The sequence below is a fragment of the Emys orbicularis genome, chromosome 1, assembly GCF_028017835.1.
Source record: "Emys orbicularis isolate rEmyOrb1 chromosome 1, rEmyOrb1.hap1, whole genome shotgun sequence".
Lineage (NCBI taxonomy): Eukaryota > Metazoa > Chordata > Testudines > Emydidae > Emys > Emys orbicularis.
Window position 1 is genome coordinate 364,048,090 of NC_088683.1, and position 58,417 is coordinate 364,106,506.

The window sequence follows — 58,417 nt, forward strand, 5'->3', positions numbered from 1 at the left end:
CCCGAATTTGAGAAACGCTGGTCTCCCCCGTGAAATCTGTATAGGGTAAAAGCACACAAAAGACCAGATTTCACAGTCCATGACACGTTTTTCATGGCCATGAATTTGGCAGGGGCCTACAAAGGAAAAGCACAAGATGGTGGAAGGGGGAACAGATGAGGGAGGGAAGAGCAAAGGAGGCAGAAGGCCAAATTCTTTGCTGGTGGAAAGAAGCCACAATGTAGCCAGAAGGGCTCCCGGCCCACACCGCTTCCTGCCAGGCCCCAGGCAGGAGGGGGCATTCCTGCCACACAACCCTCCCCCAGCGACTCTGCCCCCAAGGGTCACTGCTACCCGCAGGGCCGCTGTGGCTTGCAGCGCCATGGGGCAGGCCCAGGGCTACGGGGGTAGGGGGCAGGCCCAGGTCGGGCTGCAGGGGCAGGGAGGCAGGGGCAGTGTGGGGCAGGCCCAGAGCTGCGGGGGCAGTGTGGGGGCAGGCCCAAGGGTGCGGGGGCAGCGTGGGGCAGGCCCAAGGGTGCAGGGCAGGCCCAGGAGTGTGGGGGCAGGCCCAGGGGTGCGGGGCAGGGGGCAGCGGGCAGCGCGGGGCAGGCCCAGGTCGGGCTGCGGGGACGGGGGCAGCGTGCCGCAGGTGGGCAGGGAGGGAGGCTGGCGGCGAGCAGGCGCCGGGCGGGGAGAGGGACGGGGGCGGGGAACGGCGCAGGCGGAGCTGTGGACCGGGGGGCGGAGCGGGGGGCGGTCCCGCAGCCGGCTGGAGAAGGGCGGAAGGGGAAACAGGTGAGCGGAGGCTCGGGGCAGCTCGCGGGGGGCCGGGGAATGAGGCCGCACCGCCCGGGCCAGCGGGGGGACCGGGGTGGGAGCCGAGGCGGCCGCAGCGACGGAAGGAGCCGGCTCTGGGCCCGGCCTCTGCGTGAGCTGAATCGGCCGGTCTCAGCCTGCCGGAGGCCGCTGCACCTTTGGGCGCGGGGGAAGGAGGGGAGCTCCCGGGGGCGGATCCGGAGAGGCGTGGGAGGGGTTATGGGGCAGGCGCCAAGGGAGGGGTTGGGGGACAGGCGTGGGGTGGGGCAGGATCTGGGGGGATAGGAGCCGGGGGAGGGGTTGGGGCATGGAGTGTGGCGGGGGTGTGGGTAGGAGCTGGGGCAGACAGTGGGGAAGGAGTTGGGGCAGGAATAGGGTTGGAGGGAGGAGCAGAAGGAGGGTTTCTGTTTTTCCATGCCCCAGGCTGGCTGAGGTGGGAGAACTTGGGCAGCAGCTTTGGGGGCGCCTTTTAGGAGAGCACAGGCTGGGGGATTGGGGACCCCACCTTCCTCCCCAAAGCTGCTTGGGGGGGGGGCGTTTGTGGTTCTGATCAAACTTCTGGCACAACTCAGGGGGTGTGTGGCTGAGTTTTGGAGCTGGGCCCCCAGCACATCGAAACCTGAGGGCATATTTGCCCAGGCAAAGGCTGTGTCTCTCCCAGCTTTGGCGGCCAGTCCCGCACCCCAGGAGCTCAGAGGAAGGTGCTTCCACAGAGGGGTGTTCATGGGTATCCTTCCTTCCTTCCTAGTAACTGGGGATGTTTGCTTAAAATGCAGACTGCGGGCTACCCTGGTCTTTAACAAGAAGGGGCTGACAAAGGAGGTGACCACCCCAGTGGCCTGGGGCTGTGTGCACAGGGACCAGTTGCCTGTCTCTGGGTTACAGGCCAGGGTGGCTGTGTCACCTTCGGCCTCCCTGCCAGAGTAGGAAAGAGCTGCTCTGTGTTTAAAGACACTTTCCCTCACCTGCAGGTCTAGTGGCTTTGGTCAGGATGGAGATTTCCAGGCTGGACAAAGCCATGGATAGAATAAACTGGGGAGAACAATCCTGCATTGGCCGGGGAGACTAGAATAGACTAGATTAGTTTCTCTTCTGTGACTGTATTGTTATGTTCGAGTTGCTTCCCTCTAAGGGGAGGTCTATGCTTAGGATGGCGTGTAGAGTACAGACACTGCATGCCCAGCTAGCATGGGTATGAATAGCAGTGTAGTCAGGGAGGCATGGCTTAGGCAAGCAGACAAGTGTAGACAAGGCCTTAGTGCAGGGGTGGGCAAACTTTTTGGCCCGAGGGCCACATCTGGATATGGAAATTGTATGGCGGGCCATACATGCTCATGAAATTGGGGGCTGGGGTGCGGCAGGGGGTGAGGGTGCGGGCTCCGGGATGGGGCCGAGGGGTTTGGAAGGCGGGAGGGGGATCAGGGCTCGGGCAGGGGTGCGTGAAGGGGGTCGGGTGCAGGCTCCGGGTGGCGCGTACCTCAAGCAGCTCCCAGAAACAGCAGCATGTTCCCTCTCTGGCTCCTAGGCAGAGGCGTGGCCAGGCAGGTCTGCGCATTGCCCTGTCTGCAGGCGCTGCCCACATAGCTCCCATTGGCTGCGGTTCCCAGCCAATGGGAGCTGTGGAGGCGGTGCTTGGGGCAGCATACGTAGGCCCCTGGCTGCTCTTACGGGTAGGAGCCGGAGCGGGGGACGTGCCACTGCTTCCAGGAGCCATGCAAAGCAGGGCAAGCCCCAGACCCCGCTCCCCGGCAGGAGCTTGAGGACCAGATTAAAACGTCTGGAGGGCTGGATGCAGCCCCCCGGCCGTAGTTTGCCCACCCCTGCCCTAGTGGCCCAAACTGACCATTGCCCTATCATTTTTGATGCTGTAATCCTATTGCCTCTGCCGTGATGAAGGCTGATCTATAGAAGTGTAATTCTTAGAATGCAGACACCACTCCAGTAAGATTATTGCACAAATAAATAACAATGTTTCATTAGTAGAACCACAGCTGTGTGCTTAGTGCAGATAAATAGGGAGACGCTGTCCCTGACCCCAGGAGCTTATGACCTAAAGCAGACGCTAGCAGGGAAAAAATGCAATTCAGATGCCAGCTATTAAATCCTGCCCTGACTTACACCCTGTGTGGTAATTGGCTTCGTGGCGGGTTTGTCCCGGTTGTACAAGGTGTGAGGTAGGGAGAGCAGTACTATTTTCAGGGCCCCTACTCGGCAGTCTCAGGACCCGATCCAGAGAGTAGCTGAGCATTTGTAACTCCCATTGTCTTCAGTGGGAATGATGGGTGCACAGCGCTTGGGTTTAGGCCATAGGCTTGCATGACCCATTTGCAATCCCTTCCTGGCGCTGGCCCTAGAAGGGGGAACTTGTACCTGAATCAGTCTAGGTGTAGCTTTCTCACCCCAGCTGCCATAGGGGAGCCTTAAACTATGAGTCACTGAGTATGGAGATCCAAGCAATTGTTCATATTGTTTGTATTTAAGGACCAGCCCTGGTTATATGCAGGATTTGAATGCAGGATTCCAGGGGTGAAAGGCTCTTCCACTGACCCCTGTGCAACTTTGACCACCTGCCCAGTCTGAGCTGATTTGAGCTGCCAGAATCCGTCGGTTGTAGCCATCACTTATACCTTATTGACTACCAGTCTAGCCAGCTAATTGACTATACTTGCCATTCAACACTGAGACTGAGAGAACAAATAACCAAGCTCAACCAGATTCATTGTCTAAAGACAAAGCAGTACAGTATAGGAAAGAAAGAGTTAATACCACACCAGTCCTTCCCAGGAAGCAAATTCTCACAGCATGTTCAGTTCGCCTTATACAGATGGTGTGCTTCCCAAAGCCCCCTTAAACTAGCCATCTTTGATAGCATGGCTGTTTACACGTCACAGCGCTCTTCACGTCACTTCACGTTTAATTAGCCAGCTTCATCTTTGGTGCCTCCCTGTACTTCCCCATCTTTGGTTTTGAATATTAAGTTCCAAACATAAAGGGGCATGAAGATACGCCCTAGTGCAAAGCATTCACATTTCTTACATTATTTCCTTGCACCACGTTGCTTCTTTGGTTCATAACACTTGTACATCTAGCTTTTGGCAGTTCTTGTATTTGTCGAAGCCCAGTGCCACCCTATATTTGTCCTGGGGCATTGGGAGATATATGCCTTAGCATGTGTGAGCAAGAATAGGCATAGTACAATTTAGCATGATTACCCAACACATACATATTAGATTAATACCATGCATATAATACCTATTAATATGGGGGGCGGGGGGGGAGAGTGTGCGTATATATGACCATAATGCCTGGAGAGGCCTCACCGAGAGTGCTTCATCAGGGCAAACTGCAAAGAATGGGGCAGGCATTCCCCAAAAGTGGTGGTCCTTCCTATAATTAGATTTACCCAGACAGTAACAAAACAGCTTCTATATTACCTTACTGGTTACCAAGAAGCCCAAAAATACAGTTCCCCTTAAGCAATTCCGCCCTGAACTCCCACCCAGACAGCCAAGTCAAATGTAGTAAGGATTACTTAAAATCTTTTTCACCATATATAAAGTTCTACCAATCCCAAGAGATCGGACACATTACCCAGCAGGTCAGTGAATATTTCAGATCTTATCCAAATACATGCTTACAACCAATTCTTATTAACTAAACTTAGATTTATTAAAAAAGAAAAGAAAGAGTTATTGTGGTTAAAGATCATTATACATACACATATGAGTAACGTTCTTAGGTCAGTTTCATAGTAGAGATGGTGAGCTGCCTTTGTAGAAAGTTCTTCCAGAATTAATTCCATAGTCTAGTCCAATAGGCAGTCCGTGTATAGAATTGGTTCAGATCCTTCCATAAGACTTTGCAGGGACAGTCCAGGGTACCTGAAGACCTCAATCTTGCAGCTTGAACTTCCCCTGACAAAGTCTAAGCAGATGTGAGACGACAGGATCCTAGAGTTCTTTTATAGATCTCTGGCAAGTTACAATAGCCTCTTGACAGCAGATAATACAGCGGACCTTCCTTGGATGAAGAATAGGTAATATACATTGTTGCTTTGAAGTCATTTCCTATTTCCTATGTATACACAGGTAATTAGTTTCATTGATTAGCATAAAGCAATTGACCATTCAAAGTTTCACAGGTAGTTTGCTACAAACTTCAAAGAGAAATAAAGACAATGATATTACACCACGTTTCATCTAATTGCTAATATTCCCTTTTGATCTCTGTATCAATAGAGTATAGTAACAAAATATTGCAGACAGGAATTGATGTTTAGCTTCCACGTGCTAATTAGATCACGCTGTTAAACTCCTAACAGTTTAACTCTGACAAAGACAATTCGTATTTACTTCTAATTCTCTGACAATATCAGTTTGCATTTCAAAGGATTCAGTCCACTTACATGGCTTTGATAATTATCTACCAAAAATGGCCCTGTTTACCATTTCAGTACTTCTCTAATATGTTCTTAAAGGTTGATCTGGGTCACTTTAGCCAGCTGGTTGCTTAACCCTTTCTGGCTCAGTGTCACAGTACAACCTATATGTATTGGCTAACAACCTATTACAGTTGTATGCATTTTACCCGCTGAAGTGCTCTTGGAGCTGAATGTTGCAGTAGTCGAAGGGACATTCTTCAAATAGTTGCTTCTTGCTTTCAGGTCCAGCAACATGTTTGAGGTGCCATTGCCTCTGGATCGAGATGGGATCCTCTTCCGGCTCCGCTTTACCACCCTGGCTGTTGGGACTGTGTGTTGCCCGCTGTTTGGATTCCTTTTCTGCGTGATCTGGTCTCTGCTGTTCCACTTCCAGGAAACGACAGCTACTCACTGCGGTGTATGTGCCTGCAGCTTGGTAGAGAACTTAAAGGGACCCACTAGACCCTGAGGGCAAACTCTGTTACAGACGTGATTTCTCAAAGAACGGCAGAGTTGTCTAGTGAGTAGAGTAGGAGACCTGGGCATCGGGAGTTCTGTGTTTTATTCCTGGCTTCCCCGGAACTCAATAGGTGCTGTGTGAACTTAAGCAAGTTACTCTCCTTCTCTGTGCCTCAATTTCCTGATCTGGGAGCTAGGGATAGAACTTGCCCTTGTTAAGCACTCCGACATCTTAGAGAGCTGTAAATGTGACCTATTCTAATACAAAATCCCAATGCCTCTTCAACAAGCTCTCCTTTTTCTCCTAGGTCCCCAATTACCTCCCCTCCATCAGCGCCGCGATTGGCGGCGAGACCCCTCAGCGCTACGTGTGGCGTCTCTGCATTGGCCTCCACTCCGCGCCCCGCTTCCTGGTGGCCATCGCGTACTGGAACCATTACCACAGCTGTCACTGCACGCACCCTCGCTACCCACGGCTCTGCCGCATCAACTTCACCCTCAATGTGCTCGAAAACGTCGCCCTCCTTTTGCTGACGTACGTGTCTTCCTCGGAAAACTATGGTAGGTTTCTACAGTCTGCTGTGCTGATTCTCTGGGTTGTAACAACTGGGGTTCTGCACAGTCATGAGTCACTTAATTACAGGGGTGTTGGGTTTTTTTAGTGCTTATTTTTGGGATCATCGGTTCAGGAGAAAAATCAATGCAAATACACACATTCCATTAAAATCCATGGTCCCTGTATTAATAAAAGTACCTGGGATTTGTATGTAGCAAGCGTTAACTAATTGATCCTCATGGTAGGGACGCGACATGGCCAAGATCACAGAAGAAGTCAGTGTTAGAGCTGGAATTGGAATTTAGGACTTCTTCGCTCAAAGTCAGGCACTCAGACAGTGTGTCCCTCTCTGCTGCTTTGCCCCATTGCAATAAGAAACACTACAGTTCGGGTTGAGTCTGGCTTCCATTCGAACTCCTCCTTTAGTTGCTTATAATTTTATCTCCGATAATTTCCTGTGTTTCGTCTCAAGGAAGGTCCTCTCATGGATTGGTAACTGGTTAAAAGGCAGGAAACAAAGGGTAGGAATAAATGGTCAGTTTTCAGAATGGAGAGAGGTAAATAGTGGTGTCCCCCTGGGATCTGTACTGGGCCTAGTCCTGTTCAACATAGTCATAAATGATCCGGAAAAAGGGGTAAACAGTGAGGTGGCAAAATTTGCAGATGATACAAAACTACTCAAGATAGTTTAGTCCCAGGCAGACTGCGGCGAGCTTCAGAAGGATCTCTCAAAACTGGGTGACTGGGCAACAGAATGGCAGATGACATTCAATGCAAAGTAATGCACATGGGAAATCATAATCCCAACTATACAAATAAACGGATGGGATCTAAATTAGCTGTTACCACTCAAGAAAGAGATCTTGGAGTCATTGTGGATAGTTCTCTGAAAACATCCACTCAGTGTGCGGCGGCAGTCAAAAAAGCAAACAGAATGTTGGCAATCATTAAGAAAGGGATAGATAGTAAGACAGAAAATATCATATTGCCTCTGTATAAATCCATTGTACCCCCACATCTTGAATACTGCGTACAGATGTGGTCGCCCCATCTCAAAAAAGATATATTGGAATTGGAAAAGGTTTAGAAAAGGGCAACAAAAATTATTAGACGTATGGAACAGCATCTGTATGAGGAGAGATTAATAAAACTTGCATTTTTCAGCTTGGAAAAAAGACGAGTAAAGGGGGATATGACTGAAGTCTATAAAATCATGACTGGGGTAGAGAAATTAAATAAGGAAGTGTTATTTACTCCTTCTCATAGCACAAGAACTAGGGGTCACCAAATGAAATTAATAGGTAGCAGGTTTAAAACAAACAAAAGGAAGTATTTTTTCACACAATGCACAGTCAATCTGTAGAACTCTTTGCCAGAGGATGTTGTGAAGGCCAAGACTAACAGAATTCAAAAAAGAACTAGATAAGTTCATGGAGGATAGGTCCATCAATGGCTATTAGCCAGGATGGGCAGGGATGGTGTCCCTAGCCTCTGTTTGCCAGAAGCTGGGAATGGGCGATAGGGGATGGATCACTTGATGATGACCTGTTCTGTTCATTCCCTCTGGGGCACCTGGCATTGGCCACTGTCGGAAGACAGGATACTGGGCTAGATGGACCCTTGGTCTGACCCAGTATGGCCGTTCTTATGGATGGTGAAGTTCTCGATTTTTAGTTAAAGCAAACTGTGTGGCCATTTTGTGTGTGTGTGGGGGGGGGGGGTATCTGTGCATGGTGGGCTAGGAGATGCGCTTCTCCCATCTGTTTGCAACTGGGTAAAAATGTTTGCGGTTGGGTAACTCGGTTTGGTTAGCGTGGGTTAATTTTCAGGTGTAGAGACAGACTAGTGCTGTTCTAGTCTGAATGACAACCCTGTAAGAATGGCACGATGGGCCTTTGTGTGTCTAGCATTTGTTTGTGTCCGTTTTTCTAGCTGCCAGCCTGGGATCGGAGAGACAAGCTGAGTTCTTTCTGACTTGCATGTTCGCTCCAGGCATAAAGATTCTGCAAGTCAAATTCAGGCCTCGGTTACACTTGTGATAACCCGGCGGGCCCAGTTCATCCCTGGTGACTTCAGTGGAGTTCCGCCAGTGAAAACGGCCCATTGCTTCCAACTGGGTCAAACAGGTGTAGGTGGCCGGCGTTTGGAAGCTAGTTGTGGTGGTGAGTGACCCAGACTGGAATGGGACGTACTGTGGCATAGCTGCCTGCGCATGGCAGTGGAAGCAGGAGGACGGAAAGCGGGTTTCACTGAGTGCATGTGGGAAGAAGGTGCCGTTTCTGTTCAGGCAACTTTCCGATGATGCAGCGACCCTCAGCAAGCTGGGCTCTCAGGCACAGCAGCAGGGCCAGGGAGGCAGAGAGCAGCTGGCTTGCTGGGAGTCAGATCCGGGTGGAGCTGTCTCTGGTGCTTTGACTTGGTGGGGATGAGGTCCCAGCCTCAGTTTGCTGGGGACTGGTGATGTTGCCAGGAAGGATCAGTGGCCAGTTGGCACTTGGCCGTAGACATCCCGTGTAGTGGGGAGGAAAACAGGGATGATTACACGTCAGGGAGGCAACCCGCACCCCACTGAACTCAATGGGTCATTTCATATTGATTTCCAGTGGGGCCAGGATTTCCCAGCAGGTACAAGTGGTAGAACAGGGCAACCTGTGCCCTGGCTTGGCATCGAGTGGGTGTGTGAAAAGGCAGCGTCTTGCTACGCCATCCCATCAGGGTGCAGGAAAAACAGCTCAGGAGGGTGGGAGATGTAGTACCTTTTAAGCACTCAGTGTCTCTCAGCTTGTCGCTTGTCTTTCTACACATGCCCTCTGCCAGTATGCCAGGAACTCTGGTTCTGCTCACCCACTCGTTGCCAGGTTGGTGCTAGTTACAGGGCCTTGTCCCTTGCTGCGCTAGCCTGGCACCCCTGTTCACCCCCTCACTGAGTCAGGCCCAGACGCGTCCATTCTAGTCACTTGGCATTTTTAATGCCAGCTGTCATGGTTCACCTGTATTTCCCCCTTCGTGATCCAGCACGGGCATCCCCTCTCAGGCTTCCAGCTCCCCAGCCATCACCCCTCTGGGGTGGAGACCTGCGTCTCTCTCCCTCCTGACCAGGGCATTTCCAGCTCCCTGCCTACGCTGTGAATTCCCCAGCGAGGCAGACCGCTTGCTAATAAGCTCTCCAGAGATCACCCCAGCTCCAGCAAGGGCTCTGGCAGGTGGTCCGTCCTTCAAAGCATCAAGATGGTTTTCTGTGCTCACAAGTTCTTTACAGCTGTTTGCTCCGAACAAGCACCCCCCGGAATCTGAGTCACTTCTGCATACCCTTTGGGTCTTTGATGTGTCCTCATGGAACAGGCGCAGCTTCAGAAGGCTGCATTCCAGCGGAACCAGAGGGAATTCGTTTGCAAACACCTCCCCCTAGAGAGTTCCTGGGAAACCCATGTAACTTTCAAACTTCACATCATTTTCAATTAGTCCTTTGAAGCTCATAACACTTCTCAGGGTTTACATTAGTCAGGTCTCCTCCCGAGAGATGTTACACACAATCTCCCAATAAGACATAAACATTTCCCCATTTTTAATATGATGAACTCCTAAGATATTTAAACTTAATTTGCTACGATTTGTCCAGGATATTGCAGGAAATCACCGTCTGTCGCATCAATGTATTTGTTTGCAGTGTTGTAGCCAGGTTAGTCCCAGGATACAAAAAGGACAAAGTAGTTGTGGTAATAGCTTTTACTGTACCAACTTCACACAATGCACAGTCTACCTGTGAACTCTTTGCCAGAGGATGCTGTGAAGGCCAAGACTATAACAGGGTTCAAAAAAGAATTAGATCTGTTCATGGAGGAAAGGTCCATTGATGGCTGTTATCCAAGATGGACAGGGATGGTGTCCCTAACCGCTGTTTGCCAGACTCTGGGAATAGGTGACAGGGGATGGATCACTTGATGATTCCCTGTTCTGTTCATTCCCTCTGGGGCACCTGGCTTTGGCCACTGTCAGAAGACAGGATACTGGGCTAGATGGACCCAGTGTGGCCTTTCTAATGTCCTGTTGGTGGAAGATACAAGCTTTTGAGCTACACAAAGCTCTTTTCCAGGTCTGGGGAAGGAAATCGGAGCATGTGAGCTAAATATGAGTTGGGATACATTGTTCAGCATAAGGGGTAATGAGTTGGCATTTGCAAACCAACTGCTGAAATATTGCAATGAGCCTATTTATGTCATCCCTAGGTCCTAAGTCTGAATCTAGCCCCAGGTGGCAGTGACTGAAAGTCATTACCTCCTGATGGCTGTTAGGCGGCCTATCTGAAATGGGTTGGATGGATCTCGGTGCAGTGCATTGTGGGAAAGGACCCAGGTAACAAACCACCTCCAAAAGGAGGCGTTACTTGGCCCTCTTGCTGGAAGCCTCTGCAGAGGGCCAAGGCCTGAGTGGGCCCTGGAAACTGAATGCCCCTCGCAACCCTACAGGTGCCCTGCCCAGGCCAAGTGTGTTGTGCATTACGTGGATGATGAAGAGGAAGCTCGCACTGCTGCAGCTCTTGGTCACTGGATACAGGGCTTGTCATGCTAGCCCTGTTCGCTGTGCGGCTCTTCCAAGGACGGGAAGGAAGCTATTTAGATTTAGACCTTCCAAGCTGGCGAGTTCCTGAAATGGGGAGCAGGGGATTTGCCAAGTTTGGGGAAACGTGGTTGAGAAAGAAGGTATAAAGGAGTGAGAATGGGTCTGAATGTTCCCTTCCCTGATCTTCACTAATGTGCGGTTATCCTGGGGCAAGCAGGAGCAGAACTGACTAGCCACTCTGACGTCAACTGTGCTGTTCCCTAGAACACCCTCCTCGACTTCCCAATCCAGTGTCTGGTCCTCAAGGCACTGGGACTGGCAAATGCCCCAAAGAGTTTAGTCAATCTGTGGAACTCCTTGCCTGAGGAGGTTGTGAAGTCTAGGACTACAACAGGGTTTAAAAGAGAACTGGATAAATTCATGGTGGTTAAGTCCATTAATGGCTATTAGCCAGGATGGGTAAGGAATGGTGTCCCTAGCCTCTGTTTGTCAGAGGGTGGAGATGGATGGCAGGAGAGGGATCACTTGATCATTACCTGTTAGGTTCACTCCCTCTGGGGCACCTGGCATTGGCCACTGTCGGTAGACAGGATACTGGGCTGGATGGACCTTTGGTCTGACTCAGTACGGCCATTCTTATGTTCTAGGCGGCAGGGTTTCTAACCTTTGAATCATTCTTGAGGCTTTTTTCTGACTTCTCTTTCATTGATAACATCCTTCTGGAATGGCGTTCACCAGCATAACCCCTTGCAGAATGGCATTAAATTGGAGTAACACCACAGTGAATCAGGCAGGTGCTGTGAGGCTCCGGATGGGACTGGTCCCCAGATCGGTGTCTGTTTGTCAACATCCACTGGGCACTGTCGGAAGACATGATACTGGGCTAGATGGACCTTTGGTCTGACCCACTATGGCCGTTCTTATGTTCTTATGAGTTCAATGACTCATAGATGGGTTCTGGTGCCCCAAAGTGCATTGATGCATTTGCTTCCTTGAGGCTTCCATGCGGCTGAACGTGCCACCAGTAACCTTCCGAACAGACTCGCCCACCACATTAAAAGATTCCCTCGAGGGCCCAGTCTGTCTCCATCCGCTACAGAACCCCAGGCCAGACATTCCCCCCCAAATCTTACGTCTTCTGTGGCTTGCCCACCAGCTTTGGCCCAGAGTGCATTGTGAGTATTGGACTGGAAGTCCTGGGAGCATATTGGCATGTGTGAGCAAGGTTCGGGTACAGACTGAAGTTCATACCAGTTCTCCCAGCCCCATTATTATGGGCTGACGACCATAGCATTGACCAACTCCCTTGTTTCTACTGAAAGGGAAACAAGCTTCATTTGACAGTCTCTGGCAAGGGATCGCCAAGGTTATTTTTCACGATGAAGTTGCTGTTTATCACCACTCCCTGCCAGGCTTCTTTTACCCTGAAATAAGACACCCATGTTCATTTTGTTATTGTAGGGTTGCTTGTAAGTGCAAGGCTGCGGATGCTGCTTGGTGGATGAGTTTGTGGGGAAAGGGTTGGGATTTTTTTTTTTAATTTGAACCATTTATTTTTAAATGACACACCCAGATTCTCACGGGCTTTGCTAATGGGGGTGAGAATGCCTTTAGTTCCTCTGCCCGAATTGGCAACGTTCCTCTAAAGAGGTCAAAGGTTACGTCTCTGTCCTGACTCGGAATCTATGTGCAGTCAGTGACCAAGAGAGTCTCGCTATTATTAACCAGAATAATAACGGCTCAGTGGTTTGAGCATTGGCCTGCTAAACCCAGGGTTGTGAGTTCAATCCCTGAGGGGGCCACTTAGGGATCTGGGGCAAAATCAGTACTTGGTCCTGCTAGTGAAGGCAGGGGGCTGGACTCGATGACCTCTCAGGGTCCCTTCCAGTTCTGTGAGATAGGTATATCTCCATATATATTATATTGTCTGTCTGGTGGTTAGATCAAGGGGCTGGGAGCCTGGAGTCCAGGCTTCTCTTCCTAGTTCTGCCACTGACTCACTGTGGAAGTGACCTAACGAGACTGTGCCTCAGTTTCCCCATATGTAGAATGGAGATAAGGACACTGACCTGTTTTCCAGGCTTGCGTGTCTGTAAAGCATGTCAGGCTAAATGCAAAGCTGCACGGCAGTCATCCAGTAATGACCCTTCGGCCTCGTCTGGCACCTTCCAGTTCAGGCTGCGAATGTGCTTTATGCCCGGGTACGGCCTCCCATTCCCCCTGCCAGGAGGGGAGTGACATTGTCCCTGCTGTATAGATGGGGACAGTGACACCGCCAAGCAGTCTCCTTCTCAAACCTCCCTGCCCCGCCTCCTTTGCATAGGAATGGGGGCCACTCAGCTGTGCTGTCACAGACGCCTGTGCTCAGATTAGGCCCCACCCCCGTGTAGCCACTGACGAGATTCTAAGCCCGGGGGGGTGCTCTCCTTCCTCCTCTGTGCACACTGCGAGCACTCCCCAAAAAGGCAATGGAGTGACGTCGCATGGCTGGCCCCTGGTTCCCTGGCTTGTTAGTGGCAGCACCATGAATAGAGCCCCGGAGCTTTGGGTCCCGGGTCACTACTAGGCGGTATTGACCCAGCTCCTCCAAGCCTCCCGGCAGGGGCCTTATAATGCACGCTGCCTTCTCCTTGCCGTGGCCTCCCCAGCATTCCTCGGGCAGCTCCCTTTGGCTTATTTCCATGCTCAGCATTAACGGGAAACCTGTTGTCTTGTCAATGCAGCAATCCACGAAAATTCCTTCATCCTCTTTATCACCTCGGCCCTGGGTCACATGCTCCTGACTTGCATTCTGTGGCGGATGACTAAGAAGCACACAGTAAGTCCCGAGGTACAGTAACCTTCCCTTCTCTACTGTCACTGCTCTTCTCTTGGGTGGGCTGGGGGCACGCAGCTGGGGGTGGAGGGCTTTGTGTCTGTATCTCGTGAGCATGAAAGTGCCACAACGGGGCAGGATGTCGGCACGACTTTAGGGGGTGAAACAGACCGAGGGGAAAGGTGATGACTGAAAAACATGTGACGGGCCAGTTAACCAAAACGAATTGAGCATTTATCTGCACACAGGCAGGTCTGAAGGCTTTGATTTCCTACTTGCTTCTCCTAAAACATGTGCCGGAGTTAGAGTTGGAACCAAAACCAGTAACGTAGAATCATAGAATATCAGGGTTGGAAGGGACCTCAGGAGGTCATCTAGTCCAACCCCCTGCTCAAAGCAGGACCAATCCCCAAGTAGCTGGTTAAGGCCTCTTTTGTGACACTGCTTTCCCTAACCCAGTACACTTGGTTGGTGGAGCGCCTGCGTTGGAATCTGGACTCTGGTTTCTTGGTTGCCTTGCGGGCTGGGAGCTCGTGTTTCGTGGAAGAGTGAAACATCTGGTCTTGCAAGCAAACTGGAAAGGAATTCATTATTAATACACACCAGCAGAGGGCAGTATTAGCCACACTGGTTTTACATTATAATACTTAGCACAGCTGTAAGCCTTTCCTCCAAGATCTCCGAGCTATTTACTGTCCCTCTGTAATCCTCTCAGCACCCTGCAAAGTGGGGTTAGTCCCAGTTTCCTAGGCTGGTAAACTAGGCACAGATTGGTAAAGTGACTCCTCTGTCATATAGCAACTCAGAAATCGAACACGGGAGTCCTGACTCTCAGTCCACTGCTCCAAGCACCGGACAGGCTCCTGCTTCCGCTGGAGAGAGTAGGGCTGCTGGTTTCCAGCACGCTGATAGTTTAACATGCGTTGGGTTGTTTGAGTACTAGCCTGCGGGCTCCAGCTTTTAGGCTCTTTATTTTTTAGGCTAAGCCTTTGTACGTTCCCAGGTATTTCTGGATCTCAGTGCTCCCTAACTCCCCAGCTCCTGCTGTCATCTTCCTGTTTCCCTTCTCCCTCTGGTGCCCACTGGAAAGATGCCCCTTGTGACAGTGCTGCCCGTGGGAGCCAGCTGAGGTCACTCAATCAGGGTGAACTGCAAACAGAACGGGGCAGACAAACCCCAAACACTGGTGGATATTCCAATCCTTAGATTCACCAAGACAGCACAAAACAGCTTCTCTAGTACCTCACTGGTTACTCAGAAATCCAAACAATGCAGTTCCCTTAAAGTACCCAGCCTCAGGCCTCTGCCCAGACACACCTGTCAGATGTGATGATGATTACTGAAAATCTTATCTCATCATATAAAAGAAAAGGTTCTTCCAACCCCAAAGGATCAGCCACACACCCAGGTCCAATTATAACTTAGATCTTACCCAAAATACACGCTTATAGCCAATTCTTGTTAACTAAACTAAAATTTATTAAAAAAGAAGAGAGCGAGTGTTGGTTAAAAGATCAATATACATACAGACTTGAATTCAATTCGTGAGGTTCAGATACATAGCAGAGATGAGTTTGTAGTTGCCAAAAGTCCTTTTAGAAATAGTCCATAGGTTATAGTCCAATGTCCATATTCAGGGTGACTCCAGTCAGTGACTGGGGATCTCAGTCCTTGTGGCTTAAGGTTTCCCCCTCTTGAAACCCAAAGCAGATCTGAGATAAAACAGGATGGTGTCTGTAGAAGGGTTCGGCCGGGTTCGTCCCTCTCCGGGGCGCCGGGGAACCAGACCGCCTCGCTACATCCGTCGGATTATTTCGGGGAACTACCCTGGCCGCGGGGTTTCACGCCGCGGCAATGGTAGAGACCAACAAACAGCTCTATTCCGCAGACCCAGGCCCTAGTTTAGGGCGGGGCAGTCGAGAGTCTCTGGCTCAGGTCCTTATGCAGGGGCTGAGCAAACCGTTTTAACGCAGGCCCTAGCCCTGGGTCAGGGTGGGGCAGTAGAGAGTCTATGGCTCAGGCCCTTATGCAGGGGCTGAGCAAACAAATTAGTTCAGGAGGCGTAGGCCCTGGCTTCGAAGGGCCTGAGGAGAGGGGGAGACGGCCACCCACACATTGGGTGGCAGGGGGGACGCAGGCCCACCCACTCCACTGCATCCCAGCCCGGGACCCTAACAGCGACAGATGGCCTGCTGCTGTGTCAGTGGGGATCCTGGCCGCAACACATTGACATGGGCTCTGGGTGTGCCGCAGCCAGACTAGGGTCGGCTGCCCCCGGGCTACTTCCTACCTCCCCCTCTAGAGGTACCTGCGTCTGGTCGGTGTCCTCCACGGAATCAAGCACCATGGGCTCCTCTGGGTACCCGGCGAGCGGTAGGCTTGGCAGCTCCTCTGGGTAGCTTGCCACAGGCAGGCTTAACAGCTTCTCCGGGGCCTGGTCGGCATCAGGCCTCGGCTGGCCTGGCCAGGCCTCGGGTCGATCGCAGACTGCAGGAGTCTCCCCACCGGGAGCTAGGCCTGGCTTCTCCGGCGGCCGGGGCTCTAGTGAGCTCTGGGGTTGGGCTTTTGTACTTCCTGTCCTGCGCCCTGACCTCTGGGGGGCGGGCGCAAGCTCCACTGGCTCCGCCCACTTTGGCATCCAGTGGGGTTCGTCCCTCTCTGGGGCGCCGGGGAACCAGACCGCCTCGCTACAGTGTCCCAGGGTTTTTATACATTTTCCAGCAGCCTCTTGGCTGAGAGAATAAGCTTAATCTTTTGTCTGTCAAACACCCTGGCAATTAGCATAGTGTAATTTGTCCATTAAACAGTTCATATGCAGTTTATCATGACCTTCAAAGAGACATATAGACAATAATACTATTTCACTCAAGTGTCTTCCTAAATGTTAACATTCCTTTTTTGATCTTTGAATCAAAGCTATAGCAATAGACAAGACTTGTTTGCTGACATCAGAAGCCCTGAGCAAACATCTCCCCATCTACCTCTAACAATGCAGACTTGCATTTCAAAGCTCTATTCATTTACATATCTTCCTAACCAGTCTTTAAAGTTCGACCATGGGTCAGGTCAGTCTGAGAGTTAATTAACTCTTTCTGGCCCCATGTCACCGTTCAATGAGATATTATATTACACTCATAACGTCACACCCCATCCCAGAAATCCTGCTCACAGATTGCCCTGTCATTGGCAGCCTCAGCTGCGGGGCAGGGAGACCCAGAGATATGCCCAGGAATTCAACCCCTCCCTCCGGGTCCCGGCTCAGGCATGCTGACCACGGGAGAAGCTTGCTCTACAACTGCAAAGTAGAAGCCTTCGGGCTCCAGGGCTGTCAGTCTGACTCCTTTCACCCAGCCGTGAAACTGACAAAGGTCAGGCCATGTCCACACTACAAAATTATGTCGACTTAACGTACGTCAGCACACAGCCACCTCGGTTACTAAATCGCTTGTGTGTCTGCGTGCTTGGCGCCTTGTGTCAACGGTGCACATCCTCACCAGTCGCGCTTGTATCGGTTGTACTGTCAGTGTGAGGCATTGTGGGACAGCTCCTGAAAGCCAGTAACAGTCGCTGTAAGCAACGCGACGTCTACACTGACACTGCGTCGACCTAATGACATCCACCATGACTCTGTGCTGCTTGGGGAGGTGGGGTTATTAAGTTGGCATAGAGAGGCGCTTACATCAGCAGGAGAGATTAATATGACTGGGACTTTTCAGCTTGGAAAAAGACGGCTAAGGGGGGATAGGATAGAGGTCTATAAAATCATGACTGGTGCGGAGAAAGTGAATAAGAAAGTGTTATTTACCCCTTCACGTGACACAAGAACTAGGGGTCACCCAATGAAGTTAATAGGCAGCAAGTTTAAAACAAACAAAGGGAAGTATTTCTTCACACAACGCAGTCACCCTGTGGAACTCCTTGCCAGAGGATGTTGTGAAGGCCAAGATTATAACAGGGTTCAAAAAAGAACTAGATAAGTTCATGGAGCATAGGTCCATCAATGGCTATTAGCCAAGATGGGCAGGGATGGTGTCCCTAGTCTCTGTTTGCCAGAAGCTGGGAATGGGCAAGAGGGGATGGAACGCTCGATAATTGCCTGTTCTGTTCATTCCCTCTGGGGCACTTGGCATTGGCCACTGTCAAAAGACAAGATACTGGGCTAGATGGACTTTTGGTCTGACCTAGTATGGCCATTCTTAAGTGAAGACACTTCCACAGTTAGGTCAATGCAAGGCAGCTTATGTCAACCTAACCGCATAGTGTAGACCAGGCCTTAGAAACCAGCATCTGCCTGAGATGGAAAATGGTGCCTTGACTCCATGGAGAGTTGACAAGTCACATGGTCTTCAGGTGGCCACTTGTCACATGGTACACAGGCCCCCGTAAGGACATTGGGCACAGCTTCAGCAGATCTTGGACTCGCATCCCCCTCCCCTGGGAGGCGGGCTCACTGCGCACAGGTGAAATAAACCCAACTAGCTCCCTGAAAGAGCCACCTCCTCCTGTGACACCCCTGTCAGACTCTCACCTGCATATTGGGAGAGGTTTTCCAAATGACACGACTGTGACTCATTTCAAGCAAGTGCTCGAAGAACAAAGCCCCAGCTAGTGAAGACTAAAGCTCCCGTTGGTTGGGGTTGGCCGCAGGTTGCCCGACGGTACCGTCTATCAGGGATGGTCTAGGGATACTGAATCCCGCCTCGACGCAGGGGGATGGACTAGATCAGAGTTTCTCAACCCCTGGGCTATGAGTTAAAACTGGGTCACCAGGGTGTGTCAAAGGGTCACGTGGGAGGCCCTGGGGGGTGTTGCAGAGCCCCCCTCCCCCCTCCAGCAGCGGCTCCTGCAGGGCTCAGCTCCCCGCTCTGGGCATTGCGACCAGGTGCACTGCGTCCTGGCGCCACTCAGGTTTGACCCAGCCACCCCTCCATCGTGATGACGCAGGGCCAACTGGGCCAAATATGAACGAGTGGCACTTATCAGGGGGCCGGGCCAAAGCTGAGTGGCACGGCAACCCCAGAGGTCGCGACGCCCAGAGCGGGGAGCACAGCCCCATGGGACAGGAGCTGCGGTATGTCCGGTGTATTTATCCAGTACGTGTTACATTCATTTGTATGTTCTATATCGTGGGTAAAAAATACTTAGTAAGCCAGATACTTTTCGCACTGTGGCTATTGAGTGGGTGGCGACAGGCCATTTTACAAATGGGTCCTGAGCCCACAAAGGTTGCGAATCACTTGGCTAGATGACCTCTGCCAGCGCTATGTTTCTCTGATTCGGTGGTTGGGAGTCCCTGAACATCGGGCGTGTCGGTATCTAGAGCACGTTATAACTTTTAACCATAACAGAAAACATGTGCCCCGAGGTAAAGGCATCAGATTGTAATGTGATGACAAATCGACCCTGGCACAAACACCACTGCTCACTTCTGGGGTAAAAAATACGAGAGAGGGAGAGAGAGAGAGATCTTTTTAGCCTTGGGGGAAATTCCCTAAGCTGGGAAGGAGACCAGGAATTCAGCTCTGTCCAGGGTTTGCGTGAGAGTGTACGGTCACTGAAGCTGGGGAACATACTGCTTTTTTTCTGCTCGAGATGGCAGCAAAAGTCTTATGAAGCGTTGGAGTGTGTTATGGACAGATTTTAGCAATATAATGGGGGAAAGGAATGCACAGGGCCTGGGGGGCGTCCAGCCGTGGCCTTCATTGCCACCGAACGTCTCTTTTGTTGGCCGATAGTTTGGGATTTCAACCCAGGTTTTCAGCGTCCCCAGGTAACATCTCATCCAGGCGCTCCCCGGTCTAACCCGGGTGTTGCCCAGTGTTAACCCTGCCTGCAGGAGGCGGTGCCCACCTAGCAGGGCTGCTCCTCTAGAGCCCGCGTTGTGAAACCTGAATCTGCCAAGTCACCCGCTCGGCCGTTTCATTAGGTCCTTCCGAGAAGATTAGGAAACTCGGTGGGAGGCGGCTTACGCTGCTCTCCCTGTGTGTGTGCGCAGTGGGGATGATGGCATTCCTTACACCACTCCTGATCCTTCCCCCTTGTCCCTCATCTACCCCTCTCTTTTACACCCCTCATCCCCTCTAGGGGGGAGAACTCAGGACCAAAGGCGTTCAGAATCGTGTCTCCTTATTCCTAAGAGCCCAGCGGTGTCTTAGTAATTGTCCATCTCCAGTCCTAGTAACGGAGGTTCTGCCACGACCTCTGGCAACACCCAAGTGGCCAGACCCTCGGGGGACACCCCAAGCCACAGCGAGGCCATGCCTGCCCAGATCTTTCTGCAAACGTAGCCTTACAAAGAAATGCTCTTGGTCTGCATTCAGGCCCCGGCTGTGCTTGTGGTCCGTGAACATCTTTGTCCTGTCGTGCCCATCACCGTAGTATCTAGCAGACAGCCTGTGAGGGGTGCACTTGAGGCCTCCCACAAAGACCTAAAGCCTTTGGCTTCAGTTCCTCCGGTTAGAGGGATCTAGAGAGCCGCTCCTAAGGATGAGCGTGCTGCCAGCAGGGACTTGTTCTCACCGGCGCTACTTCCTCTCCCTTTCCGGGAAGCGGTTCTGCGGACTGGGGGAAGCTGGAGTCACACCTCGGGGCCAGATAGGATGCATGGGGGGCGGCTGCTCAGTTTGCTTAAAGGTCTCTCCTGCCCTTCTCCGCCCCCTTCACACCTGAGCATCCCAAGGCATTTTGCAGATGCTGATGCTTCAGCCTCGCAGCTTCCTTCCGAGGTAGAACCGTCTCGTTATCCCTGCTCAGCAGATAGGAACGCGACGGCTCAGGGAGGTTAAACATCTTGCCCAAGGTCCCCCAGAGCCAGAGTTTGAATCCAGATCTCCTGACAGCCGGTCTCCCGGGCTCACCACTGGACACGTGCTCGCTTCTCTTCCACTCTCTCTTCCAGGTTTCAGAGTAGCAGCCGTGTTAGTCTGTATCCGCAAAAATAACAGGAGTACTTGTGGCACCTTAGAGACTAACAAATTTATTAGAGCATAAGCTTTCGTGGGCTACAACCCACTTCTTCGGATCCACTTCTTCGGATCCACTTCTCTCTTCCAGCAATACTCGCCTGGTGCTAGCTGGCTGCCGTTAACGTGGCACGCCAGGAGGTGGCGCTGTGACACGGGGAGCGGGGCAGCTGGTTAGTCACACCCGTCTTTCTCTCCCATGAAATGTATCTGAACTAAACGGGTCAGGGTTTTCGTTCACACTGGAGCGCGTAGCGGTGGGCGCTACTGGAGCCTGGGCAGGACCCTCCAGCCGGCTCCATACTGGGCATCCTCGTCACTACACTGATCTGGTTGTGCAGCAACGTGCCCTGGCTGGGAGGCGGTCTCGGTCATGGGCTGGCCGGCCCTTTGAGGAAAGTGGGGCTCAGCCCTGCCTGTGGCCGGTGACCTAGGGCTGAAAGGGTCGGGCAGGTTTAATGATCAGCACTGCCCCCAGCTCGGGGGGAGGGAGTTAGGAAACAGAACTGAGAACTTAGCAGGGCACTGAAGGCCAGGAGCCTGGGCTAGCTGCCTGGGCTCTGAGAGAAAGAGGCTGGTAAGCCTTCAAGGAGCAGCCTGGAAGGTTAGAAAAAGGGGGGGGCTGGGTAACCCCCAGTTCTAAAGGGGAGAGAGCTGGGGGGGGGCTAGAGGCAGTGTTGAGCTGGGGACCTCTTGAAAGAGGAGCTGTGCCCCCAGCGAGGGGCTGGGCAGAGAGCCTGTTTTTCAGTTGCAGGATGGTAACAATCCAGTCCCCGAGACGGGATGCTGTTCGATGACAAGCCTGCCGCGTGTATTGAGGAGGGAAACTGAGGACAGGCACCGCAGAACCACCCAAGACCAGCAGGGGGCGCTGCAACACTGGCAAGCCCATCCGCAGTCTCACACAGCCCTGTCTGGCACGAGCAATGCGAGTCTTGTGGGGTTTCTGGTCTATTGCTTGGTGTGTTTTCCTGGGATGACCTTGGTTTTTGATGGGAGGAGCCCCCCCAGGCTTAGCTAACAGGATCCCAGAAAAGCTCCCGGACCTGCAGATCTCCCCAGCCAGAATTGGATCAAACTCATGCTCTGACATGTACTACGAGTTGGTCAGCAGGTGGCATCGTATCCTTGGGCTCCTGCTGGGATGCAGCGGGCCGGTGCTCTGCCTGATGTCCTGGGGCAGGGGTCTGTCCTTTGGGCCGCGCTGGAAGGAGAGGCCATCGGGCACTTCCTTTGGCTGGCTCCCAGGAGCAGGGCGTTCAGTTCAGCACGCAGCCTAGACCGAGCTGCTACTGGCACTGCCATGCGTGGGGGTGGGGGGGCACGCTGGGATTTTTCTGCCAATCTCGGCTGGCCTCTCCGAGCCGGCACCAGACAAAGGCTTGGAACCTGGGGCTTGGGCCTGTCTCTTGCCACACGCAGGATATTTTGCAGGGGGCAGGAGGGCTCGGCTTGGCTGGAGAGCTCAGCCGTTGTGTTGCCACATCCTCCTCCCTTCCCGGCTGTGCCGTTCGCGCCGGGGCTGGAACTGCCAGTCTCAGCACTGATTAGAGAGAAGTTGGGGCAGCAGCTGCTGACCTGGTAGGAAATTCTGACCGTGGGAGTTTCTGGGGGGAAAACCCAGACAAACTCCTCGTGCCAGGAAGGTGGCCCCACGTCCTGACGGCAGCGCTGCCCTCCCACTGCAAACTTGGGGCCACCATCGGGCTCTCTGCTTCTCTTCCCCCACCCCAAGGGGCTGCAGAGGACAGCTTCTGGCCTCCACCGGCGATCTGGGCCGGAGCAGCAGGCTGGGCGTCAGGAGGGCCTGCTGCAGGGGACAGAGCTCCGGGCAGGGGAGCAGGAACCAGCTAGTAGCAATGGTTGGAGGGGGAAGGTGCAGAGCTCCCCGCAGGAGGGAAGGGCTGGATGTGCCGATTTGGGACTCCAAGGGAGTATTCCCACCCAGCCCCACCCCCTCGCACTTAGAAACCCTCCTGGGCGCAGCGGCCCCAGGCCGCTCTAGTTATTAGCCAGTTCCTAGGCACCATTTGCTTGGGAATCCGCTGGGCTACCGTCTGACCCCCTGACGGCCATAGAATCTCACCCAGTTACCCCGGCATTGCGCCCAGCGGGCTTGGGTTCGGCTCACGCATCTTCCAGAGACAGGCGTGAGATGGAGACTTCGCCCCTTCCCCGGGGACTTTGGTCCCAGGGCGAATTGCCCGGACTATGAAAAGTCGGTGCCTTATTTCTCATTTGAAGTTGCCTGATGTTAACTTCCAGCCATTTGTTCTTGGGGTGCTTCTCTTCGCTGCCTTCGAGAGCCCCGAATGGGATTTTAACATAAGCCACCTCCCAGCGCAGGGGAAGCCGCAACTGATCAGAAAGCACCGAGGTTCTGGAGTCAGATTCCCGGGGCAGCGCCTGGAGCCTGCCCCCTTCGCCAAGCGTCACTCAGTGGGCGCAGGGCTGGCAAACGAGCGGCGATTCTCCTCCTTGCAGCTGGAAGGCACAAGAGGGAGACTTGGCACTGAATAAAGGCATTTCCTTGGAGTTGTGCGTGGACGCTTGGGGTGGGGGACAGGAACGGGAGGCCTCGAAGGGCAGAGCAGGGTTAGGAATGGCCAGTAGGGTCTCCTCCAGGTCCCGTATCCCATGTGCTGGGGGCCAATTTCAGTGCTGGTGTAAGAGGCTACAATACCCCTGGTGATGCAGGGATTTGCACTGGGGGGGGCGAGGTACAGCACCCCTGGTTATGCTGGGGTTTGCACTGTGTGTGTGTGGGGCGAGGTACAGCACCCCTGGTTATGCTGGGGTTTGCACTGTGTGTGTGGGGCGGGGGCGAGGTACAGCACCCCTGGTTATGCTGGGGTTTGCACTGTGTGTGTGGGGGACGACGACGAGGTACAGCACCCCTGGTTATGCTGGGGTTTGCACTGTGGGGGGTGGGGCGAGGTACAGCACCCCTGGTTATGCTGGGGTTTGCACTGTGTGTGTGGGGGGGCAAGGTACAGCGCCCCTGGTTCTGCAGGGGTTTGCATTTGTGGGGGTACAACGCCCCTGGTTCTGCAGGGGTTTGCACAGTGTGTGGGTGCTTGCATGTATGCGTGTGTGTCTGAGGTCTTGCAAAAGCGTTGCGCTCATCACTGCTCGTGTTGCAACCGTCTTTGAGCAAGGGCAGGACGGCGCTGGGGAGCTAGTTTGTAATGGGGAAGTAGAAACTCCAACCACCAGAGTTCAGTTTCCAGTTACGAGGCAGCCAGTAATGAGTGAACTAGCAAGGAAAGCTCCACAGCGGGGAGGGACAGAGAGAGCCGGCCGGGCATGGGGCAGTGCAGAGAGAACAAGGGAGATAGGGAACAGGCTGAATAAAGGAGAGACCAGGCAGAGGGGTCAGGGGAGCAGACAAGTTTGGAGCCATTCATCCCCATCTGTCCACTGCCCAGGGTTCTGGTCCAACATTTGCATCTTCCCAAGTCTTCCCCGAGTTTCACGGCATGTGTCCTCTGCAGCCCTCCTGCCTAGCCTGGCTTTCCCCTAAGGCGCGAACCAGCAATGCAGTCAGCCGTGCTCATTTCATTTTGTGTGTGTCTCTGCACGTGCAGACACATTTCCCCTCTTCCGCAGCAGCTGGCGTCACCACGCTCTGCGCTTTCTGCTGTGAAACCTCCCAGGAACTTCTGGCTACTTATCCTCTGATTCCGGCTCCGTTAGCGGGACTCCGTGCCAAGGCCTGTTGCAGCTTCAGGGGGAGCTGGAAGACCACTCTGCTATGCATCGTTTGCTGTGCTGCGGCCACGCCATCTGGGCGCTGATTCCAGCAGATCCCCTGACCAGGAGCCCCCCAAATTGTATCTAGTGCATCAATGTGATGGGGGTGGTGCCTTGTATCAGAGACACACAAAACCAAAACACAAGAGTTGCTGTGTGTTAACCCTGGTGTCCTGGCCAAACTGCAGTGACATCCGGCTAGCTAAACTTACTCCTGCTTTTTCCGTTCGTCATCTTATTCCCTTACTGTTCTGCAGTGTTGCCGCGCAGCTGTTCAGTAGCGACCAAGCTCAACCCCAGAGGTGGCCGCATTTCAGTGGTGGGTGAAGCAGTTCCTAAAAGCTCTGTTTGACGGAAGTTGCTCTGTACATCCAGATCTATAGGTAGAGAAATGGGTGTGAGATGCATTTATAGTCTTTAAAGTGCATTTCTAGGGTCCCCTGAGCTCAGCAGAAAGGGGCATGATACACAGGATCAATCTTCCTCAGGCATTTTTATAGTACTCCTCACATAGGAGTAAGCAAACAGAAGGTCGCTCTGTTCACACCCGTATGGCCTAGCGGAGCTGTGAATCTGTATCAGAACCATGGACGGGGTCACCCAAACTTGTGGCTGTGCTAACACTCCCCAGGATACCTTCAGCCAGCACACAGCAAGTGCAGCCCGCAGCGTTGCTGCTGGTCACTGAGATGAGCCAGCTATAAATATCCCCCAGAAATTCTCAGCACAGGAGCTGTATTTGTCCTCGTGTTCACCACATGGGAACCGGTGCAGAAAGTGCAGACGCAAACCGAGCTGGAGACAGAGCTGAAGTGTGTAGCGCTCAGACAAATGCCTCTAGGATCCTGCAATTCCCGCGAGAGGAATGTTTCCCGGCGGAGATCTAGGGGGTCCCTTGAAGAGTTTGGCTGGAGGGTGAGAGCTGAGGAGCTCTGGGATGGCTAAGAGGTGAAACCGGAGCAGCCCACACTGGGGGCACGGTCTCTGCCGGTTTAAAGGCCCAAAGGTTTGCTGCAGCCAGAGCAGCTGTGTGATGGGGATTGAGATGACACGGGGGCCGCCAGGACCCTGGCATGGGGAGGTCGGAGCGACGCGGCGCTGGGCTTCCCGTTGTCCTGTCCAGCCTGGTGCAGAGGGGCAGGTAGCCCGGGGGCTTTGCGCTCGCTGGAGGAGAGGGACGCGTGGCTATGGGGCTGTGGTTTTCTGGGCTGGGGGGAGGAAGCTGTCTGCTCTCTTGCTGCTGACTAACTCCTGAGCGCATGGGAAACACGCCTCAGCTCGAGGTGTGCAAACGGCTGGACTAAATATACTTGGCTGTGGTTTCCTGGCCCAGACACGCGTTCGGGTACCTACTGCCGCTGCACGAGGGCAGCTGCTCGGGACAGTGAGCTGGCATCGTGGGGCCAGTGCCCGGCGTCGCTCCCTGCCGTCTCGCCAGGGGGAAAGTAGGAAGCTGAAATGACTGACTGAGCAAGTTCGACTTCCTGCAGTTTCGAGCTGGCGGCCCGTGCAACCTCCTGAGCAGGCGGCACTGCGGGCTGAGCCTTTAGGAGAGGCTGAAGCCAGCTGGGCTCTGGGCTCCTTGAGCACCAGTAGCATCGGAGTCCTCCGGGAAGAGCCTGCGGCTCCGGGAAGTGAGGGGAGCGTGCCGCTGATGCCACCCATGCCGGTGGAGGGTTCAGCCTCTGTGTGCCTCCCTGGAAGTGGCTGCTTATCCACCCAGCAGCCCTGACCCCCCACTGTCCGCATTCTGTCTCTCGCTCTTCTAGACCGTGCTCTCAGCCAGGGTCCCCGTCCGCTCCTCAAGCGAAATCCCCGGAGGAGCGGTTCCCCCAAGGCGACGGCATCAGAGCTGCCCCCTTGGCCCGGTCTCCATGCAGCCAGGGGGGAGTGGAGCAGGCAGGGTGTGATCGGAGCTCAAAGCTCTCATCTCAGACTATAACAAACCAGCCCCCAGGACGCTGAGCGCCTGAGGGCTGGCGGTTATTTTACAAAGCGCGTCCGGGGCAGGATCTTACGTGGCTCGTCAGCAAACGCTTTGGCCTTCTGCAGTGAACGTGGGTACAGGAGGTCAGGCCAACGGGATCCAGAGACCCAAATTCCTCCAGGGCCGTATTGCACCGTCCCTGTGTTGTCTGCGCACCTCGCGGGCATTAACAAATGTGTCCTCACAACGCCTGGGATGCTGATGCCAGTGTACCGATGGGGGACGCGAGGCCAAGACAGACTGAGCGTGCCTGCACTGCACGCCAAGCCAGGTTTGAGCCCAAGCCCCACATCTGTCCACACATGCTTCAGTCTGACTCAGGTCAGCAAGCACTCGGGACACCAGTTACTCCTGAGGGCGTTCTGCGCCAAAACATTAAAAATCCTGCACCAAAAAATTAAAAATTCTGGGCACAATATTTTAAAATTCTGCATAATTCTGCACATTTTATGAGCAAATAAATGTGGAGGCTCCAGCATGGCATTGGGGAGCACAGGCCACTGGCTGCACAGAAGTGGGAGATCACCCTGCAGCTCCCCCCCCCGGGACACAAACTCAGCGGTGAGGCTGCACCCAACCCTGACACAGCGCAAGGACCGGGCCTGCCCAGAAACACCCAGAGCCTTGCCCCTCTGTGTCAGGTGCAGGTAGGCAGTCTTAGCAAGGCAGGATCCAAGTGTGGAGGGGCTTAGTGTGGGGGGATCCAGGTGTGGGTTGAGAGGGTTCTGTGCGGGGCAATCTGGGTGCAGGCAGCAACGTGGGGGATCCGGGTGCGGGGTGGGATCTGGATGCACAGAGGCTTGTCGGGGAGTTCTCAGTGCAACGGTAATAGGACTCTGTGGGGGGGACAGGTGAAGCTGGTTGGGGTTCAGCGGGGAGGGTCTGGGGGCGATAGAGCTCGGCAGGGGGGTCTGGGTGTGGGGGACTCAGTGGGAGGTTCCAGATGCTGGGGGAGGGGGGCTCAGTGGGGTGGGAATCCATACGCAGCTGGTTGGGGCTCGTCGGAGGGGGGGTTCTGGGTGCGGGGGGGGGTGAAGCTCGGCAGGAGGGTCTGAATATGAGGGGGTCTGGATGCACAGGGGGTTGGATGGATGGAGGAGCAGCTCCCTGTACAGGGATCCCTCCCCCTGCAGCTGAGGAGCGACGGGTGCAGGAAGCACAAGGGGTGGAGGGAGTTTGCAGAGCTTCCTACAGCCAGGAGAGAAATCAGGGTGGGTCTGACCCGGCCCCAGATGCCGTGCAGGGGAAGAGGAAGTTCCGTCCTCTCCAGCCCAGCCGGGACTAGCCGCTGAGCCTGGCGCAGGGTAAGAGCCACCAGCCAGATCTTCTCCAGTCCTGCCCCGTACACCACGGTGATTTACCTCTCTGCCAGCTGCCCTGGGCACCCAAAACATACTGCTGGGGAAGGTCGTATGACCACTCTTGTGGCTTCCCTTTGCTTTACCATCAGAAAGTCATTTTTCTGCGGGAAAGCAAAGAAATCTGCAGGGCACATAAATTCTGCACGTGCGCAGTGGTGCAGTAACGAGTCCTAGGACCCAGCTCGTGGGTGGATCAAAGCCCGAGTCCTGCTCTGACTCGGGTGCAAGCCTTGGCACTTTGCAGTGTGGACACAGCCCGAGCTGCAGACCCGACTCCGAGTAGTGCGGTGTGGACGTTAGCACAACTGTGAGACCTGGGTTTACAGTGCAGTGTGGATGCTCAAGCATGGGCTTGGACACACCTAGTCCACAAGCCCAGGTCCCACAGACCTGGGTGTACAATGCAGTGTAGACAGACCCTTAGGGACTTGTCCAGAGTCTCCCAGGGAGACTGGAGCAGAGCCAAGGCTTGAACCTAGATCTCATGATAGCCAAAAGACCATCCATCCTTCCCAAATTGCTCCTATGCATCTAGTGACAGCCAATTGCACTACAATGACCCTGTCCCAGGGATCTGAGTCAGATTCCACGCTCCCACCCCCCACCCCCGCCGGGAAACATGGTGAGTCTCGGAGCTGGGCCCAGCCCGAGCCAGGCTCCCAGAGGCGAGCAGATAATTACAATGGCGCTGCCCGAGGCAGAGTTATTTGCTAATGCCGAGGCTGGTCTGGACCAGCCCAAGGCCGTTCAGCAGCATGGTGCCCAATGCTGGCTGTCAGTGACGGGCGGCCCGCAAGAGTGGCAGCTGGCCGAGCTCCAGCACTGGGATTCAGGAGCCCGCGTGTGACGTTGGTACAGTCCGTAGCGGCTCTCGTGAGGGTATTAAAATGACTGAATGCTGTGAGGTCTCTACAAGGTAGAGGAGGAAGTTTGTACCTCCTGTCGGAGTAAATGCACCTGTCATCCAGAAAGATCCTTAAATGCTTCCCAGACTTCGTAGGCAGGGATTGGGGCCCCCCTTTGCCCGCCCACTAGAATGCAGCTGCTTCTGGGGTGGGACGTGGCGATGCTACACGGCAGGCTATAGGACGGGAAGTGCAGGCTAACTTGTCTAATTGAAACGACAGAGGAAATGTAGGGAGGCGGAATGGAATCGCCTGAGCTGCCGTTTGACCAGCACGTTGGAGCTAAGCTGCCAACTCTTACGGGAAATGCACCGGGATCTTTAACGGCAGCAGGGTGGTCGGGATTCTGGGTGGATATCTCCTCGGGGAAAGTGGCATCTACAGCCAACCACGGGTCTTTCCTCCCCTCTGCTGGGGGCTGGTTTGTTCCTTGGAGACCCCTTGACTCACAGTCACCATTTCCTGCTGCACCCGAGCATTTCTTGGGGGCCCCTCGTCCAAGTACCGACCAGACTTGATCTGACCTAGCGGCAGAGCTAGCGAAGTCACCTGGTTAAAGCCCCAGGGATGGAAACTTCTGCTGGCTAGAGAAACTTCTCAGCTGGTGCTTCTTTCCCTGGCTGTTGTGAGATCAAGAGCTGAAGCATCCCCGATCCTTGGTACAGACCAAGTGGCCTTTTAGGTCTGAGCTCTGGCCTTTAGCTCTTAGCGGTGTCGTGCCTTGAGAAGCAGAAATCCCCGAAGGGGAAAGCTTTGGGTTCTGCTGGTCGGAAGGGTGGAGCCACAGTCCCTGTGCAGTGTAGAGGCTGCAGGGCTTGGGATCAAAGGGCTGCGAGCTGCTGCTGAGCTAATGAGCCCTCGGTTGTTTGTTCTTGCTGCTAGCCTACAGAAAAGTCACGTTTCCGCTGTCAGAGGGGCCTGTATGAAAACAAGGTGGTTTGTGAGCCGCTTTTTCCTGTGTGAAGTTTTACGTAATCGCTTGCTGCCTGTAGGGCTCATTGTTATTTCACATGTGGGCCTGGCACTCAGGCGATCCGGCCCCACCCCCCTGTTTGCGACAGTTCATTTCAAATGAAATCCCATCCTCCTCCCCAGCCCTGCTGCTGGGAGCTCTGCCGCTAGGGCAGGGGTGGGCAAACTTTTTGGCCCAAGGGCATCGGGGTGCGAAACTGTATGGAGGGCCGGATAGGGAAGGCTGTGCCTCCCAAACAGCCTGGTCCCCACCCCCTACCTGACCCCTCCCACTCGCCGCCCCCTGACTGCCCCCCTCAGAACTCCCCTCTCATCCAACCCCCCCGCTCCTTGTCTCCTGACCGCTCCCTCCCGCCCCCAACCCCCCCCGGACCCCACCCCCTATCCAACCATCCCCCCCACTCCCTGTCCCCTGACTGCCCTGACCCCTATCCACACCCCCGCCCCCTGACAGCCCCCCCACCCTATTCAATGCCCCCTGTTCCCCCCATCCCCCCCGAACCTCTGCCCCATCCAACCCGCCCCCTGCTCCCTGTCCCCTGACTGCCCCGACCCCATCCACACCCCTGCCCCCGGCCAGGCCCCCTGGGACCCCACCCCCTATCCAATCCCCCCAGTTCCCTGCCCCCGCCCGAACCTCTGCCCCATCCAACCGCTCCCTGTCCCCTGACTGCCCCCCAGGACCCCCTGCCCCATATCCAACCCCCCAGCTCCGGCCCCCTTACCATGCCACTCAGAGCAGCATGTCTGGAGCCGCACCTCCCGGCCAGAGCCAGACACGCCGCCGCTCTGTCCTGCATGAGCACGCAGCAGCCCAGCCGCCCAGAGCACTGCCCGCACGGTGGCGTGGCTGCAGGGGAGGGGCTGGGGGCTCAGAGGCCGGGCAGGACAGTCCCGCAGGCCGTACTTTGCCCACCTCTGCACTAGGGGAATGTATCCTCCTGCCACAGGCCCGGATTTGGGGGAATTTGGGGATTCCTCGGGGGGGGAGGGGAGGAAGCGCTCTTGTTCCCAATGATGGGGAGCAGCCTGAGTCCCATTTCAGAGCATCTTCCACCCCCGAGTAGCAGGCTTGGGCGTGGGGGGGGACGGGGACCTAGCAGATGTGGAGTGTGGGGCTGGGAAGTAGTGCGACCTACTGGTTAGGGATGGGCGCCAGCCAGAGTGGGGCAACCTGGATTTCTGCCACCTGCCTTAGGTAAGCTCCGGAACTTCTCCCGTAGGGCCTTCCGTTCTTGGAAGGACTCACGGGAGGGCCAAGGAAGTAGAGTCTGGTGCAGCCCTGCCCTAGCGGCGCTTATATTGGGCCCAGTATCTTTCACGTGATTCTTTTGTCTAGTAAAACCAGGACAATACACTGGGGGGATGATGCAGGAATTAGTGACATCTTAGCCTCCCCTAGAGCGATGGGGAACCGGTCAGAGACAGCCCCAGCAGTCTGAACAGAGGGGAGAGGCCAGGAAAGATCATTAAGTAGCTGGGTCACTGAGAGAGAATGTGACAGGCCAAAGGTCACGCTGGAAGTCTGTGGCAGAGCAGGGGGTTGAACGCGGGTCCCCTGAGTCCCCAGCCGGTGCATTAACCACAAGCCCATCCTTCCTCTGGGGGTTTTCCTCCCCGGCGTCACCTGTTTGTGTGTTGAGAGCGGCTGGCAGCACCTACCGCGCTTTCGGTGGGATCATGGAAACTCTGATGCTGTGATTTGAATGTTCCTACTTCTCAGCAGGCCCCATGGCTTGGAGTTTCTGCCGTGCTGGAAACCTCAGAAAGGAGGAAAATCCCCTCCCACTGCTGAGAAGCTGGAATAAAATGCAGCTGTGACTCCGGTGTGTGTCCCCTTTCCGACTGCCCTGATACAGGCTTCCTGGTCGGCCTGGTCTCTCTCGCTGCCCCCCAGCCCCCACGGTGACGGCTGTCCAGAGGCAGGTTCTGAAAGGTGCGAGCAGCCCCCTCCTCAGCGCCCAGTCCGACTCCATCCCATGCCCTGCCCGGGCTGCGTGCCTTCGTCCATCAGCAAGGCTGAGCCAGGAAAGCCGCACTTCCAGGGGGCGGGCAGGCTGAAGTGATGACTTCCGGGGAGGGATAGCTCAGTGGTTTGAGCATTGGCCTGCTAAACTCAGGGTTATGAGTTCAATTCTTGAGGGGGGCCACTTAGGGATCTGGGGCAAAAATCTGTCAGGGACGGCAGTTGGTCCTGCTGTGAAGACAGGGGACTGGACTCAATGACCTTTCAAGGTCCCTTCCAGCTCTATGAGATAGGTATATCTCCATATGATATGACTCCTGTTTCCTTTGCCCAGTGTCTTGGGTCTGCGTCCCCCGGTTGGCTGTGGGCAGCGTGAGAGGGAGGAGAGAGCTAGTGCTAGATCTTGGGGGGCGGGGAGTGGTGTGGGGAGGAAGATGGGAAATGTGTGTGGGGGGGGAGTTCTCACTGCCCAAGGAGAGGCAGCGTTCCCCTGACCTGGCTGCTTCAGGCTTAAACTCACCTCCACCTCTTGGGGGGTTGGGAGGTGCCCTGCGGACAGGCAGGTCCGTGGCTCTCTGAGGTGTCTGGGGCTGACACCGACGGGGCCAGGAGGCCAGGATGGACCTTGGGGCTGCTCCAGCTTGCCCGCGTTTCCCATGGCTGCACCTTTCAGAGCCTGGCAGACTGGACCCCTGTGTTCTGGGAACGTGGCCAGTTACTTGGGTCTGCAGGCTACCAGTGGAGCTAGAGGGCCCCGGAGCAGTCAGGCTGTGACACCCCGCCCCCCCCCGGAGATTCTGCATGTGTGTGTCAGGGGATGCAGACCCCTTATGGAGCAGCCGTGGCCCCACCCCTTCCTCAGGGGTGGGAAGGAGGAGCCCGCCCCGGCGCTTTGTGCTGCTTGTGAAATGCCTTCGGTTCTGCACCCGCCCCAGCTCTGCTCCTTGGTGTGGTTTCCTCCTCCTCCTCCCCTACCCAGTGGCAAGCGAGCGGGGCACGGCTCCGGGGGAGGAGCAGCCACGGCAGCCTGCTTTCTTCTGGTGAACCCACTGCACCTTGGCTGGGCTCAACGCCGAGGGAGCCGGGCCGCCTGCAGAGGGGTAGGATCCAGCAGTGGGGGCGCTGGTAACCAAAGTGGGAGCAGGGGGGGAGCATTGTAACATCCATGGGCACCTCCAGCAGGATTTCCACTCCTCACCGCAAGGCATGCTGTGGGCACGCAAACTCTCCCTCCAAAAGCACAGGCACCAACCCCTGGAGCTAATGGAGAATCTATTTTAGCTGTTGGCAGTATAGGGCCTATGACACGTGGTTGAGCAGCCTGATTCCTTCCTGCAGAGGCCAATGACCTGCAGATAGACACGCACCCACCCATTGATTAAATAAGTATTATATCCACTTCACAGGGAGGTTAAATGACTTCCCCGAGGCTACACGATGTGCCAGTGTCAGAGCTGGTGTTAACCCTAGCTCGCTGCTAGAGTGCCCCTCTTTCTGGATCAGCGCTCGCAGGTGAAACAGAGCCCTGAGCTCCAGCTCCCGGCAGAGCAGCACAGGAAAAAATTGTTCTTCACCTGTTTGAAAATCGTATTTATTGTACATTGTAAGGCAGCAGGATAATTGGTCGGTGGCGTTGGATCCATCCTTGCCGGGTAGGATGGTGACTGTTACAAGAGTCTAGGGGTGCACAGCTGGAGAAGATGGCAGAGAATTAGCAGGGACACAGCGCCAAGGGGGGTGGCTCTGCTTGTTTGTGCGGGCAGCTTTCTGTGCCATTTATGGGAGCTTAGTCGCCACCACGTGGGGGCGCTGTTCTAATGGGTGCCAGCTGCGCTGTCATGCCTGGGCTCTGCCGAGAGGCCGTGGGGGGGTTGCCGTGTGAACCGTGCAGCGCGGACCATTTCCAGGGGCTCAGGACCTTGCCTCTGCAGGCTCAGGGATCGGAGGTCCAGGCCATGGCCTCTCAGAAGGGTGTGGGAGGTCTCTGCTGAGACTTCCGGGAGTGGTATGGGAAGGGGAGGGGGCTACTCCTCTAACCCAGCTTCTGGGGGTCAGACCTTGTCCTGTCGGTCTCTTCCAGGAGCGCAAGTCCTACAAGTGGAAGCTGCTGCTCTTCCTCTTTAACCTCGTCACGTTCTCCTTGGCCGTGTGCGTCTACTTCCACCACAACTGGTACTGCGAGGCCGGAGGTAAGGTCCCTGAGGACCCAGCCGCTGGGCCCCGTATCACAACCTTCTCCTGAATCAAAGAGCAGACGCAGCAGGGGCCGCTTTCCCTTCGCTTCCCTGCTAGCGTGCGTCTGCCCCCGCCTGCTGACCCCTTCTGGATACAATCAGACTCCTCCAGCTCCCACTCAGGCCTTGGCTTTCTGGGAAGGCTGCCAGCATTGCTGTGTTTTGCAGTGGGTGTGGTGCTGGAGACGCACACCTGCTAGATTATGGACAGAGATCCGCCATCAGAGACTGGCCATCAGAAAGTAACGGCTTCCTGTCCTACCCCGCCGGGCTGGGCTGGAACGGGCTTCAGTCCCCGTAGTGCCATAGGCTCGGTTAACACGTTGAGAGAGACATGGTCTCACTCGCATTCATGGGTCTTCTCTTTCCTCTGCCCCATTTCCTCCATTAACCTGATGGGTTTCCTCCCTTCCTCTCCTAGCCTATACCATCTTCGCTTTCCTGGAGTACCTGGTCGTCCTTTCCAACATGGCTTTCCACATGACCGCCTGGTGGGACTTTGGCAACAAAGAGCTGGTGGTCAGCTCCCAGCCAGAAGACAAACGTTTCTAGGGCGGCCTCGTTGCCCGTGCTGCCGACGGCCTCTGGAGTCCTGCAGTTGGTGCGAGTGTTGGGGCCAGATGAGCTACCGGCTCCTGGGAGCGACGCTGGGCAGGGAGGGCCGTGATGTGCCTTGAGAGGAAACCAAAAGCATCCTTCGTTGAGACATCGCCAGGACCTCCCTGTGCTTGCGCTGCTGCGGCCAGGATCCTGTTAAAAATGCCTCCAAAAATACCGAAGGGTGGGGATTGTAGGGGAGTGGGATGATTACGCACAACTAACACAGCAGCCTCTCCATGGATCTGTCATTCCTCTCAAGTGCCAGGACAGGAGCAGTTAGTGGGAGCCGAGGGGGCAGGACCCAGGTGAGTCGACGGGGTAAGATGTTGGTCCGTGTGGCTAGGAATCCTTCTTCTGCAAGGCCGACTGATGCAGGGATGGGATCTTCTTTACTGCCCCGCCCGACTCAGCACAGCATCTTTCCCGCACCTGCTGCCTCACCAGGGCTCTGGCCGTAGCCCCAGACTCTCGGCAGGAACCACCACGGGTAACAGTCATGTGCTGATTGACAGTGGACATTCCTTGCTGTGGCCCTGGGATTGGAACAGGATTTCTCCAGAGGGAGGGTCTCCGCTGAGCTCCTGACCCCCACTTCCGCTTCCCTTTCAAGGGAACAAGATGGAAGGAAAGGCTGAGAATACTGGAGGAAACCCCCTTGCAAGGCATTCAGTGTTGCTCATTCTCAGCACCTTGTCAGCAGAGGCCAGGGCATAACTTCCAGTTCCCCTTCACTCAGACATCTCCTTGAGGGGTTGCTGAAGCATGACCTGGTCCCTTTTTCTGCACTGCCTTGGGCTGGCTATTCCTCCGTGTGTTTTCTCCCCCCTCCAGTCCAACAGGTCGGCTTTGTTCACCCTGCACAATCCCTGGCCAAGGCCTCCAAAGGTGCTGTGACAGAGTGCTGAGGCTCGACAGATGGGCCAACACTCTGATCGTTTCCCGTGTGACGACTGATTGAGGAGGTAGGGAGGAATTAGCTAATCAGGTTGGGAGGCGGGCTGAGATAGGGAATTACTTGGATAAAAGGCAGGGAGGCCGTGTTGGGGTGGCAGGAGACGGGGCTAGAGCTGTGCCTAGATTAAAGGAGATCCCAAGGAAGAGAGATCTGGTTTCCTCCCGGGGCCCTGCTGAACAGGGGCTGAAGGCAAGAGAGTCGTAGAGCTTAGGCGGGGTGGGGGGGTTTGGTGGAGGGGACTTGAATAAATTATACAGAGTGGACACTAAGAGAGCCTGAGTAATTCCTGGGCGGCCAAGGATGGGGGGGATATGCCCCCATCACAGGTGGGACTAGTGACTGCAGGGGGAGGGGGCTCAACCTTCAGTGGGCCAGAAGCCCAAAGTGCAGAGCACCTGGCTTCTGAGAGATGATCCCCTTTAAGGCCTTTCAGGTTGAGCACCCAAAAGAGTAAGATCCCCCCCCCCCCCCCGTCCTCTCCCCAATGACTAGTTCCTCTTGGAAATCTTGCCCCTTGGCTCCTAGGAACCGTCTGCGTGAGCAAGTGCTTGAGGCAGGTCTGAGCTGCAGAGACCGGGTCTGGATCCGAACTTGTGCCGCTGGGATGTGGGGCTCCAGGTTGGGCCCCTCTCTCGGCGACGCGGTGCCTCCAGCTGACCAGGCACGACCGCAGAGGGTGAAGCCAGGGGGGAAGGAGCGAAGCCCAGCCCAGCCCAGCCAGACGGGTATCTCCTCGACCACCCTCCCAGGGCCGTCACTGGTCTCCTTGTGCACAGCTGGCTCCCATCCTCGCCTGGGTCACTGCAGCTCGGCTGGCTGCTTGGAAGAGGAGCTGTAATCCCAGGATATACAGGGCCGTAGTCTCCCTGCTACACCGGGGTCGCTGCACTGGCTTCAGTGGAGCGGCTCCTGATTTACACAGTATCAGCGAGGGGAAGCTGGAGGGGCACTGCTGTAGCTTCCTGGATTTCGCGGAGGACAGGGTCTTATTTTGGAGGGTTGGAAGCACAGCGCATCACCCCGGCGGCACCTACGAGAGCCCACCCTTCGTGGGCAAGCCCCTGTCTTATGAGACCGCCCCAAAGTCTCTCCAGGTGGGTTGAGTAGAGCAGTGCTCCACCTCCATTAGCGCGCCCGCCTCCAGGCAGCGGTGGCTTTTCGTGGGGCTGTTGAGTGATGCTACCAGGCAGGTTTCCACGTGGTTTGGGGAGAGGGGGCAGTCCCAGATCCCTGGTCGTGTCCATTTCAGTGCAGGTGCCCCAGGTGCAGGCAAGGGCCAGCTGGGAGATTCTGGCGGTTCCATCTCCCCAGCTGCATCGGACCCAGGCTCAGTGCCAGTGGCAAAGGCTGTGGGTAGCGTCGCTCTGACTCCTTTGGCAGGTGTGAATTTAGTGCGGCTGGAGTGAGAGCCCCAGGGACCAGATGCTGCTGCTCGCCCGAGCCGGGATCCAAGCCAAGCAGTGCCAGGGCCTGCTCCCTCCCTTGCTCTGCCAACGTGCCTCGGCCCTGACCTGCAGGTGACCCCCTCCAAGGAAGTTTGGGCTCTGGACCTAGTCTGCTGTCTCTGAATAAGGGCGCGTTGTGTGGTGGATTTTGTGGTGTGGAGATCTGCACTGAGCCCCACCAAAGAGCCATTGGCTACCAGTGACGTTCAGTCCCAACCAACCTGGGCCAGACCCAGACCAGGGACCGAGAGCTGTTACGTACGATATAGATATTCCTACCAATCTCATCACTGCAGTGTCTGAGCACCTAAAGGCCCTGTGTCCCGTAGCCTGGCCCTTTCTGCCAGCCACTGCCCTGAGCTGGAGTAGAGTCCACCATCGCTGGTTGGCTTCTTGGGAGCCGATGGCCTGGTGCTGTCCAAAACATAAGAACTCTGCATCCAACCTAAACAGACCCTGTGCTTCGGATACAGAGCACTGGCTGGCCGGCCGTCCCGCAGCAGCAAAGCAGAAGATTAATCGCCTGGTGAATTAACACCAATGACCTTCGTGTCAGAAATGTGTTGGGAGCCAGGAGGGGGCGGAGGGCTGGCACGTGGAGGGGCTCCCAGGCCTGAGGGGGACAGCCTGGGAAAGGCACTGGAATACCCGGGAGAAGGATACAGAGGGAGTGGGCCGGGCTCAGAGGGTAGGTTTAGGCCTCGTGAGGATCGAAGGGCGGAGCAGGAAGCCTGCCTGTGTTATGAAGGGGAGAGGAAACCAGGGCCGGGAGCAGAAGGGGGAGGGGCAAGGGATGGAATGGCTGCCAAGTCATTGACATGGCCGTGTGTGGGGTGGGTGAGGGGTGAGCCCGGTGGGCAGACTCACCGAGATGACAGGAGCCTGCCCCAAGGGGGTTCGCCAGGGAGGTGGTTAAACCCATCCCAGAATGTCTGGCTGAGCAGAGCTAGCAGGGTGCTGCGTCAGGCACCACCTTCTTCTTGGTCCTACGAGCCAAGACCCTTTGGCCAAAGCCAGAACAGAACACGGCCATTCAATCATTCAGCGATAGCTGCCTCCTTGGGACACAGCTGATAAGTAACAGCAGATGGGAAACTCTACCTAGAAACACTCCCCGTGCTTGTTAATTCTCCTTTTTCTTTGGCATGGAGTTGTGGGGGGAGTGGAGTACGGAGAACAGGCCCCGTGGCAGGGTTACAGGGCATCCGAAATAGGGAAGGACCCTGGGTGATGTGTCTGCAACCAGGCAGAGGCCATCCTGGGTCCTCCCCAGCAGAACATGCGGGATGGTCTAGGAGCCAGCTGGGAAGGTCAGGAGATGCTGGGTGCCTTCAGCTGGTGCTTTTCCTGCTCCTAGCGCTGGTGGAACGCAGCTCTGGTCCATCAGACAGCCGGGACTGGTCTGTGAGGAAAGGCCAGGTTATCCTCTCGCAGGTCTGAGGGGGCACCTACCTCTGCTCTCTGCCAAGCGCCCTTTCAGAGCCCTGCTGGGGAGATCAGCTGCAACCTACATGGTGACTCTCGGTCACTCATCGGGGAGAAGTCAGCCCCCCCTCTCCTCCGACGACCAGTGCAGTGTTTGAGAGCGGCAAGCACAAGAATGTCCAAGCAACATTCCCAGGAGTGAACCTGCCTTGGGCTGCGAGGGCTGGTTGGGGTTGGGATAAAGTCTGCTCGGTTCTTTGGCTTTAATCGTCGCAATTTCTCTTCCTGATTTTCCTGGGCATTTTGGAGTTGCCGGCGCGGCCCTCTCTTGCCAGCCGCTGCTGCTTGCAAGTGGAATCCGCCGTGCGCATCATCCGTTACTGTATGCCATCACCCTGTATTCTACTGGGGTGGGGATCACACACACTCTGTGCCATGGTACTGCCGGATGTATATTTTCATTGGTTTGGAGGATGAAATAAAATGCTGAGTATTTTTGTCAATTTATTTCAATGTTCTTGGCTCCTCCCACCCGCCCAGTCCTGCCCCTGGGCTCATGTTCCCATCTTCCTTTGGGGGCGTGCGGGGACCTTTCCCCTGATGGATCTGTTATCTCCAAGTGCTTTACAAACATGAATAATTTTGCCTGCTAAATCTCTCAGTGAGGCAAATATTACCGGGTCAAATGCATCCCGAGTGTATGGCCCATGACCCGTAGAATCAAAGCCCTGGGTACTATGGTGGCAGGCATAATAAATAAGCTAGGGAACGAGATGGAAGGAAAGGCTGAGAATACTGGAGGAAAACCCCTTGCAAGGCATTCAGTGTTGCTCATTCTCAGCACCTTGACAGCAGAGGCCAGGGCATAACGTCCAGTTCCTCTTCACTCAGACATCTCTTGAGGGGTCGCTGAATCATGACCTGGCCCCTTTTTCTGCACTGCCTTGGGCTGGCTATTCCTCCGTGTGTTTTCTCCCCGCTCCAGTCCAACAGGTCGGCTTTGTTCTCCCTGCAGAATAAATAAGCTAGATCCCTGTTTTGCATTTCAGGAAATGGAGGCCCAGCAAGTTTCGATGGTTTGCCCAGAGTCACTTAGTGGCAGAGCCAGGAACCCTGGTTCTAACTACTAGACCTCACTGCCCTAAGATGCAAGAAATTTTCCAGGAATTGCCTGGTTTCCACTTGATAAAACTTGTCAGTTTGGGTGGGGCCAGTCTAACATCATCGTCCTGTGACATCTTGCGGGTTTGATTCACTGACCAGTTTCCACTCTCCAAGCCGGCAGCTTGCAGAGAGAGTCTGCTCGGCGCAGACAGGTAGCAGGTATCTCCTGTGACCCTCCCGGCCCAGTCACGCACTGATGTAACCAAGACCAGAATCTGTTCCATCTTGTTCTATGGAACGTCCACCACACCTATCTCAGCCTGGCACCTGGCGCTGGTGCCCCCAGATCCGCGCCTCAACGCGTCCAGGGAAAAACCTCCCTCCAAGTGCTGGGCCATCCGTGCGCTGTGGTGATCCGTGAGCAGTGTGGCTTATGAATGGCCTGTGTGGACTCAGATCTTCAAAACTGATCTTTTGATAGCCGGCCCCCTTGAGCTATCCCCAGTCGGACACTCAGAACCACGAGTCACTTTCCAAAATCCTTGCTAAAATCGAGATCCTGGAGACCCTACCCATAATCCCCCTCACTGAATGAGGCTTTTTTATTTGGGGGGGGGGATGCCACTTTGTCAGAACTGAAACTTGTTTGCAGTTTTGCCTCAGTTTTGATGAATTTTTCAACTCAAAAAAAAGTTCAAGTTTTGAAATTGTCAAAACGTTTCCTTTGGACATTTTTGAAATGACAAATTGCCGTTTTCAGGCTCAAAATGACTTTTTGTTTTGACAGTTAAGCTAGTTCTAGTAAATAGATATGTTCAATCACGGGGAAACATTTTGAAATGAAGTTTTTAGATTTCCAGCTTGTCAACACTTTCCAGATTTTGACTTTTTCTCCTGAATCCAAGTGGGAAAATTGTCAGGGGCTGGGAAAACTCTTTCCCGGCCAGAGCCTGCCCAGGCATGCATGACTTATACGGCATTGTGAACATCCCCAGACACTGACTCTGTGGTCCATGGACGCCTGGGGGGCTGCAGACTGTGTCTGAGATTTCCAAAGGGGTCCGCACCTCCATTCGAAATTTGTTAGGGGTCCGCAAATGAAAAAAGGCTGAAAACCGCTGTTGTAGGTAGCAAGCACCTAAGTTACCTGCTCGGAGCACACCCTGTTTGTGGTTCTGGCTGGTTCTGTCCCTGAACTAGCCATCTCCACTGAGAGCGAGCAGTACGCCATAGTTCGGGAGGTACGGGGGGTACATCTCCACAGCGAGCAGAAACCCGCGGCAGCCAGTCTGAGCCCAGGTCTACAGCTTCTGGCTTGTGGGTCTCGCGTTACAGCGCTAAAAACAGCTGTGCGGCCTTTGGGGCTGGACCACGGGCTGTGGAGCTCACCCCAATCCCGGGGTTCAGAGCCCCGGCCCAAGCCCCAGTGTCTATGCGGCTATTTTTAGTCCGTTCGCATGAGCCTCACTCCTAGACTCGGGCTCGGAGGCTCAGTTCTGTGGGTTTTTACTTGCCATGTAGACATACCCCCCCGTGTCTCCGAGCTATCAAATCAAACGGGAAAGCATTCTGTTCTGTCACTGCCCTCCTGGGCTGATGCCTGAAGTCTATATTCAGATGCTCATGAGGCCAAATTCTGCCCTCAGGCCTTTCCTCCACTGGGATAGCAAAAGTGGGAGCACTAGTGTAGACAGGCACCGTTGGCTTTCCCATCCCTGCTATTTCTCTGCATTACGCCACCCAAGCCCGCACTGTGCTAGGAGCTGTACAAGCAGAGAACACCGCCTGTCCCTGCCTGACAGAGCTCACGCCCAGATTCTCAAAGGTATTTCGGCTCCTAACTTCCACTGAAATCCACCTACCAGCAGCAGGCTACATCCGTTGAGGGAGCTGGAACCTGGAAAGAAGCTTGGCAGTGGCTTTCTTCTTAGCCTGAGCAATGTCGCTGACGTTTGAGGATCTGGGCTAAGTATAAGCCGAGACAACAACTGGGAGCGCAGATAGAGAGACCATAGCGGTCAGTGTGATGGGAAGTGGTCTCAACGCTCCAGCAGCCCAAGCGTGCTCATGATGGCCTCGGACTCTGCTCAGATAAGCACCAGCTGCGGCCCGTGTGTTCTCTGCTGGCCTGGCTGTGACCATAGAGCTGCAGAGGTGAGAGGGGAGGGGTTTCCACCGTGGAGATGGGCCTGGTAACGCAGCTGGAAACGGGCTTCCAGGGAGCGGAGTGGGGTTACACCAGCAGCAGCGAGAACATGGTGAGGTCTGTGGAGGTCAAGGAGGGCTTTGCCTCCGGGGGGGGCTACCCGCATGGTACAGGCGCCTGAGTCTGGACGAGCAGGGGAGTCACTTCTCCATCCAGTCAGGAAGCCAACATTTTCCCGTGAGACATTTCAAAGTGACTTTTTATATTTTGGTTCAGAACGGCTGGTTCCCGCAGACGGGAGCCGGACACAAACTACCGTTCCCATTTCCGAGTAACACGAAGGAAAGCGAAACGCCACTGTGGCTAGCAGTTCCCTTGGGAAAACACACTGCTCCTGGGATTTGCCGTTTTTCTGTTTTGAACAAAGCCGTCCTTTTTGGGTCCAGAAAACGCCTGCCTGGAGCATTATGAGCAGCCTCATTAAATTCCTTCCGGCTGACTCCGGCTGCCCCTTCCAGCATCGCTCCCTGGTGCAGAGCCAAGCCCCCGTGCACACAGCAGGGTCGCTGCACTAGGATAGCTTCCATTTCAGGGGAGAGGAAGGGGTTCGGCCTGGTTTGCTTGCAGTGTTGGCCTGTCACAGCTGCCCTGGGCCAGTCATTTCTCCATTTCCAGGTTCCTGTCTCAGTTCCCCATTGCGCAGGGCCGAAAGCAGGGATCCCTGCATGGGGTGACGGGATGGCTGGGCCCGGGCGGCATTGGGCTGGATGCAAAGCCTCATCCACACCACCGTGGACATTTCCTCTAGGGGAGGGCGAACCTCCCGCCCACGAGGAGCCCTGTGGCCTGGGCTGCGGGATGGATCCCAAAGCTCAGCACCTTCCTGTGCGGCAGAAGGACAGCGAGGGGCGGAGGATGGGCAAGAACTAGGAGCCAGGGGTGCCAGTTCAAGTCCTGGCTCAGACTGGGGCTCAGGTGCCCCATCCCTTCTTACCCAGACACCCCTGCGCGCACACCCCCGTCCCTTCCTGGCCCAGACACCCCTGCGCGCACATCCCCGTCCCTTCCTGGCCCAGACACCCCTGCGCGCACACACCCCCGTCCCTTCCTGGCCCAGACACCCCTGCGCGCGCACACACCCCCGTCCCTTCCTGGCCCAGACACCCCTGCGCGCACACACCCCCGTCCCTTCCTGGCCCAGACACCCCTGCACACACACACACACCCCTGTCCCTTCCCGTCCCAGACACGCCTGCGCGCACACACACCCGTCCCTTCCTGGCCCAGACACCCCTACGCGCACACCCCCGGCCCTTCCTGGCCCAGACACCCGTGCGCACACACACACCCCGTCCCTTCCTACTCAGACAGCCCTGCATACACACACCCCCGTCTCTTCCTCGCCCAGACATACTTGTGCGCACCCCCCCCCCGTCCCTTCCTGGCCCAGACACCCCTGCACACACACACACACCCATCCCTTCCTATCCCAAACACCCCTGCGCACACTCACACCCGTCCCCTCCTAGCCCAGACACCCCTGCGCGCACACACCCCGTCCCATCCTAGCCCAAACACCCCTGCACACACACACCCCCGTCCCTTCCTGGCCCAGACACTCCTGCACACACACACGCCCCGTCCCTTCCTGGCCCAGACACCCCTGCGCGCGCCCCCCCCCCCGTCCCTTCCCAGCCCAGACACCCCTGCACCCCCGTCCCTTCCTGGCCCAGACACCCCTGCACTCCCGTCACTTCTTGCCCCCTTCCCCCGGGCTGTTGTCAGCCCAGCCCTACCATTCCAGGGGCAGTACGTGCCTGCTCTAAGCGCCCCGCCCCTGCCCAGCCTGCTGCACCCCGGGGCTGGCAGGGGCCTACTGGCTGAACAGAGGCATCTCTATCCCGCGGCATCCCTGGCCCTTCTCAAATGCCCATTGTCCTCGCCGCTTGGCTGGACTTCCTCTGCAGGGGCCTTGGCGGACACCCAGGAGAATGGGGAGGCCTCAGCCAAAGCCGCTTCCCCCCAGGGTGCACCCCCCGCTGCCCCCTCTGCCGGGCAGGGCCATGGGCGTGGGACCAGGAGCCGCAGCCCAGAGACGGGCCTCACGCGGGACCCCCCCAGCCCAAATGGGGCCCAGCACTTCCAGCCCCAGCTCCCCCGCAATGGGCTGAGCCCCCGCCAGTCCCTGCGGGCCGATGCCCATCCTGGGCCGAATTGGGGGGCTGCCGCCTCTGAGGTACAAACAAACGGGCCAGCCGGGAAGCTCCTGAGCCCATAGCCCTGGGCAGCTGGCAGTGTGTACCCTGCGGGTACGTCCACACGGCGCACTAATCCTCAGCGCTGACTCCGGTTTGATCCCACGCCCCGCTTCCTTCCACAACCACATCAGCCTGACTCGGGTCAGCCAGCACTCAGGAACCGGGTCCTAGGACCCGCGGGGGGGAGGGTCAGCGCCCAAGTCCCGCTGAGACGCGGGGCCAAGCCCTGGCCTTGGGCCATGTGGACGCAGCTCAAGCCACAGCCCCACCTGAGAAGGGCTGAGCAGTGCAGCGTGGCCGCGTCAGCGAGAACCGGCTTCTGCAAGTGCAAACCCAGGCTAACAATGCATCACGAGTCCTCACGCCCGGGTCGCACCGGCCAGGTTTGCAGTGCGGTAAATAGAGATGTCCCAGGCCAGCTACCTCTGAAAAGGATGTGCCTGGGAAAACCTGGACACGTGGCACCCTGGGGCCTGCGTCAGCAGCGAGTGGTCCAAGGCGCCTGCTTGCTTTTCATGCATCTTTGCCATTCTAGGCTTTTCCTCTCCTTGGGGTTTGGAAGCCCCCACTGTCCTCTCTGCCCCCAGCTGCCTGGGGCCAGCCCCCTGGGAGCACCGTGCAGGGATGGGGCAGGGGGGTCCCTGCCGCTGTGGGGACAGGCAGCTCCAGACTTCCCTGGGGGCTGCCACCCCTCTGGCCCGCTGCTGGAAACTCACTGGCCTCCCCAGCCCATGCCCCCAGTGCCCACCCACACGCTGAGCCCTGAGCCTGGCCTCGCACGGGTGGGCAAGGCAGGCGGCAAAGGGGTGTTGAATCAGGGAGAAGGGGAAGCTGGAGGGGGAGGGTGCAGCAGGGCTGGGGGTTATGCCACAGGACACAGCCCCCCTGGGAAGGCGGGGAGGGAATTCGCTAAGGGGTGATGGGCCAGACCCAGGATTCCTTTCCTGGGTCTGCAGCTGGCAGCTCCCAGGGCCGGGGACGTGAATGCGCCTCCTGTCCGGCGCAAGTGGTCCCTGGCAAATGGCTGCTGTCACGCCACTGGGGGAGTCAGCGGGGGGGTCTTGCAGGCTTGCAGCCCTACAAAACTGATGGCTCTGTGGCCAGTGATTGAGATAATGTATCTGGCTCCCTGTCCGTCAGCTCCAGGCTGGCAGACACCCCTGTGTACTCAGAGTTCACCTGCTGGGTGTTACGTCTCCCCGGCGTTGTTCAGGAGTCGCTGTTCCTGAGTAACGCCAGGCACCACCAAGCCCATGATGCCTGGGGCTGCTCACACAGTTGCATAGCCCAGTCCGGGGGGGATGAGTCCTCTCTTGCACGGCTTGGCCCCGGGCCTTGCCTCGCTCTTCCCAACCCTTGCCACCATAATGCCGTTAATACACAAGCCGGCTGCCACCCGCTGCTCAGTGGGAAGAACTGCTTCTCCTGGAATGTAGAGGATAAAACTTTCCCTGTCTACAGTGCCAGCCTTCACAGGAGCCCTAAGGGCTTTACAAACCTCCGTGTCCATGAGGTGGGTGTTATTACTCCCATTGTATGGAAGGGTAAACTGAGGCACAGCGCCAGTATGACTTGCCCTGGGCCATGCAGGAACTCGGGGGAATGCGAGGCCTACCACACAGCTCTCCTGATTCATGGGCCATAGCTGCTAGACCAGTCATTCCCACACAACAGACCCTGGCACGCTGGCGGGTCACATGGGCCTGGCACCTCCCCCGGCTTCCTGCTGGGAAATCATATATAAATAAGCTGGAAATATCATATTGCCTCTATATAAATCCATGGTACGCCCACATCTTAAATACTGCGTGCAGATGTGGTCGCCCCATCTCAAAAAAGTTATATTGGAATTGGAAAAGGTTCAGAAAAGGGCCATAAAAATGATTAGGGGCATGGAACAGCTTCTGTGTGAGGAGAGATTAATAAGACTGGGACTTTTCAACTTGGAAAAGAGACGGCTAAGGGGGGGATATGATAGAGGTCTATACAATCATGACTGGTGTGAAGAAAGTGAATAAGGAAGTGTTATTTACTCCTTCTCATAACACAAGAACTAGGGGTCACCTGATGAAATTAATAGGCAGTAGGTTTAAAACAAACAAAAGGAAGTATTTCTTCACACAACGCACAGTCGACTTGCAGAACTCTTTGCCAGAGGATGTTGTGAAGGCCAAGACTAAAACAGGGTTCAAAAAAGAACTAAAGTTCATGGAGGACAGGTCCATCAATGGCTTTTAGCCAGGACTGGGAATGGGTGATGGGATGGGTCACTTGACGATTACCTGTTCTGTTCATTCCCTCTGGGGCACCTGGCATTGGCCACTGTCAGAAGACAGGATATTGGGCTAGGACCTTTGGTCTGACCCAGTGTGGCCATTCTTACGTTTCTTAACTTCATGAAAACTAATGGAATGTTACCTGCATACCTCAGTGGTTCTCAAACTGGGGCCACTGCTTGTGTAGGGAAAGTCCCTGGCGGGTCGGGCCAGTTTGTTTACCTGCCCCATCCACAGGTTCGGCCAATCGCGGCTCCCACTGGCTGCGGTTTGCGGCTCTGGGCCAATGGGGGCTGCGGGAAGCGGCGCGGGCCGAGGGATGTGCTGGCCGCTGCTTCCCGAAGCTCCCATTGGCCTGGAGCAGCGAACTGCGGCCAGTGGGAGCCGTGATTGGCCGAACCTGCAGACGGGGCAGGTAAACAAACCGGCCCGGCCCGCCAGGGGCTTTCCCTACACAAGCGGCAGCCCCAGTTTGAGAACCACTGACTTACCTGTATCCTGGTATAATGGAGTAGCAAACATGTACTTTGTGCATACCTCTGTAACTAAATAACCCATCAAAGGGGAACAAAGGCAAATGCGGAATGCAAATGAAGAACTGTAATAGAAAATTGCTCATTTCAAAGCAAGTGGTCCTTGCGTGTGATGATCAGAGGTCAAAGACTCAAAATGCATTCCTCACTCTCCAGCATGAAAGGAAAAGCCAGCATGGGTAGTGACCCTGTCAGCTTGTTTCCTGTGAGACGAAGATATACGTATGGCTTCAGAGAAAGATCCTTCATCTCTGGCTGTTTGGACTCTTACAGGGAAATGTATCAGATGCAAAGTGGCGAGCCCCAGAGACAATTTGGGTCCCCTGAAAAGGCTTTTGGGAAACTGGCAATTTATCCACAGGTACTGGAACTAGTGGGGGCTGCCGCACCCCCTGGCTTGAAGTGGTTTCCATCATATACAGACTTTACAGTTTGATTCAATGGCTCTCAGCACCTCCACTTATAAACATTGTTCCAGCGCCCCTGTGCATCACTGCCACTCTTTGGAGTTACAGACTGTGGCTCACTTGTGCATATATTTTATCTGCTTTAACCTCTTAATAACTCCCACTTCCTTTTCTTAGCTACTAATAATAGTTAGTTTACTGTGGAATTGGCTGCCAGCGTTGTCTTTGGTGTAGGATCTGAGGTCAGTGACTGGTCTTTTGGGACTGGGAGCAACCTGATGGGGTGTGATTTTTGGTTTAATTAAGTCCAGTTTGTCTGGCGGGGGCAAGAGAGACTAAGGGGACTGGCTGTGACTCCATGGTAAGACTTTTTACAGTGGTCCAGGCAGGGCCGCCCAGAGGGGGGGGCAAGTGGGACAATTTGCCCCAGACCCCGGGCCCCGCTGGGGCCCCGCGAGCCCTGGCCGAGAATCCTTTCCCTGGCTAGAGGCACCTTTTTAATTTTTACTCACCCGGCGGCGGTCCGGGTCGGCGGCGGCACTTTGGCGGTGGGCCCTTCACTTGCTCCGGGTCTTCGGCAGCACTTCGGCGGCGGGTCCTTCAGTGCTGCCAAAGACGCGGAGCGAGTGAAGGACCCGCCGCTGCCGCCGCCACAGACTCGGAGCGCCGCCCGGTGAGTACAAGCGCCGCAGTGGGTGGCGCCTTTTTTTATGTCCGCTCCCCCGCTTTGCCCCAGGCCCCCTGAATCCTCTGGGCGGCCCTGGGTCCGGGAGTTCACATTTGTTACTGGCTTGGTGAAATCTCATTAGAGAGCACACCGCCAGCTTGGGGGGTCTGGCCTGTTCTGACAGTCTGCCCTGAGGTCGGCACTCACAGTCGTGAGCCGCTCCAGGCAGCGTGCCACAGAGCCCCATTGCGCCAGGCGCTGTACGTGCACGTAATGAGCCACTTCTGAAGTGCCTATAATCTGCAAAGGATGGGAGGAGAAAATTTGGCCTAGAGAGGGGGCGTGACTAGACCAGGAATAGAACCCAGGCATCCTGAGGCCTGTGAAAGTCCTTGCAGGGATCAATGTGCATCATTATTATTCACTCCTGACTCACTGCTCGGCTGCAGCACGATCCCCAAAGCCAGGCCATGCCAGCCAGGCCACCCGCGGGCAGCTCAGGTACCCAGCGGGCTCCATGTCTCGTGTCGGACGAGCTGTCCCTCAGACCTGCCACATCCTGGTGTCCATGGGCTCTCTCGCTCCCCAGCTCGAGGGAGGCACGGGGGAAGGGACAGGCCACGACACTTGTTTCTCATATGGCTCTGCTGAGATAGCGGGGGAGAGCGGGATTCGGGGGAGGGGACTCTCTGTCCATTTCTCTGTTGCTCAAGATGGGGAAACTGAGGCACAGACACTGACAAGGCCATGCTCTCCCAAATGACCTGTCATTGTGGGCACCTCAGTTTGTGGCTGCTCAGTTTTAGGCATGAAGGGGCCTTATTTTCCCGGGTGCTATGTGCTCACAACTCCGGGGATGAGCCCAGAGTGCAGATGACATGACAGCTGTATCCGGTTCTGTCTGCTCCACGGCTGCTGTTTCCTAGCACTGCCCTTGCTGGGACCTTCGCTGGGCCTTGGAGCTGGGAACGGGTCCCTGAGCCCTGCTGGGTTAGGGGCCAGGCGGGCATGAGGTCCCTGCTACCTGTCCCATGACTGAGCTGTGGGTGCTGGGATGCCACAGAAGAGCTAGCCCCAGAGCCAGAGGTGGGTGAGGCCAGGCGTGGGGCACCAGCCCTGAACCAGGACCAGCCCGCCCCCCCCCCCCTTGCCTTAGGGGTTGGAAGCTGGGTCCAGTGGGAGGCACCGGCTTCCAGCCTGTTACCCAGAATTCACTTCAGCTCTCTGTCCCACTGGGAGTGCCCAGAAAGGGTCAGCACTGGCCCCGTGCTCTGTGCCCTGCATGGGCCTGCCCACCCGGGCATTGGAGGGACATTGGGCTCAGCACAGCAACCCCCGTACCCAAAAGGGGCTTCAGAAAAGGACCTCACCTGGGATTCCCTCATGGGGGGATGGGGGAAGGGATCCTTCTCACACACACTACACCCTGAATTGCAGATACCCCCCTGCGTGTGCGGACACACACATACACCCACCCACACACACACACACACATGTCCTGACACTACTCTCCCAGAGGCCGCTGGCACCCAGCCACGTGCGTCCGCCTGACGCGCTGCACCCCACGGTGGGCTAGCGCAGCCTGTGAGTGGGCTACGCAGCGTGAGGAAAAGGGCGGCTCTGGGAGAGGCCGGGGCGCCCGGCCAGCTGCGCTCAGTCAGGAACGCGTGTGTGGAGTTCGCCCACGGGCAGAACCGCTCGGCTGCAGAGCCGCTGGACCCTGCACCTGCTGCCATGGCTGATGGGTCTCTCTTGGAAGCCCCCCACACACCTGGAGCCTGCTGGGACTTTCCATGAGACTGGGCCCTGGGGACTCCAACCTCCCCTCCCTGGTGTCCTATGGTGGCAGCAAGAAGAGAAATAAGGGTCTGAATTCCTTGTAGCGTGATCCCTCTCCCCTACCGTAGGATGCTTATACTGCCACCCATCACCGTAGTATGTGGGACCCCCCGGCCCGGCCTCTGCACATTACGTTGGCCCTGAGGGATTCAGGGATCACACAGGCCAAATACATCCCAGCGCCAGAGATCCACAGCCTGAGATGCTTCCTAGGCAGGGTACCACCGTGATCCAGGCCAGGGCCAGTCAGAGAGGCTACTGACCCGGCCAGGTGAGATCAGTATTGTAACACACCCATCGACAGCCACCACGTCATGGGGACTGTCGTCTCAGAGCTCCGGAGCAACTTCCGGCATCGATCTTGCTATTACAAAACCCAGACTCCAGCCACTTGAGCTAAAAGAGAATCTCCATTAGCTGCTAGCAGTGTATGGCCAGTGTAACAGGGGAAAGAGAACTTCCCCAAAATAATTCCTCGGCAGAGCTTTCAGAAAACCAGTCATTCTTGAGTTAAAAATGGCCAGTGATGGGGAATCCACCATGGCCCTGGGTAAATTGTTCCAGTGGTTAATTACGCTCACTGTTAAAAATTTACACCTTATTTCCAGTCTGAACGTGTCTAGCTTCAACTTCCAGCCATTGGATCATGTCAGACCTTTCTCTGGTAGATTGAAGAGACCATTGTTAAATATTTATTCCCCATGTAGGTATTATAGACTGTGATCAAGTCACCCTTTAACCTTCTCTTTGTTAAGATAAATAGACTGAGCTCCTTGAGTCTATCACTGTAAGGCAGGTTTGTGATGTTGCACTCCATATGATTTTATGAAAATATGCTAATGAGTGTGAATATAATGTCATTGGAAAATGCTTCATGCAAAAGGTCTCTTGTAAGGTATCATTACAAAGCTTATAATCTACGGAGTGTGGTCATCCTATTTGTATAAATGTCTCATTCTTGTATCTGAAACTAGAAATACGAAATATAACTCTGAGGTCCTATTGTAATTATGTAAAATGTGGGCCATTAATGGTGGTTTGGAATCTTGATGGCTCCCATCAACCAGGACAATTGGTTGTAAATGGCTCTGTTTACTTGCAAGCCTTCCTGTGAGTCAGGCCAGGAAGAATGAAGGCTTGGAGTCTCACAGGACATGTGACCATGTCACTTGGTACTGGAATCCATCTTAAACCTGGTGCTTTCCCATTTAGAAGGAGGGGTGGGGACCCAGAGAGACAAAAGATTCCTTATATAGCTATATAAGGGGGTGGAACAGAACAGATGGGCTGCAGTCATGAGAAATCGCCTAGTTACCACCTGAACTGGGACAAGGACTGTACCAGGGAAAAGGATTGGGCCCAGACTAGAAAGGTGTCTAGTATGTGAAAGAAGCTTATTGGAACATCTCTGAGGGCGAGATTTGTCTGTAATCAGTTTATTAATGTATTAGGCTTAGACTTGGGTGTTTTATTTTATTTTGCTTGGTAACTTACTTTGTTCTGTCTAGTATCAGAGGGGTAGCCGTGTTAGTCTGAATCTGTAAAAAGCAACAGAGGGTCCTGTGGCACCTTTAAGACTAACAGAAGTATTGGGATGCATCTGAAGAAGTGAGGTTCTTACCCACGAAAGCTTATGCTCCGAATACTTCTGTTAGCCTTAAAGGTGCCACAGGACCCTCTGTTGCTTTGTTCTGTCTGTTATTACTTGGAACCACTTAAATCCTACTTTTTATATTTAATAAAATCACTTTTGCTTATTAATTAACCCAGAGTAAGTGATTAATACCTGGGGGTGCAAACAGCTGTGCATATCTCTCTATCAGTGTTAGAGAGGGCGGACAATTTATGAGTTTACCCTGTATATGCTTTATACAGAATAAAACAGATTTATCTGGGGTTTGGATCCCATTGGAAGTTGGGTGTTGGGTGCTAGAGACAGGAGCACTTCTTAAGCTGTTTTCAGTTAAGCCTGCAGCTTTGGGGTTCAGACCTGGGTCTGTGTTTGCAGCAGGCTAGCGTCTCTGGCTCAACAAGGCAGGGTTCTGAAGTCCCAAGCTGGCAGGGAAAACAGGCTCAGAGGTTGTCTCAGCACATCAGGTGGCAGTCCCAAGGGGGTCTCTGTGACCCAACCTGTCACAAGGTTTTCTAAGCCTTTAATCATTCTCGTGTCTCTTCTCTGAACCCTCTCCAATTTCTCACCATCCTTCTTGAACTGTGGGCACAGGAACTGGACACAGGATTCCAGCAGCGGTCCCACCAGTGCCAAATATAGGTAGAATAACCTCTGTAAACTAACAAGGGTACAAAATATAGAGGAATGACAGAGCAGGTTGTGCTGGTGGTGGAGTGGCACTGTGTGTGAAAGAAAGCAGAGAGTCCTTTGGGGAGGTTTAGGTTGGATATTAGGAAAAACTTTTTCACCAGGAGGGTGGTGAAGCACTGGAATGGGTTACCCAGGGAGGTGGTGGAATCTGCTTCCTTAGAGGTTTTTAAGGTCAGGCTTGACAAAGCCCTGGCTGGGATGATTTAGTTGGGAATTGGTCCTGCTTTGAGCAGGGGGTTGGACTAGATGACCTCCTGAGGTCCCTTCCAACCCCGATATTCAATGATTCTATGAAATATAGTAAAAATCTGAAATGACTCAAACGGTACCATAGAATCGCTATGGATAGAAATTCCATGCTTGAATAATAAGAATACAGCAGTAGGAGTATGCTACCAACCACCTAACCAGGATGGTGATGGTGATTGTGAAATAATCAAGGAGATTAACGAGGCTACAAAAACAGAAAACTCACTAGAGGATTTCAACTATCTCCATATTGACTGGGTACATGTCATCTCAGGACGGGATGCAGAAATGAGATTTCTAGACACCACTAATGGCTGCTTCTTGGAGCAGCTCATTCTGGAACCCACAAGGGGAGAGGCAATTCTTAATTTAGCCCCAAGTGGAGCACAGGATCTGGTCCAAAAGGGGAATACAGCTGAACCACTTGGTAATAGCAACCATAGTGTCGTTAAATTTAACATCCTCATAGGCGGGAAAATACCAAAGAAACCTAGCACAGCAGCTTCAAAAAGGGGAATTAGACAAAAATGAGGAAGCCAGTTAAACAGAAATTAAAAGGAACAGTCACAAGAGTGAAATGTCTGCAAGCTGCATGGAAGCTATGTAAAAACACCATTTTAGAGGCTCAAACTAAAGGTATACCTCAAATAAACAAAAGCAGCAAGAGGATGAAAAAATGCCACAATGGCTAAACAACAGAATAAGAGTCAGAGGGGTAGCCGTGTTAGTCTGAATCTGTAAAAAGCAACAGAGGGTCCTGTGGCACCTTTAAGACTAACAGAAGTATTGGGAGCATAAGCTTTCGTGGGTAAGAACCTCACTTCTTCACTTGCATCTGAAGAAGTGAGGTTCTTACCCACGAAAGCTTATGCTCCCAATACTTCTGTTAGTCTTAAAGGTGCCACAGGACCCTCTGTTGCTTTTAACAGAATAAGAGGTGGTTAGAGGCAAAAATGCCTCCTTTAAAAATTGGAAGTCAAATCCCATTGCGCAAAACAGAAAGGAGAATAAACTCTGGCAAGTGTAAAAATATAATTAGGCAGGCCAGAAAAGAATTTGAAAAGCAATTACCAAAAGAGACAAAAACTAACAGCAATTTTTTTTAAAGTACACCAGAAGCAGGAGGCCTGCCAAAGAATCAGTGGGGCCACTGAATGAGCGAGGTGCTAAAGGAGCAGTCAAGGAAGACAAGGCCATTAAATGAATTTTTTGCATTGGTCTTCACTGCAGAGGATGTGAGGGAGATTCCCACACCTGAGCCATTCTGTTTAGGTGACAAATCTGAGGAACTGTCCCTGATTGAGGTGTCTATAGAGGAGGTTTTGGAACAAACTGATAAATTAAACAGTAATAAGTCACCAGGGAAGAGATGGAATTTACCCAAGAGTTCTGAAGGGACTCAAATATGAAATTGCAGAACTACTAACTGTGGTATATAACCTATTGCTTAAATCAGCCGCTGTACCAGAAGACCAGAGGCTAGCTAATGTAATGGCAAATTAAAAAAAAAAGACTTCAGAGGCGAACATGGCAATTACAAACTAGTAAGCCTAAATTCAGTACCAGGCAAATTGGTGGAAACTATAGTAAAGAACAGAATGATCAGACACATAGATGAACACAATATGTTGGGGAACAGTCAACATGTTTTTTGTAAAGGGAAATCATGCCTCACCACTCTACTAGAATTCTTTGAGGGGGTCAACAAGCATGCGGGCAAGGGTGATCCAGTGCACACAGTGTACTTGGACTTTCAGAAAGCCTCTGACAACGTCTCTCACCAAAGGCTCTTAAGCAACGTAAGTTGTCATGGGATAAGAGGGAAGGTGCTCTCATGGATCAGTAACTGGTTAAAAGACAGGAAACAAAGGGTAGGAATAAATGGTCAGTTTCTCTCAGCTGGAGAGACGTAAATAGCGGAGTCCCCCAGGGGTCTGTACAGGGCCCAGTCAACATATTCCAGGAATATTCAACATATTCCTAAATTATCTGGAAAAGGGTATGAACAGAGGTGGGAAAATTTGCAGATGATACAAAATTACCCAAGCTAGTTAAGTCCAAAGCAGATTGCGAAGAGTTACAAAGGGATCTCACAAAACTGGATGACTGGGCAACAAAATGGCAGATGAAATTCAAAATACTGCACACTGGAAAACCTAATCCCAACTGTACATACAGTCGCAAGGGGTTCCCAAGGTAGAACTCCCCCTCCCACACAACAACCTATTTTTAAAACTTGCTGCTGCTTCTAAATAGACGGGACAGAGGTTGGAAGATGGAAGCATCCACCCTGCGGGAATGGGGGTCTCTTTGCTCTTTTATAATAACAATTGGCATCCAGTGGTTTCAAAGAGCTCCCCAGCAGCGGGGCAGTATCATTATCCCCATTGTACAGCTGGGGAAACTGAGGCACATAGCAGGAACATGACCTGCCTCAAAGTCACAGGATGAGCTGGGACTATAACCCAGGTCTCTGGATGGCCAAGCCTGTGCATGACCACCCTGTTAGAGGCCGGGGGAGGCCACGCCAGCCCAGCAGCATGCAGGAAGGCAGCGTAGCGGGTAGGTCCAGGCTGGAGGCACTGAGAACCAGCCGGTCTCATTCTCCCCTCCCCTGGGGGCTGGGCTCTCCCCTTTCCCCACTGAGCTGTCCCACTCCTGCCCTGCGCTGTGGGGGACGCGCGCGCCTGGCTCAGTGGGGTGTGTTCGTTCGCCAGGCTCAGCTTCTCAGCTGGGCAAGGCCCAGTGCTCCCAGCCTGTGTCCCCTTCCTTTCCCCTCTGCCAAGCTGCCCCCCCCCAACCGCAGGCGGATTTGCTAGTGAAATGAGGAGGCGGAGGGGGAACAATGGGGTTCTGTTGCCGGCTCTGGGTCTGTCCCTCCACCAGGAAGTCAGGCCGCTGGGCTGCCGGCAAACAAAGGGCTCGTTTGCATCCCTGTGGAGGTGGGAGGAAGAGGCACTGCCAAGCAGCCCTGATAAGAGGGGCGGCTGGCTCCAGGCCATGCCAGGCCACGGGCCAGCACGTGCCTCCCGCCCCCGGGTCTCCCGCCTGAGGGACGCCAGGGGAGGGAGGGAGGCGCCCCTAGCTGGGGCCAGAGACAGACCCCAAGGGGTCATGGCCGGGCTGAGGGGGCACGTTAGCGCAGCCCTGCAATCAAGCCCCTCGTTGAAGAGGCTGCCCCAGAACAGAACAGGCCCCTGAGCCTGGGAACCGGCCTCTGCCAGCTCCGACTCTGTGGCAGCCCCCAACATAAGTGCCAGACAACGGGCAGACGTTCCTTCCTGACCCGGCATCTGCCCTGCAGCCTGACGCTGGCTCGGTGGCCCTTGCCATGGTCCTCCTGGCTTGGGGCCCAGCAGACGCCGCTGGTTCCCACCTCAGGGGATGGGTCCTGCAGCGGCAGGGACCACGTGCCTGCGCCTGCCCCGGTATTGGTGTGCCCCGGCCGCGCCCTGTGTGCTGGGGACCTCTCTGTGACACCTGCCCTGGTGCTCTGGATGGGCCACCAACCCCAGGCACAAGAGGAGATGCTGAGGGGCGCCAGGACCTGCTGAAGGTGCCCAGTGCTCCTTGCTAAGGGGCGTGTCTAGGTGCTTTCTGTGCTCACACGACGAGCCTGTTAGCCAGGGGGTGTATAGGGCAGAAGGTTCCCCGGAACCCAGTAAAGCCACAGGTTGGAGGAAGGGGTCAGGCCCGGGCCCAGGCCAGGCACGCTCCAGTCCCCAGGGGCCTGGCACGAATGCTGCTAGCCACACGCGTTGCCTGAGCTCCATCTCGGCCGTGCGCTGGTTTGTTTATTCGGGGCAGGTCATTCCTAGACCAGTTCGCCGCTGACTCTGTGTGCATGGGATGGGGGATCTGGGGCCGGGGTGCCCCCGGCCGAGCATTTGGGGGGGCTGCTGGCGAGTCAAGGCCCCCGCTCTGCTGCACTCTCATGGACTCATCAGTTATGTGTGTCTCCTGGGGGGTGTCTCTCTTCTGTGGGGATTGAGTCTTCCTTAATGTTGGCGTCACAGGACAGCAAGGTCCTGGGGCAGGCAGATGCGGAGTGGGGGGTTCCTTGGGGCAGACAGACAAAGGGGGGGGTTCCCTGGGGGCAGGCAGATACGAGGATGGGGGATTCCCTGGGGCAGGCAGATGTCGGGGGGAGGGTTTGCTGGGGCAGGCAGATGCAGGGAAAGGATTCCCTGGGGCAGGCAGACACTGGGGGCAGTTCGCTGGGGCAGGCAGATATCAGGGTGGGGGAGGGTTTCCTGGGACAGGAAGACACTGGGGTGGGGGGTCCCCGAGGCAGGCAGATGAGGGGGTGCCAGGGGCAGGCAGATGCAGGGGTGGGGTCCCTAGGACAGGCAAAGGGGGGGTTCCCAGGGGAGGCAGATGTGGGGGGAGGGTTCCCCAAGGCAGGCAGGTGCAGGGGGTTGCATTCATGGGGCAGGCAGATGAAGTATATCTGCACTCACTCGGCAGGCCCCAAATTCCCGGGCCGAGGGCAGCAGAGTGGGGGGGGGGGGGGGTCTCTGCTGAGGCTCAGCATCACTCTCTAGCACCCCCTTCTGGCCAGTGTGCAGAGCCGGCGGTGAGGAGCCCCAGAGGCGGCGACACCCAGCCCTCAGGGTGGCCGTTGGGGATTCTAGTCACCACTGCCCCCGAGGCAGGCGGGCAGAGAGAGACGCTGAGTCGGAGCGAAATCACCATTGCCCTGCAGCGAGCCTGTCAATGGAACCCAGGCGTCCTGGCCCCTCATCCTGTGCTTGGGCACTAGCCCCCGGGGGCACCTAGCGATCAGCTCATGTATCGGCCGCTATGCCCGGCCTGTGCCCTCTCTTCCCCTGCGGGCCGCTGCCTGGTGCTGGGCCCCATCCCTCCTCCAGCCTGTTCTGGGCATGGGGGATGTTCTGGGCTCTCATTCGAGAGGGAAAAGCTGCAGATCCACTACTTTTGGGGTGCAGGGAGACAGGGCTGCTGGGACAGGATTGGGGGTGGGGCTGACCACTTTGCCTGGGCTGCCCGTGGCTACTGAAGTTGGCTGCCCGGGATGTGCCTCGTCTTTGCAGCTGTGCTGATGGGAGGACGGACACGGTCACCGTATCCGCGGTGCTTCTATTGTGCCTTTTATCCCGTACAGAAATGCCTTTAACTCATGGCTGCCCCGCAGCCACCTCTGGGGAGGAGCAGGGCCCTTTTGAACAGGATGCAGCGAGGAAGATACAGCGAGCACCCAGTTATTTCTCTGCCCCACGTCGTCCGTTCGTGCAGCACCCCTCCAGGGTGGCTCTCCAGCAGTGCCGAGGCCTCTGCCCCCAACTGCAGGCCGGGAGAGCCGGGGTGCTCGGGGCCTTAGAGACACAGCCTCCAAAGTTGGGCACCCGAAACTGGGGTCAGTTTTGCAAAATTTGGCCCTTCACCTCTCTGTGCCTCCGTTTTCCATTGGGTAAAAGGAGGCTGCTGGGTCTGCTGTGAGCACCAGCAGGGCTTGGAAGATAACTGGCCTACCCATTTTTATGCAAAAGGAGAAACTGAGGCACGGTGACTTACCCAAGGTCACATGGGGAGTCAGTGGCAGAGCCAGGGACAGAATCCCAGTGGAACCTGCAGGGGGTATTTGGGGAGGCAGCATGTCACACCCTAGCCTGGCCTTAGGCCAGGGCCCTGAGCCGAAACACTCCTCGGAAAGGTACAAGGGGACCGGGCTCCAGTTTTTCAGTCAGCGAGTGCCCCTGGCCCTGGGCTCAGCCCTGCCTCCTCCATCCCCACTCGCTGCACCCGAGGAAGAGTTTTCCTTGGCGGGCTCCCCTCCCCCCCCTCACACATCGGGCCCTGCTGCGTGAATTCAGCCTGGCCTGGCTGCAGCAGGGCCTCAGAAGCCAACCCCGCCCCCTTCACCAGGCTCTGGGGCAGAGAACCGGGCCTCGGCCCCCCCCCCCGCTCTGCACGGGGGGCTGGACCACAATATAGTCTAGCCTCCCAACTCCCGTTCAGTTCAATGGGGTTCATGTGGCGAAAGCTCCCCGGCAGCCCCTGCTCTTTAAGGGCTTCAGCCCCGGGGTTCCTGGCTCCGGCTCCCAGCCTCGGCCACCCCCAGAGGGGGGCCCTCTCCCCTGCATAGCGGCTCCAGGATCCCAGCAGAGCGGGGGGCACAGGGGGCCCTCTCCCCCACATAGCAGCTCCAGGATCCCAGCAGAGCGGGGGGCACAGGGGGCCCTCTCCCCCACATAGCAGCTCCAGGATCCCAGCAGAGCGGGGGGCACAGGGGGCCCTCTCCCCCACATAGCAGCTCCAGGATCCCAGCAGAGCAGGGGGTGGGGAAGGCTGAGCCAGGCATTCCAAGCGGCGCTGGGACGGATTAAATTCTTGTGTGTGAAAAGAGCCAGCCAAGGCTGCTCCGTCCTCTGGCGGGGGAGGGGAGCAGGGAGCAGCTCCAGGGAGCGAGGGGAACCCCCAGCCG

The 58,417-nt window shown here is 55.3% G+C and overlaps 1 protein-coding gene across 1 annotated transcript; it reads left to right on the top strand.

The window, feature by feature from the left end:
- Window positions 1-733: 733 nt before the first annotated feature.
- Window positions 734-34,325, top strand: PGAP2 (post-GPI attachment to proteins 2). The gene is made up of 6 exons (XM_065417492.1): window positions 734-774; window positions 5,459-5,633; window positions 5,983-6,235; window positions 13,514-13,620; window positions 33,592-33,700; window positions 34,167-34,325. Exons 2-6 carry the CDS (start codon window positions 5,469-5,471, stop codon window positions 34,295-34,297), a joined length of 765 nt encoding a protein of 254 aa, XP_065273564.1. The 5' UTR covers window positions 734-774; window positions 5,459-5,468; the 3' UTR covers window positions 34,298-34,325.
- Window positions 34,326-58,417: the final 24,092 nt, after the last annotated feature.

Coding starts and splice junctions, on each gene's coding strand:
- PGAP2 (XM_065417492.1), top strand. CDS start 5,469: ATGTTTGAGGTGCCATTGCCTCTGGATCGAGATGGGATCCTCTTCCGG. Junction 6,236..13,513: donor GTCTTCCTCGGAAAACTATG/GTAGGTTTCTAC, acceptor TTGTCAATGCAG/CAATCCACGAAAATTCCTTC. Junction 13,621..33,591: donor AGCACACAGTAAGTCCCGAG/GTACAGTAACCT, acceptor GGTCTCTTCCAG/GAGCGCAAGTCCTACAAGTG.